General features: G+C 38.9%; 3 protein-coding genes across 4 annotated transcripts; all 3 read right to left on the reverse strand.

Annotated features, from left to right (window-relative positions):
• Positions 1 to 6322: 6322 nt before the first annotated feature.
• On the reverse strand, positions 6323 to 12382 carry LOC131931793 (uncharacterized). The gene is made up of 3 exons (XM_059288647.1): positions 12368 to 12382; positions 10346 to 11758; positions 6323 to 7162 (listed from the first exon to the last, which is right to left on the reverse strand). Exons 1-3 carry the CDS (start codon positions 12380 to 12382, stop codon positions 6323 to 6325), a joined length of 2268 nt encoding a protein of 755 aa, XP_059144630.1.
• Positions 12383 to 16192: 3810 nt separating this feature from the next.
• LOC131931792 (uncharacterized) lies at positions 16193 to 22822 on the reverse strand. 2 transcript variants are annotated; one of them, XM_059288646.1, is made up of 2 exons: positions 22085 to 22822; positions 16193 to 17056 (listed from the first exon to the last, which is right to left on the reverse strand). In XM_059288646.1, exons 1-2 carry the CDS (start codon positions 22709 to 22711, stop codon positions 16217 to 16219), a joined length of 1467 nt encoding a protein of 488 aa, XP_059144629.1. In that variant the 5' UTR covers positions 22712 to 22822; the 3' UTR covers positions 16193 to 16216. The 2 variants fall into 2 exon arrangements, with proteins under 2 accessions (XP_059144629.1, XP_059144628.1); XM_059288645.1 differs by lacking the exon at positions 22085 to 22822 and adding an exon at positions 18752 to 20793.
• A 7362-nt stretch (positions 22823 to 30184) lies between these two features.
• LOC131931794 (uncharacterized) lies at positions 30185 to 49392 on the reverse strand. The gene is made up of 2 exons (XM_059288648.1): positions 48265 to 49392; positions 30185 to 31128 (listed from the first exon to the last, which is right to left on the reverse strand). The coding sequence occupies exons 1-2, from the start codon at positions 49390 to 49392 to the stop codon at positions 30289 to 30291; spliced, it is 1968 nt and encodes a 655-aa protein (XP_059144631.1). The 3' UTR covers positions 30185 to 30288.
• Positions 49393 to 72089: the final 22697 nt, after the last annotated feature.

Raw genomic sequence — 72089 nt, forward strand, 5'->3', positions numbered from 1 at the left:
TCAAGTCGTCCCTCGCTAGTGTGGGAACCTTGTTAATCGAGCCTGACCCCCAGGTCAGGTCAGGTCAGGACATGACCGTCCATCTCGGCCCTGTGCGATCTGGCAGGTTTTCCCAACCGTAAATCACGAGTTCTTGGCCACGTTAATAGCTCGGACCCCAAGACACCAGGTATGCATCGCCCACAGCGTGGTAACCAATCCGGTGTGGCCGTCACGGCCCAAAGGTTCTCACGGCCTATGCTGGCCAGTGCATTAACATGCCTAAGCATTTCATTTTAATTACCTGGCCCTCCTCGATGGGACCAAACCCAGGTAAAGTTCACTTGGGGTCGTAACAATATATATATATATATATATATATATATATATATATATATATATGAATGATCGTGAATATCCCAAAACGCTTATATTCATATTAATATACACTATGAGAATACATACATAAATAAATTCATAACATGTTATGTAAAGTTCAAATATCTGTTTTGTCATGTCGGTCTTAGGGTTTTGTAAAGCTTTGCCCATTACTAAAATCCCGCAGCTGCTTAAAAAAAAGTAAAAAAATTGCCATAAGTATCTTAAAAAATAAATGGGCATTCGCAACCAGATATGCAGGGAGTTTTTGTTTGGGGGGGTGCCTTATAAAGACTGGTCACGTGGTAGTTTTATTTCCAAATCGTGCTTTCGTTCCGCTTGGTTGGTCGTAGGGTGAACGTACTGTACAGGGTATGGCGCGTGTTGCCAACCATCCCCTCCCCACCCCCGCTGTGTTTGTGTTGTTCGCTTCACTGTCGCGTCTCTACACGGCCTATTTTTAGAAACTGTGCCGTGTGCAATAGCTGGTGGGTGAGTAATCTCCTATCTTGTGGGTCGTCGGGGCACCGACCTAACCATCACACGGGGCCATCAGGCCGCTGACTCAACCATCACAAGAAGGCCATAAGGCCACCAACCTCACTGTCGACTAGTGCTGGGCGGGTGAAATAGAAAGTGATAGAGTTGGTGTAAAAACAGAAAATAAAAACTGACAAAACCCCTTAAATTACTATATACATCAGTAATACTTCTTTCTGATGTGTACTTTAGCTGATTGAAAATATTTTGGCATACCAAATACAAGAGCTAATTAATTGCTAATTTCATATTCCGTGGAGGGTTGGGAAAATGTGTAATGGAAAATCAAAATACATTAAATCTGAAATAACATAGAAGGACAAGTTCTGATGGTGTGTGTGTGTGTGGGGATATATATATATATATATATATATATATATATATATATATATATATATATATATATACATATGTGTGTGTGTGTGTGTGTGTGTAGCAATGTTTTCTCTATACTAAAGATAGTATGTATACGTCACGGTGTCACCACCTCTCTCTTGTAATAATTGTCGATTTATACTTAAAAGACTATTTAACTTTAATTAATCATTAATGGAATTGGCAAAGCAAAAACATTTTTCTTCTGTCCATTTTGCATTTATTGCCTTTGTGTCACCCCCCCCCCCCCCTAATAGTATCACACGGTGTGATCCGCACCCCTCGCCCAGCCCTCGCTACGCCTCTGTATGTTGTTGTTATCACGTTACTTTCCTTAACGTCAGTCGGGTTCCAATCAGAACTGGGGAGACTCAGAGACGTCCTACCGCCCGACCACGCCGTTCCATACATTTGATTTTATTCAGTTTAAAACTCTCTATATGAAACCTTATAATTTGCAAACATAAAAGGGAATTGAATTTCGACGATTTATGAGGGTTTATTTTAATAAATTAAATGTAGACATGTTCATTAATTACGTTAATTCAATGATTTTTAGTTTCTGTTATTTTATTAACCTAAGGATACAAAGTATATAAGTAGGCCTACACGTGTGAAGGTTGTGTGATAGCAGCATTTAAAATTTCTAAAAGCTGATTTATTTTAAAAGAATAATTATGGCATGTTTTATTTTTAAAAACACAGTTGTACATAAGATATATTTTCATCATTGCAAGACACACAATACTTGCTTTATAATACCGTATTTAAAACCATAAATAATGCATTCATTAAATAATCTTTGGGTTTTGTTTCTTAAAGATAAAAGTAAAAATACTATGAGAAAGTAGAGTAGTTTTTTACCGTTAGCGGTGCATAATATTTTTTTTTTTAATTTAAGATAATAATCGCTCTTTTTTTGTAAAACATCATTCTTTCATTAAGTAGCAATTTTAACATTTAGAATATTACAAAATACTGCAAAACAGAACACTGGACGGGGGAAAATGTTTGTTTAAAAGAAATATTCATATTCCTGTAGAAATAAACAACACTTTTCATAATATTGTTGGAATTAGCTAGAGACGTAAAATATGTCATCAAATTAAAGAAAAAATAAAAATGGAATGATGTGGGACAAGTAATTGGAGTATTAAAGCGAATTAATGTTGTATTAAATAAAATGAAAAAAAAACCTATATGAATGACATATGAATGCTTTACTTTGATATGAATCTACATACTAAGATCAATGTAACATTGACATGTTTTAAACATATTTTGTATCTGAAGTTAACTTGTGTACGGCGAAGAAGTTTACACAGCAATAACAGGCAGTGGGCTAGTCTACATCAGATACTCCTTATATTTCTGTGTACATCTTTTTGTGCAACCTCTCTCTGGTCACAGTGTAAAACGATCAAGTAAAACAGTGCCTCAATATAGTCCATTATAATATTTTAAAGTTGGGATAGGTTTAACTAGATCATTTTTCTTAAGAAACAAAATGTTAACGCTCAAGAAATGTTTAAATGCATAAAGTATACTCACAAGAACACTAAAAGCAAAATCTTAACCCTATCCTGAAGCTAAATATCACCTCTCTCAACTCTGCACTATGTCCAGCTACCTTTACTTTGCCCACATTAAATATGTACAACAAGAATTGAAAGAACTCAGGAGCATTGTACTCACTCCAGGGACACGACTCGAGACTTTGGGGTCAGTTGCGCGCTTTATCATACTACAACGCCATCCCATAATGTTTGGATTTGAATATCTGTAAAAGAATATTTGTTTTCACATCTAATTAACAAATCCCCTACTAATATACCTGTCACGGCCTTTTCTACTGCCTATTTCATGGCACACACTCAAAACAAAATCAAACCTTGTTCCTGTAATTTCCATAATTTTATTAGTTCATATGTACAACACCTTCACTGCAAAAAAAAAACATCGCCATCTGCCTCGCCTTCTATCTACCTCTCTGCTTCCTTTCCTTAGCGCATGCGCACACCCATACTATATTTTATATTTATATCGCCTTTTTAAGATACAGACTCGAAACATACATTCATCTACATTTAACTAATACAATACCCCGATAATTGTATTCATGACTCAATACGGTAGGCTATATGTGCGATTTTAATAAGCAATAAAACAAGTGTTAATTTTGTTTTATTATTTATTCATAACTTATTGAGATCTGCTTATTCTAATTTTTTAGGTTTTTCTTTTCTTTCATCGTTAAGTTTTGTTTTTTGTTTTTTCTGATTTGTAGGTTTACAACAAAAACGTAGGAAATTAAATGTTACATTCCTCTACGAATTACATTCATTTAGTTGATAAAATAGAACGATATAGCGGGCCCAATAGCAATCCATTAACATAATTATTCTGAAAAAAATGACCAAACAAAAAATGAAAAGAAGATAGGCAGAGTGAATAGCAAAACTATTCCATAAAAGATTTTTTAATATTCATTTTCTAAATTGTTTCATGAAGTTCTTATTTTGCTACAGAGGCGTATCCAGGTTTTCGTTGTAGGGGGAGCGAAAAGAGCAAAAGAAGGCGCCGAATTTTTAACACGTTCTATATCCGTGTATTATATATATATATATATATATATATATATATATATATATATATATATATATATATATATATATATATATATATATATATATATATATATATATATATATACATATATATAATTACTTCGCTATGATGAAAAATAAATTGAAAGTAGCACTCTGAAGAAATAAGAAAAAACACACAATGTAGGCCGACAAAACAAAAATTGTATCAATCTAAACAATATATATATATATATATATATATATATATATATATAAATATATATACACTACAGCCAAAAACAAGGAACGTAAAACAATCTGTTTTGTAATTCTTGTAAAACAAGTTAATAAAAAGTCTAGTGACAATTTATGCGCCATTTCCTTATGTTATCCATAACAATTTTTAATTTTTTGTAAATATCATCCTATAAATATAAACTCCTACACGATGCTCAGTTTAAATCATCCTAGGCCTACAAGATGCTCAGTTTAAAATATATTTTTTAAAAAATTGTGACCAAACGAAAGGATATTGTTGAAAACTTTCTTCGGCAATATTGTTCTAAATTATGGCAGGAATCGATTGGTAAATGTTTCAAGTCGCTAAGTGGTCTGGTTGCCGAGATATGGGCAAAAAAACTGCATTTTTTCGAGGTTTTTTGGCTTTTCCGGGAAATCCAGGAAGGAATTCCGGGAATTTTTTTGGCCCACAATCATCCTCGGAACTTGCTTAACATATTTGCTTTGGAACTAGTCCTCGATATTGCTTCGTTGAGGAGGAGATACGACTTAAAGCTGCGGACACACATCCACACATCCATCCATCCAGAAATGACGCATTATTAAACGCAATTGCCAGTATGGAAATTGCGCTAAAAATTTCTTACATAATAATTCCTGGGAAATTATTTAAGACAAGTGAAATAGGGGAAATAATCACTCTATTAATATAAATATGTATATATCTACACATTTAATTATAAATGTCAAAACAAATAAATAATTACTTTAGATTATAATTAAATTGTTTAACACTATTCGTGTTTACAAAATGTTTTTGTCTATAATCAGAATTCAATACATCGTCATCATAAATGCTAAAGTATTACAGCATAATGAAAGTTTTTAAAATCAGAGTTGGTATAAAAACACGCTTTTCGATCTAATAGTAAACCATTCGGAACAACAGCCTACATTTAACTAAATATCGGTCTTTTAGTTCAGATCATATATTGTAATTAACTACTGCTTCTTTGTGTTCTAATGGGTTAGATCACTGTATTGAACACACACCTTTTAACTGGTATTTTACTGGTAATTGCAAAAACAATATTCCCAGAGTTATACGTTTAAAAAGCTAATTTTCTGGCGGCATGGTACTTTGGTATATCATTATGCGTTTTTCTACATGTACTTAACAGATCAGTTCGGGGTGGGCTGGGGAGGGGGGTGGGGGGGGGGGGGTTCAACTTCTTTCACCACTTTCCGTTCACTTTAGGTCAATTATCCAACCCAGTGTATACCTAGGTGTGACATTAATGTCACTCTACACAATTGTGGTGGTGAGGTGTGTAGGGGGGGGGGGAGAGATAACCAACTCAGAGTGAACATACTTTCAGTTTTTAGATGACTGTTCTAAACATACATATATATTACACACAAACATATATATATATATATATATATATATATATATATATATATATATAGATAGATAGATATAGATATAGATATTACACAAATATATATTACAGAAATAGCTTTAAATAAGTAGCAGTGGTATTATGACAATATTTTTTTACAGTGGGGTCCATGGGGGAGGGGGTTGTAACTGTTTCATATAATTTGTAATCGTAATCACTATCGCCCCAACTGTAAGAATACAACTACTTCATCGTGATGACCTTGTCGACCTTGTCAAAATTTCCCCACCACTATGCAGTCTGCTCATAAGTAAATTTGAATAGAGGTGCCACATCAGTTGTATTTGTTTCTGTATTGTAATTTTACAAAAATTAATCACACTATTCAAACTGTATATATAGAGTAATTATGTGTGAAGTTTTATGTATAACATTTTCTAATTCAATTATTCGTAAGCAAATACATTATACAGTTGCCTTAAACTTAACACCCCTCTTGCCAAGTGGTACTACCGTCGAGGTTTTTTAAACATTGCAATGCATCGTAATGGTTATTTTTAGAATGGCAAACTGATGCAGCTGTTAATATGTGTTGTAAACGTAGACACAACTAGACTAGTACAATAATGCTTAATTGCTGCATGAAAAGAAATCTTGTGATTTACATAGATGTGCCGACCAAAAACATTTTTTTTTACAAATATCATTTTTTAAAACTTTGAGTTTAAGAAATTTCCAAAAAGGCGCCACTTTGCTGAAAATGGCCAGAGGGGGAGCGGCCGCTCCCCCTGCTCCCCCCCTGCGTACGCTACTGTTTTGCTACTTTCCAGATAAATTACTATTGCAATAACAGTATTGCCTAAGTTCTCTATTTTTGTCCAGTATACAAGCTGGGTTTTTCCCATACTTGTTAATCCGGCTAATCGCCTTAGGATTAACAGACATGGTGTCCATGTATAGCAGATGCTCCAGTGTCAGTTCGAATTCCCCGTGGCCGGGCTCTGTGAAAAACGTCAGCTGGTAGATGGCCCGCTCGTTCTTGACAGAGTTGTCGGACATGATGGGTTCCAGCCCGCGGTCTCCTGTCGTCTGGTTAAAGCGGAGGACGTCATCGCTGACCAGCAGTTTGGTGACCGTCGTGACGTCACCAACACTTAGCTTGGCACAGTCAGATCTGTAGGGCTCAGTGAAATTGTTGATGGCGTCTACAGCCGCCGCTAGGGCGCGCTTTGCATCTGGGTCATCGTGATTCACTTCCTTCCAAGCCAGACATGCGCACCAATGAGGCGCGACGTCTGCATGATGGCAAGTCCTTGACTTTGGAATTTCTTTAAATAAACTGATACCTCTATTCATAACGTCCCCCAAACCAGCGCCGTCAAATCTGAGAATGTCTTTGAAAGTTTCATGCAAGTCAAAAGGCGTGGTCAGTCTGTTGACGTTTGTCTTCACGTTTTTGACCAGACTTGGATATTTCTTTTCAAACCAAGGCGGAAACCTCAGACTGACGTAAGGCAGACGTTCCTCCAACTTCCCTGAGAGCGTCCTCCTGACGTCATCGAATCTAGAACCGTGGTCACCCATCACCAACAGAAGTGTGTTGTTTAGGTATCCCCCGTTCTCCAAATTCTCCAGAAAATTCTTGAGATCTTCATCGGCCTGGGGACATATAATACATGAAACATCACGTGAGTCACTGAATATAAGATAAACATAACAAATAAAATAAATGTCGCATATTCCTAAATGATTTCCTGTGACAAATGAATGACTACGTTTAAATAACTGCTTAGGTTATTTAGGTCAGAGATGATCGATCTTAAGGCATGACTATCATTTCAGTCATTCTTATTGAATTATATTTTCCAATGTATTTATATCGCTTTTTTACTTTAATCAGGTTGAATTCAAGAGCTTTTGAATTTCAAGCTTGTACGATAAACAATCAAGAATAGAAAATACGTTTGGTATTTATGCTCTTCATTTAACTTCCATTTAGTCAAAAGATCGATGAATCGATATGTTTGTGTACCAATCTGGTGCTTACAGCAATCTAAGTTTAGACTGTTCGCTACATAGCTTAACCGAGACAACAATTTACTTTTAAAGTACATGGTATTCTATTTATGAAGAAATTGGACATGAACTGAAACACATTTTACGTCTCTAACTAATTCCAACAATATTACGAGAAGTGTTGTTTATTTCTATAGGAATATGAAATAGTTCTTTAAATAATCGGGGAGTGATCTCCCCTAAACTTTCTCGAATATTCTTATATAACACTACGGGGGATGGCAACTGTCAAATGTCGTTAAAATATGTCAAACTTTTTTCGAATTTAATCGTTTCCAGAGAAACGAAGAAAAATGAAATTAGCTAATTGGTTTGCTAAAACAATATTAATAAGTCTCATTGGCATTTCTTAAATCACAAACAAAAATGCGTTTTCTTTTTGTTTTTAATGTTTAAAATAACAATAGTAACTCAAGGTGTAGACGTTTCTGGTAGAAACAAAAAAAAGCATTATACAGTGAAGATGTTATTTATTTTTTAAATTAAAGTTTTCAATAGATTAGCTGACCCATTATCAAATTTATTAACTCATGTAAAATTAACATTTCTTTTTAAATATTTTTAGAAACCGTTTAGAAGAGGTTTATTTAGTTTAATATCCAGAAACTAAGGGAAAAAATTGTTAACAAATTTTGTTTATACTTTTATATAATTATAATTAGTGAATGTAACACATCTTATCTTTCTTCCTCTTTGAATTTAACTATTTTAATCGATAGGATTTCCGCAAATACGAGCGTGGCAACATCATAATGGTCGTTGACTCCGATTTCAGCCAGCCTTTTTTCTAGTTCCGTCCGGAGTTCGAACTCGGGACTTACCGGTTCAGAGGCCAACAACTTTACAAACATGAACACAGAAACCCGTATCATCTGGTTAGTTTTAACACAATAAGATCTAACCTTACATTTATTTTCAAAACAAATACAGTATTATGAAATGCATTTCAAAATTTCATGTATGTATTTGTTTAAACCCCTACCAAATAGTAATTGTGCACTTATGTCAACATACAAATCCGCATTTCACCATGTTTTGCATATAGGCAACATGAAAAAAAAAAATGGAAAGTTCAGAAGAATTTACAAATAAAATTCAATGGCTATGACTATAGGAACCAACAAAAGAAACTGACCGTAATGTATAGTCATTTAGGTAGGCTTTAAAATACAAATGAAATTGAATATAATGAAGAAGGAAAACTCTTTCCGAAAATGATCGAGTTTGAATAAACAAAATTTCGATTAGTTATAACTTTATATTATAATATAAAGCTCAATTCTGTATGTAAAAATAAGTTTGTTTGTTTGTCGTTGACATACTTCTATGGATTTAAGTGTTAGAATATTATCGTTCTCATAGTCTAAATCTATGAGTTAAAAAATTACTATTGAAAGTGATGGGAAATAATTTTCATTTTTCAAACTGATAATAATAATTGTCGGCATGTTCATTAAACACAATTTTTTAAAAATAACAAAATTTCTAATTATGTCTGAAAATTATTTATATTTAGTCCTTTAGCACTTACTTTCCTTTGATAAATTAGGAAAACACAATTACTTCCCTTTATAAAACATTGCATTAGTGGAAAAGAATTTACTTTTTATTACTTTGTTTTGGTGTTGGGAAAAAAATAATTACATAATTAGCGGGGATTGATCAAGTGCAAATGTTGTAGGTATTTTACGAATAAGCTTGGAGTATTATAATTGTTCACTTGGTTTGGTTTGGCACCTACGTTCGTTTAAGTGAGTGCAAAAGACTATGAATAAGTTGGGGTACTATAGTCGGTTATTTAGCTGAAACAGGCGATTCTGGCCCGGGCTAGACTGTGAGCACTTTGCGTTTATGTTCGCGTTAGTGTTTTCTTTGTGTTCAGGTTGGGTTTGTGTTAGTGGTTGCGTTTTGATTTGGTTCGTTTTTGTTCTTTCTTTTTTCGTTTTCGTTTGTGTTTTTTCTTTGGGTTTGTGTTTGTATTTGTGTTTGTGGTTGGTTTTGCGTTTGTATTTGGTTTGTTTTCGTTTGCTTTTTCGTTTGTGTTTTTTTCTTTGAGTTTGTGTTTGTGGTTGGTTTTGCGTTTGGATTTGGTTTGTTTTCGTTTGCTTTTTCGTTTGTTTTTTTCTTTGTGTTCGTATTGGTGTTTGTGGTTATGGTTGGGTTTGTTGTTAGGTTTTTGTTTTCTTTTGCTTTTTTGTTTGTTTTTTCTTTGTGTTTGTATTGGTGTTTGTGATTGTGGTTGGGTTTGTTGTTAGGTTTTTGTTTTCGTTTGTATTTGTAATTGTGTTAGCGTTATGTTTGCGTTTTGTTGTTTTGGTTGGTTGTGGTTTGGGTGGGCAATGCCGGGTTCATGATGATTACTAAACATACAGGTAATGGTCTTTAACAGAAAGGTTTTTCATAGAAGCCAGAGCATGGCCTGGCCGGGACAACTAGTATATCATATTGTATGTAACACTTTTCATTTAAAATAATTAACTACTTATTGAATAATACTGCATTACGTTCATTGATAAAATTATTTAAATTGCTCTAACCTCTTATATTTTAAATCTAATAAGATCTTATAGATTTAGTGGTATAGTCAATATAATAGTCTATATAATATAGAAAATTGCTTGGAATAATCACATGTTAATATATCCACCTTATTTAGTCAAATACTGATTAAACCTAGTTTGAAAATAATGAGTTTTATGATAAAATAAAATAGTCAATGCATCTGAGATAGAAAATATAGTGTATCTTAGTTTTCAATGAACTTACCATGGTAATATAATTATTTCCTTCATGACTGAGAGGTGAGTAGAAATGGACGAGAAATTTGGGCTCGTGTTTGTACATGTAGAAAATATCACGTAACCAGTTGAACCAGACCATGTGTTGCAGCTCTGAGCCGTGGCAGAAAGTCAGGAACCTCCTGTACGTCGGCACGGCGGCCAGATAGAATGGTCTCATGTAGAAGTCAGTGGGCTGGTGTTTGAAACCCTGTAGGCGCAAGTTGAATGGACCAATGTCTATATTGGCATCAGCCCATGATGTGATGTAACCATTTTTCTGGAACTGTTTCCAAATCCAGGGAAAATCGTCAAGATGTTTAGAACCTGAAAAGTGTTTTCTGGCTTCTGGGAGTTCTACTTCATGCTTGCCTGTCAGAATAGGAAACATGGCAGCAGTAGTTGCGTCCCCTACAATATTGTATCCCTTGAGTTCTATAGCACCAAGTCTTTTAACCATGTAGTCTCTGGTTTTTGGCATACGTCGCAGCCAAGACATTCTAGACATGGAATCAAACACCAACATAGCTACAGACATCCCGAGACCATTAGCTGGAGGTTTTGCAGTCTTTAGCCGTTCTCGAAGAGTCTCGTTGTTAAAAATGCCAGCTTGGATATTTTCATATCTAGCCACGCGAGTGTTTGAAAAACATTTGACTTTGAAGAAATTGGAAGTCATCGGAATTCCGCTATACTCTATTCTAACAGGATCTCCGAAGGTTATAAAATTGTCACCGGGTTCTCGGATCAAAGGGTAGTACTCACAGTTGAATACGTCATAGTTCCGTGTGACTGACGTGTCGAATTTTAGGGTTCCATTGTCTACGATCACCCAGTCCGGCTGCATGCCATTACAAGATGGCCGCCCCTGCCTCCAGACCAGTCTCATCATCACTGGGTCAGACAACTCCAGTCGAGGGTGGATACAGGCCTGGGCACTGTCCAGTAAATGGGGAGCATTCTCTCTTTCATTTCTAGTGTCATCTTGTGGGTTAGCAAGAAGTTTGTGCGAATGCCGATACGCTGGGAGCGGCATGGACAGATAATCTTTAATCTGACCATCTGGAATTCTTGAGGTTACGATGACGTAGCAGGCACCAACTATCACGACAAGGGTCAAGAAAGTGACGATGTTTTCCTTTCGGTAACATCTACATCTGCAGGATCGTTGGAACATGGCACTAGCTGAGCTGGAGGACTGTGTGAAGGACGTAGTGAACCTGTAATATTCTCTGGTCGGGCTAAAGTTTAACTGTTTAACTGTGACAATAATGTAAGCAGTTTTTATCACTAGTGAAGCTATAACATTTAATTTCCCGGCAATCGTGTTCTCAGCTGAATCCCAGTTTGAATAATGCAGGCGATCTTTATCACAAGTGAAGCTGTATAATGCTCTCGATTTCTTAAGAAGTTTGTACTAACACTCAGGAACAGATGCTATCTTAGTTCCTGTTACCTTGAATGTTAATAACATTGATATTAATTATAAAACATACTTCCAGTTCAGAAAATACGCAACAGTCATTATTAATAAACGTGAAGAATTATTAATGTAATTAAACTGATTACCAACTAATATGCCGCCACCACAAACAATGTATGATTCTTCCTTTAGAAAACCAATCAACTGCCTCTGCCTATAATAGAACACAATGATATAAAATAACGTCGATAGATAGGGCTAACACTGTTATTGTTGCTATTGCACACTCATCAAATAGTTCCGCGCAGGAACACAAGTCAGCTGTAAACTGACTTGGGGCGGACTTCACAACTGAGTGGCGTTTGTCCTTTAAATAGGCCTTCCTTAATAAATCACGACTCGTGACTCGAAAGCTCATGAAGTATAGAACACCGGGTTAAAGTGCTGGGAAATATCACTACACCTGGGTATCTTAGATTGAGAGATCGTCTGCTACCTATTGGCACCCCACACTACCCCACACTACCCCTCATACCCCCGCCCCTCACTTACAAATACATGTTTCGTTTCTTTTCAAATGCAAATTACATCTTCTTGTATCATGGTTATAAATGTAGTGAAAGAAACAAGCAATCCTGATTTATTTTCAGTTTTTTTTTAGTTTACCCAGAGTTTCGGTATAGACTTTAATGTACGTGGTTACTCGATTAATTGATTTAAAAAAACTAATCATAAATGCACACTTTGTGTTATTTTGGATGAACACGACCGTAGCTTAACTGCTCTTAAAAGAGTATAACAGTTTTGATTAAATATATCGAAAAGTCCTATGTTTACATAGGCAAATATATAAAAAAGACGCATTTGCAGCCATTTTGAATAATTAACAGTGCATGTTTCAGTGCAGTAGCGAATGCGAAAAAATTCATTACCCCGGTCACGATTCCGTCACGCTTGAGTTGCTGTTTATAGTTAGCGTGTCATTTTACGCCGCAGCTGGCTACTTTATCTGGCAACCAGCGCCATCTTTGTTACACTTTAACCAACACCAATGTCAAGGTTAGTCCACAGTTAGCAACCGGCCGTAGCTAGTTTGCTATTGACAGCAGGTCATTGACCCAGGTTATGAGAGGATGGTCACCCCCACATGGCTGACAACAGCAGATATAATACTCACCCTTTAGATAAATATATACATAATTCTTGCTGAAGGACAGTTATTAAGCTTAACTAAATAAATTGTAGGCTACAGATAAAAGGTGCAGATATTTATTGTTGAAATACAGTAGCCAAGCTTGACACGATGAAATATAAATATTTGTTGCTAAAGAAAGTTAGACAAACCGGGGGGGGGGGGGTCAAGGTCTCTGTCTACCTACCACCTACTCAATCATAAATGACTAAACTATCAATAAGATTAAATCAAAACTAATATAAAATAATTTTAAATTATAAGCTTTTAAATTCATTGAAAATAAAATAAAACAATCTTGCTTTGTTGACTAAAAATGTTTGCGAATTAACGCAATCGGCAGCACTCTGAAAAAAGAATATTCTGCTTCTCTGTAGTCCATTGTCAACTCCCAGGAAGGAAATCAACCAACCCTGATTGCGCACTTCTACGTTAGATGAATGTTATCTCCCCTTTTATTATGGAATAGGAATATTTTAAAATTTGATTTTAATGGTTAAAATAATATATTGTTAGATAAAAAATAATAGAATAGTATTGTCTTCAGATACGAATTAATCAAGATCTGGGCGAAATCGCTGCATGATTTGATCTTTTCTCCCGTTTAACCTTTTTTTAAATTGAACGTTTATGACTACCCTAAAGTCTAATTCGATTATTATAAAATATATTCTTTTATGATCATTGGAGACAAAGTATCTGGAAAGTTTGAACGAAATCGCGCTAAAGAATTGGGACAAAATAAGTTACGAATTTTTCCACATTCCACAAAAAACAACTAACAAACACATAGTCAACTAAATAAAACTTTAAAGCCTATCAAAAAGGAGAATGTGGAGTTGTGCCCCTTTTGAAATTTTTTAAAGCTTGTACGATATTTTCGACTTCGTAAATTTTCAACTCTGAAACCTTTCTATTTGTCTTTTTTTTGTGCAAAACTTATTTCATACAGCAAATTATTAATTTTATCAGTCTGATATCTATGTAAAAATAATTGGGTACATTTATATTCTTCTTCTTCTCCACTTGCAGTTCCCATAGGAACTTAAACCATCTACATCATTCTTGTATTGTTATTCTGCATCTAGTTTTTTTTTTACATCTCCTTCTGAACCATTCCAATAGATTATGTTTTTTTTTTTATTTCTCTACGCCAGATGTTTAAGATTTTTCAGTGTTTATTCTTTTCTCTACAAAAAACAATGTTATAAGGATTGGTGAATCGTTTAGTCTTTTTCATCCCAGCTGCAAGTACATGAGACCTAAATTTAAACAAGTTATGGGTGCATGCGATATAAATGTACCCGTTATACGTATAAATATGCGACCAAAATTTACCCGACTTAGGTACATGCAACCTATATTTACAAAAGTTATAAGTACACGCGAGCTAAATTTGGTCAGTATTAAACAAATTCTAATTTCATGTATGTTTACCAATATCTCCAGCACTTTTAATACAACACAATATTTATTGTGATCATTTTATTCAAAACTTTAATATGTTAAAATGATAGCATTCTTAGAAAATAAATGTCATACTTTATTGAAATCAGTGTATACATTTCATATTAAATTAATTCATACAACATTAGACATACAACGAACAAAAAACTGACAGTTAAATAAGAGACGTCATAGATACACGGAGTCCCGCTGTAGGACGTTGGAAAGTGATCAGGTCTCTATTGTTAGAAAAATAGTAACAAATCAACGTCAATGTTGATAGAATAGCGCCTGCTTTAAGAAAGAGGTTTGAATTACACAAGTCTGGATGTGATGAATTACAGGGGTGGTGGTGTGGGGTGGGGGGGGGGGGGGGGCAGGGGTGGCATAATATTTTTTAAACAGCGTGACTTTAATTACGGAAAATTGATTATTTCGTAAACATCAATTACCATACATACGTTTTACATTATGAGTATAACGAATAACAAATGCATTATTTAGAAATGCAAAAAAAAAAAAACGACTAGAACTTAATCTTTTTTAAATATATTGAAATGTTGATTAAATCATTATCAATATTACTTTGCCATTTACTTCAATATACACAAAAGCATTAATATAAATGTTTTAAATCTAATTTAAGTCTAGTTAGTTATTTGTATATACGCGCTTTTTCATAGAAACAGTAGACACGTGTAAACTAAAAGTAACAATTCCATGTTGATATCATTTACATAAGTTGCATGTGATAGCTAAATAATTATTAAATGTATTCTGTGTCTATCTTGGTTTCTGCGGAACAACTGAAAGAAATTTTTTTCATTCGTGACGTCCATAACTAAACGTAACGTGAGGTTTGGACACTACAGGTCACGCTTGGGTTAACACTAAACATTTGGTCGTATCGCATGGATGATTTTGGTCAAATAAAAGGTCAACTACTAGAAAAGTGTACATTCAAGGAGTCAGCCATCTTGTACTTTATTCTTAAGATGGGAAGTCACCTAGTACAGGCTGGGATGAAAGAAACAAAATGATAACAGTGCTTGCTTTAGTGGTACCTTGTTAATGTAAATGTTTGTGTAGCTCAACTGTAATACATCGTTCCTTCAGGGTACCTTTAGTATCCATATACCGTTACTATTACACAGGTATTTTATTAAATTTTAGCAGGAAAAACATGAATAAATTATTAAAGCTCAAAGAAAAATACACGACATATTAAATTTCGACATAAAGACTTCGTCGTAAGATAAAAGAAAAGCCATTAGTAAAAGCAAGGCAACAAGACCACGTTAGCACATAGATTTAAGTCACACCACTACTTTTGTAGTGTTGATAAATGCCTATTGGCTAACATTAAAGGTAAATAATTCATAGAGAGCTTTTCGGAGGTGAAAACATATTAGCTCAAAATTAACAAATAACGTAATTTTAAAGACTAATACATCGACGAGCATTGCCTGCATTTTGCAGAGATAGCTATAAACTTAAATTGGTGTTCATTAAAATATCAAGGTAGTGCAGATATTTGATAATTAGTTGTCATCACAAAAGTAAGTGAACTGTACTTTCTGTCTATCTATTGCTTTATCTCTCAATCTCTCGCAACCTCGCTTTCATCCCTGTGGAACGCTTAATCAATATATATATATATATATATATATATATATATATATATATATATATATATATATATATATATATATATAATATATACTTATGAATTCAAATAGAATCCGTCAGTAAAGGAATGTTTTCAATTTTCTCTTATGGATTGTGTATATCTTTTTAATTTAGAGTTGCGACAAGTTACTGTTGCAATAACAAAATTGTCTAATGTCTCTGTTTTTGTCAAGTATACAAGCCGGATCGTTCCCGTACTTGTTAATCCTACTAATCGCCTTAGGATTAACAGACATGGTGTCCATGTGGAGCAGATGCTCCAGTGTCAGTTCGAATTCCCCGTGGCCGGGCTCTGTGAAAAACGTCAGCTGGTAGATGGCCCGCTCGTTCTTGACAGAGTTGTCGGACATGATGGGTTCCAGCCCGCGGTCTCCTGTCGTCTGGTTAAAGCGGAGGACGTCATCGCTGACCAGCAGTTTGGTGACCGTCGTGACGTCACCAACACTTAGCTTGGCACAGTCAGATCTGTAGGGCTCAGTGAAATTGTTGATGGCGTCTACAGCCGCCGCTAGGGCGCGCTTTGCATCTGGGTCATCGTGATTCACTTCCTTCCAAGCCAGACATGCGCACCAATGAGGCGCGACGTCTGCATGATGACAAGTCCTTGACTTTGGAATTTCCTTAAATAAACTGATGCCTCTATTCATAACGTCCCCCAAACCAGCACCGTCAAACCTGAGAATGTCTTTGAAAGTTTCATGCAAGTCAAAAGGCGTGGTCAGTCTGTTGACGTTTGTCTTCACGTTTTTGACCAGACTCGGATATTTCTTTTTAAACCAAGGCGGAAACCTCAGACTGACGTAAGGCAGACGTTCCTCCAACTTGCCTGATAGTGTCCTCCTGACGTCAGCAAATCTGGAGCCATGGTCTGACATCACAAGCAGAAGTGTGTTGTTCAGGTAGCCTCCGGTCTCCAGGTTCTCCAGAAAGTTCTTCAGATCGTCATCGGCCTATGAAAAAAAATTAATTATGAGCATTGAATAAAAACTTTGGATTTCAAACTGTCACTAAATAACCATATTTTTTAAGCAACAGCACCGTTATGCAAGTGGCTTTATGTGGCAAATCAAACAAACAGCAATCACTAGAGCTACATTTAACATGACATTCACAGAACCGTAGAACTAATATGTTTGGACGTAGGCTAACTGCAAACATAAATAATGGTTAGCGGATAAATATTGATTATGTGACTATAGCAACACAGAGTTTATATGTTATCTTTTACACAATGTTGCACACTTTTTGTTGGTTTTTTTTTTTTGAAATTTTTGTTTACATTCTTGTTTGGTAGATGTTATTTTTTAAAAATATTTTTACGCGAGTTTCAACAGTTACAAATTTTATTAAAACATTAGCCAAAATTAAAAATATTTAATCTTGAATGTGTCATGTTTAATACTTAATATTCACTATTTAATGTTAAATATTTTATTTCCCCAAAGTAAATGAATTTAGACTAACGTAATTTTTTCCACATCATTTACGTAAAAGTACACGCTTTGAACTTTTTCGTCAATACTTTCCTATCTTAGTCACCTTCTCCCTAGAGATATAAGCTCCAACCCCCTCCCCCCCCACCCGCCCACAACTGGGATTTTTTAAACACTTCCCCTAACCTAACAGATCCATCTTAATTTCCTTCCACGCCGCCATGCATTCAATTCTATGAGAAAACGAATTAGGTCAGTGCCACGCGAGTTGAACGGCCTCCAGTCCCCAGACTACTTGCTGTTCAGTCAAGCGAAACGTTTGCTTTGTTATGCCTTCGTTCTGGTTTTTTTGTTATTGTTTTTAAACATGTTTAAATTTGTTTTAGCCCGTTTTATTTTTCTGTTAATCCCAAGAGTTTAACTACGTCAAATGTTTAACTGCCTCAGCGGATCGATCCCTCACGTGATTAGGGCGTGTAAACCTGTGGTGACAGAAGGCTCAGCCTGAGCTGGTTGTTACAGATATTGACCCAACCACCGTTAAAGTACAGCGTGACCTACTTCTGGCTTTGTTGCATAGAGGCGGAGGAGGGGGCCGACATTCTTTTTCATTTTTCATGAAATTTTGTTGTGCTCGTCAAATCGAGAAAAACTTTTAAAGCCGTTGTTTACTATTTGGAAGCGAATAACTGTTAGCAGATGTATAACTAGTTTCATTAAATAAAACAATACTAAATTTTGCGGAAATGAGAAATGTGCTTTTGAAGTGCTTCAAACTTTATAAATCACATTTCAAAAAACATATTTTGAGTTCACAGACAGTCGTAAAAAAAGAAAATTTTTACTGTAAAAGTTGAAAAGACAATTTTAGAAATTGTTGTAAAGGAATGAAACTCACAGTACATCAAACGTACATAATAATGATATTTAAAAAAAAAGAGATAATAAATGTGCATTAGTTCGAATCCGGGTTCAAATCAGTGGAATGTCCCTGAGTCCACCCCGCTCTGATGGGTACCTAACACACGTTAGGGAAACAAAGGCATAGATTTGACCACGCTACCCCTTCATATGCCGAGGTCTCTGAAGCAGATGAACTCTACTTCATCTGCCCCATAGGTATCTAGGCACAAACGGGAAAAGTTGATGAAATTTGCATACAAATTCAAAGCCTAGTGGTGTTGTAATTGTCTACCATGAGAATTTTTTTACCATAGTAATGAGATTGTTGTCGTCATGACTGAGAGGTGAGTAGAAATGGACGAGAAATTTGGGCTCGTGTTTGTACATGTAGAAAATATCACGTAACCAGTTGAACCAGACCATGTGTTGCAGCTCTGAGCCGTGGCAGAAACGGTAGTAGTTTCGATACGTTGGTGAGGCGGCCAGATAGAATGGTCGCATGTAGTAGTCAGTCGGCTGATGTTCGAATCCCTGTAGGCGTAAATTAAACGGCCCTATGTCTATGTCAGCATCGGCCCAAGAAGTGACGTAACCATTTTTCTGAAAACTTTTCCAAATCCAGGGAAAGTTGTCAACAGGCTTGGATCCAGCCTTATGTTTTCTGGCTTCTGGGAGTTCTATTTCATGCTTGCCTGTCAGTATAGGAATCATAGCAGCAGTAGTTGCGTCCCCTACAATATTGTATCCCTTGAGTTCTATAGCACCAAGTCTTTTAACCATGTAGTCTCTGGTTTTTGGCATACGTCGCAGCCAAGACATTCTCGACATGGAATCAAACACCATCACAGCTACAGACATCCCAAGACCATTAGCTGGAGGTTTTGTAGTCCTCAATCTCTCTCGGATTGTTTCGTTGTAGAAAACTCCAGCGTGGATGTTCTCGTACCTCGCCATCTGAGATTTGGAATGACATTTGAGTTTAAAGAAATTCGACGTCATGGAAACTCCGCTCCTCGCCAACCGAATTGGTTTACCGTAGGTAATATTATTATCTCCAAGTTCACGGACTATAGGATAATAATTACAGGAAAACAAACCGTATTGATTAATGATGGACATGTCAAATCTGACAGTGCGATTGTCTACAAACACCCAGTTCTGTTGCATGCCGTAACAAGACGCCCGTCCCTGTCTCTTGACATATCTCATCATGACAGGATCCTTCACATCCATAGTAGGCTGGATACAAGCTTGTGATGTATCCACTTGATCCGGTGGATTAGCTCTTTGATGAATCACCGTCACGTGTTGCTTCAACCGACGTTTTAGATTAGGGTTTTGATGGCGGCCTTTAAGGAATGTCTGGTATGGAACAAACTCCATACGAGTTTCACTGGGTTTAGTATCTGGGACCGTGCTGGTTATAATGACGTAGAGGACGGTGATGATCATGAAGAGAGACACGAACTCTGCTATGATTTCTTTCTTGTAGCATTTGTATCTGAAGGAGCGTAGGATCATGGTCAGAGATTGATTGTTGATAAACATAAGGGTGGAGAAATACCAGAAATATGTGACCTCTTGTAGGTCTCAGATGGATGTTTATGAATATGTCGTTTCAGCTAGCTGGTAATCTACAGGTAAAACGTTGACGGTTTAGTTATAGGCTTGAAATCATTGCTGAAAGATGATGTTTCCTAACAGTATCATAGTAAAGTTTTTCCTTCCAACTAGCAAACCATTGGACGGACGAAATAGCATTCGTATGTTTCTTGACCTCAGTAAATATAGGCATGTTGATGTCAGCACTGTACTAGAAATATCAAGATTCGTTTCAAAAATATACTGCTCAATTCAAAATGTGGACAATTCATTGACCTTCTCAAACACCACGTAAAGAAATCACTTTAGTCAATTGAACTTCATCATTAAAGATAGCTAGTTAACAACACCCACACAATGTCAACGATGCTATAATGCAAACATTTCAGCGTGTAAAATACGAAACAGTCCCAATTATCCAGAAATCCACACTGAGCACATTCATTAATAAATCACTAATTACACAGGAGCCAACACAACCGTAGCTGACTAAATATTCCATCCTTAGCCTAAAGGTCGAGAATATCGCAACACGTTTCTGGCACATCGAAACACGACAGCTTGGCTTGGAGTGACTGCACGCTTGAATAGCTTTCGTCCTTCATCTAGGTCGTTCTTATCAAAACCTTGTCTCATCAAGCCTTGCACGACCCTGGTTGTCTAAGGACGTCAGGTACAAGATATCCTTGCAGAAGTATAGGGCTAACTATAACTTTAGCTGACAAATATAACCGTCCGGCAGGTGTGTGTGTTATCACTGATAAAGTTGTTTAATGACTGCAAGCAAAGGACTTGCACCACGTCCTTCCCCACCAACCCCCCCCCCCCCCACACACACACACACTGCTGTAACGTGCCAGCGATATCTAACGACAACACGCCGTTGTGCTAAACAAAATATGACCTTATTCAAGATAAAGAATTGAATGGCCCTTAAGATTACACTGTGTGTATGAGGTAAGCTGCGAATCTACCCAACTGATTCAAAAACATTTACTGCTATGTATGTTTCAAACACAGCAAAGTATTCGTATGATTTGCAACGTTGTGATTAAACCTTAGGGTAACATCGCCTTAAGTGTAATTTAATCACTTTCAGCAAAAGTCAGGTAGAATATAACTCCATGACAGCCCATGTATATATTATTATTATTGTAGCCGCTGTATACTTAGTGTATAACCCGGTGCTCTCACGATCACTACAAGGAAAGCGCATTCTGCCGGTGCGCCGCCCTTCCAAATATTTTGTTTTCGCAAAAACATTCCACAAGTTCATATTCTTAAATAAATTCTTGAAGTTTTATATATATTATTGTATATATATATATATATATATATATATATATATATATATATATATATATATATATATATATATATATGTGTGTGTGTGTGTGTGTGTGTGTGTGTGTGTGTGTGTGTGTCTTTTCTGTGGCCAGCAGCACAGGCTACGATGTCCCATTCTCTTTCTGTTGCAAGTCTTTTGTCTCGCGAACCTAGCCCGACTATGTTAGTCTGAAAAAATACTGCAATGTCAAGGACCTAGTCTGCTATTTATTTTTCAGTCTTTAACAGCATTATTCCCCAATCGGCTTATGGAAAAAGGACAATCCCCGATGACAAACGACCTCAGTACATTTTCCCTATTTTCAATAAACTGTAAGAGTACAAAACACACTTTCGCTCACCACCACTCTCCCTACTCACGTCAAACACCGAGAAGCTGAATACATTTATCTTCAAGAATTAGTTTTGTTTTATCTTTGTGTTTCCTGCGTATTTTCATAAATCATATCATATCCACATTTCTTTTTGTAAGTCACTACAGCAGAAGGAGAATCTGGAGGCGTGATTTAGAGGAATGCACCAAGAAAATTGCACATACCAGAAGACAGTTGGAGAGATAAGCGCAAGACAGAGATGCCTGGAAAGCTTTTGTCAGTGGATTATGTCCCAGGAGGGGCGACAAAAGAAACTAATCCCACATAAAATGAAATTATATAGTGGACTAAGGGGATAAGATTTTTAAAAAAAACTTACTATGGTAATCATGTTGTTGTCGTCGTGGCTCAGTGGTGTGTAGAAGTGGACCATAAACTTCGGGTCGTCTTTGTACATGTAGAAAATGTCACGAATCCAGTTGAGCCAGACCATGTGCTTGGGAACGGATCCATGACAGAACTTATCGAATGTACTGTATAGTCGCTTGGTGGCCAGGTAGAAAGGTCTCATAAAGTAGTCAGTGGGTTGGTGTTTGAATCCCAACATTCGGTAGTTGAAAGGGGCGATATCAACATCAGCATCAGCCCAGGAAGTGACGTAACCTTGACCTCTAAAGTCGTTCCACAGCCAAGGGAAAACGTCAACAGGCTGAGCGTTAAATTTCCCCCTCCTGGCTTCCGGTAGCTCATGCTCGTGCTTGCCTGTCAGGATCGGCAACAACGCCGCCGGCGTCCCGTCCCCCAAGATGTTGTAACCTTCCAGCTCTATCGCCTTTAGCGTGTTGACCAGATACTCTCTGGTCTTTGGCATCCGTCTCAGCCAGGACATTCTGGACATGGAATCAAACCCTAGTAGCGCCACAGACAGTCCCAGACCGTTGGCTGGAGGTTTGGTCAGCTTGAGCCTGTCTTTGATCGTCTGGTTCACAGACACCCCGGCATGCATCGCTTCGTGAGTCCACCTCTGCTCACGTGACTGACAGAAAATTTTAAAGAAATCTGAAACTAACGGAAATCCGTCTGGAATTCCATATACTGGGGTCCCGTATGTGATGACGTCATCGCCTGGCCCACGCATAATTGGATAGTAATCACAGGTTAAATTACCGTAAAATTGTTTAGCAGTTAATGAGAATCGTACCGTTCCGTTGTCTACATATGCCCAATCAGGCGTGGAATAGCACCTGACTTTACGTTTTAATTTATAAAACTGGGTCATTGCAGGGTCGTTGACCTCCAAAGTTGGCATTATGCAAGTCTGGTACTTAGTGTCCTGGATAATATTGTTCTGCAACATATTATTCTGGTACTTATCATTCTGGTACTCATTGTTCTGGAACATATTATCCTGGATTAAATTGTTCTCATGCACGTTAATATTGTTGTCATTACTCTGATAATTATGACTTGGGTCATGATGGTTGTGTATTACTTCCTCTGACACAAAGACTTGCTGTTCGTGAGTTAGCCGGACATCGTCGTATTGGTATCGCTGGTTGTTGGGTCCATTCTTCGTGCTCTCATAGACCAGTTGAATGTGGTCCCTGTGGTCAGCTGATCGGCGGTCAGCTTGTGTACTCACGGAGACAAACACGTACAGTAAAGAGGCGGCTCCCAGCAGAGCAAAACACCTTTCCCATTTTAGTTGTGTGTGCAAGATATGTGGTAGTTGGAAATGCATTTTTAAACTCTGGAATAAAAAAATGAACAAATTTTTTAACATTAACAAAAACTCCAGAATATTTAGTATATCAAATTTTTAACACCAACTCTACAAAAAGTTTGTTAGACTTATATTGAATCAAAAAAAATCCATACAAATATCACTGTCCTTGCTTAGCTATCTGATTTTTATTTTAATTATTTGTTCATGCAAGATTTTATTCAATAAAAAGTGTTGTCTCATAACAAGGTATATATTATGTATATTACTGGAAGGCTAAGCCAAGTTTTTCCAACACATATAGGCCCATACATACACATATATTCATAGTAAACCATTAAAATGTATCTAAAGTTATTAATGCATATTAATTGAAATAAATACACAACACCTTTGTTAACTTTATGTAAACCGTCAATTGTCTTATTAGTTTTACATTTATCATTTAGATATTTTTGTTAAATAATATGTTTAAAAAATAATATACTTGTGATAAAAATATGTTTAATTAACCCATACATTTGTAAATAAGCATTAAAGAATTAAAGTAATATTTATTTTTAATAACGTTTGTATAACATTACCTATCGATTGACAATAATAATATTTACCTGCAAAAATATTCCAAAAAATTCTTCTACTTCAGCGTATTAGAATTTTAAATTAAATTAATTCACTGCACAAGTTTGCCAATTAGCTTGCTGCTTGATACTAATGGTTAAAAAGAATTTCATTTAAAGGTAATATTTCACCAAGCAACTTCCTAAGTTTCAAAAACACAAACTTGGTTTATGCTGTACAGAAAGTCAACGCTCATACGAAATAATCCAGATAAATATATTGAATATCTCAAGAAGGCAATACAGATGATTCGTAATCAGCTACGTCAGCTAATCTTGTGGGTAAAAACTTTGTATTTCTCATTGTGAAATCGCTAAGGCTAAGATATCCGATTTAAACAGTGGATCTGTTAAAAGTTCACTCACAATGTCCTCTTAGAGTACGGGTCAGCCACCAAGTATTTACGTTCTCTAACAGCGGCTTCTTCCATGTAACTAAATCCTAATTGTCTTGTGTGGACGGAAACAAACTAAAAAATACAAAAATATCGAGTTAAAAAAACACTTTGACGGGGAGGGGCGGGGAGGGAAGGGGACAGTAAAGAATGGCGGTGATCATGTGAGGTACTTTTTTCCATATCGTGCATTCGTTCCGCATGGCTGGTTAGAAGTCACAAGGTGAACTTTTATAACCGTGACCCGACCCGACACCCCCCTCCCCACCCCACGCGTCGCTCTCCTCGTCCCTACGTCTCGCCACCACGTCACGCATGCGTGTGTGAGAATGTGAAACGTATGTTCCGTGGTGTGAGTAAATGTACTTAAACAATGCATAGAGTGTTATGGCATGAAGAACTAGAGGCAGGTCTGTCAAACCTGCTAAGCACTACATTAAGAAAGTGTGGTGGGTAGACTAGTGTATATAGCATGTTATGATGTCTTGTCATGAATACCGCTTAAATAGGACGGAGGGGGGGTAGAGGGCAGGGAAGGTAGTGTGGAGAAAATCTGGGGGAGAGTAATGTAGGGGTAGCCTGTTACACATCAAGCTGTATTATATCACTGATGGGTCAGCAGTTACACACACACATACACACGCGTACACATACATACACACACGTGCCTATATATACACACATACGCACACAAATACACACACACACACAAAAGTAACTTTAGACTGCACGATACCACTGTATCAGTATATTCTGAGTTATAATGAGTTTTTAAACTCTATCATTAAAACAGCGATAACGATCACCTGATGCCTATTGTGGTATATTTTTGAACCCACCTACACATTTAAAAGGCGTCGAAAGTTTGCGCTGCTAGTAATTAAATGTCAGGTAGACTACACAAGTCAACCAGTGGGGCACCTAGAGGAGAAATTCGAACCAGGTACACATGACGCTGGGGGAGGGGAGGGATCAATGGTGAAACTGTGACTTTTCTAAAATGTCATGGGTTATCAGTACCTGCACTATTGGGGACATAAAGGAAGGGATGGGGGGGGGGGGGGGGGGTTGATAACGTTTCCAGCTACACGCGTTATGCTTGTCAAGTTCTGATTCGACTACTTCAACACGTTGTCCGTCTTCTGAAAGTATAATGTTATGGGAAATATGTTTATAAAGTAATGTAAGCATTACTGAATAATATATGTACACACACACATATATATATATATATATATATATATATATATATATATATATATATATATATATATATATATATATATATGTGTGTGTGTGTGTGTTGGTGGATGTGGGTGTGTGGGTGTGTGTGAGTGTGTGTGTTGGTGGATGTGGGTGTGTGGGTGTGTGTGAGTGTGTGTGTTTGAAAAGTGTAAGAAAGTTCGGGAGGGTGAGGGGTACGGGTGGTAGACTGAAATAAAATAATTCTTAAAATAATCGAAACTCTCAAGACTCACCGCATTTCTTTTTAATTCCCCTGGTTATGTGCAGTACACTCAAATCATCGTATACAATGTTTGAAATTATTTATTTATTTTTTAAATTAATAAGCCTTTTTTAAATTTATTTGTGTATGTATAAGTTACGGTAATTAAGGGAAATATGTGCACGCACCAGGGACACTTTGGTTGCCATAGTTAAAAAAACTACCTTGTGAAATTTCATAAAGTAACGTATAAACCGCCCATACAATCATTGATCCTTCTTGTACTAACACTAATAGGGTCAACTGGCTGAAAAACAGCTAGAAATTTTTTTCAAAGATTTTTTAATGGTGAAATACCATTAAATTTAGCTTTAATTTCAATGGGATTTTGCCATACCAAATTTTGAAAATAAAAAAAAAATATATCTCTATATTGTTTGTAGGGGTTGTAGGATTGACTCTTATTAACTCACAAATACCTGCCCCATATTTAGCCCCCCCCCCCCCCCTCCAACTTTCTTTACAAGTTAAAATGTTGTAGCGTTCAACTTTCGAGCTCCAGCTATTTGATTGGCACCTTGTCTGCAGGAAGGGCCACATTCTTCAAACTCGCATCAGCTCCTGCCCCCCCTCCCTCCCAAAGCCCATACATGCCCACCGACAATCTCATACCCCAACACTCCCCCCCCCACCTCCCCATACACAAACATATTATTTTTTTAAAGTCATACATTATGTTTGAATGTTTGAGAAAGTGGGATATCCTCTTCACGTCAAACTGTTTCACATTTAGCCGACCTGGTCCAGAAACAAAATAAATTCTCTATTATTTCAACATAATGTTCATTTTAATTTCAATACTAAAGTGTTATAGATTAGTTCCGTTTAAAATTGTTTACTATGGACCTTTTTAAACACCGATAGTTAGCTAAAGTTTTAAATAATTACCCAAAAATTATTTGTTTTTTTTTTAATCAAGGGACATAATAATACAAAAAATGTGTGGCTTCTTCCAAACAGAAATTTAAAAAGATGCATATACTTGCTCGATTTACTGGAAACTAAAGTCGTCTTGATAATTAAAAAAAAAACAACTGTAAATTAACTTCTATCCAAGAAAGTGCTATAGTCCAGAATAAAATAAAGCTTGTAAAAGTTCGTCAAGCTAGGTAACTGCTAACGTTTTAAAAAGACTATTATACATTAATAGTGTCCCTTTGTTGACAAATCAATTTTTTAAAATAACTTTATTTGGTGATTTTATTTTATTTTATTTTATAACAGAGACCATTATAATTCTTTATTTGTGTACTATTTGTGAATATACACATCAAGATGGGTCTCTACATTTTCCTTTACCTGTAGAGAATGGACCCAGGACAGACAACTAAGCCTACTAAGCCAAACATAGTTTTTAGGAATGATAAAACAATTTGTTTTAGTACTGTTTATATTTCTAAAGACAAGTTCTTTTTACCTTCTAATAATGAATACATTTTAAATCGTACTTTTCAAAGTAGGTCTTCTTATTCGTATTCGTTTCTTTGAAGGCTGTTATCTGTCCTGATTGCTAAGTCTGGATCTTTTCCTTCTTGTAAAATTTTTAAAATAAATTCTGGCCTTGTAAAAAAATGTATGTCTTTTTCTCAGTTCCTCACTTTTCAAAGTTTCGTGGGTACCATGTGCTGTATATACATTTAATTTTACCCTAATGTGTACCAAATGTTTAAATCAGTGTTGTCTATCCACACGGTTTTGTTTTTAAATATGTTGTCGTGAGTAAAAGAAGGCTCGGGTTATCAGCAGTGTTCTGACATCTGGCTTACGTCTGTTTGCTCTGTGCATACAACGTCTCTTTCATAAGTGTTGTTATAATTTAATTATGATAATTTAATATTATACACGAGCCGACCCGCGGTGTAGCATGTGGCGCTATTTAGTTGTTTTATTTTCTACTTTTCAGTAATTCATAATTTGTGAATTTGACAGTACCAATGCTGCCACTGAAAATATTTTGCTTTAAAACACTATCAGCAGCTCGTGAAGGACGATTATCCTCACCCTCACTTTCAACTCCTCTCTCAACCCCCTCGGTTCTACGAATGTAAACGTGAACCACAGCTCACCAGACTGGTGGGAGTGGGGGTGGTAAAAATATGCCTAGAGAGCGAGGGAGGGGGTGTTGGTGGTGTCCCGTAAAGTCCCCACGTAGAGAATTATATATACAGATAGACATTCAATGTTACTCAACCAGTTGTATTAATGCGTGAGTTCATTCAACTTTGTTTCTGACAATGTATTGAAGAGAAATCCACAATACAAAGCAACAATGAAAAGAAAACACAAGTGATTAATTCATATTTATTCAAAAATCATGATGTAAACCCTCATTTGACAATGTGTGTGGATAAATAATGCACAAATGCGCAAAACTGAATCAGATTTAAAGCTTCATTTTAAAAATGAATTAATCCCAGAAACATAAATCACTTAAAACAGTGATCATGTGCTGTTTCACTTAGTTCATAAAAACATAATATATACAAATATAAAGAGAAAGTGTAAATCGTTTTATAATAAATATACTTGTATCAATTTCGCTTTATTTTTTTAAACAGATGTCCGAATTATGTTAAACTGTGCACTAATGATCTTAAGACAATTGGGCCTTGACAATCAATTTTCAAATCGTTTGAAATGTATATAAAAATGTTATTTTTTTCCCTTAAAGCAAAGTTCAGATAAATAATTAGAAATTGCTTAGTAAATTAACAAAAACTGGACTCTTTTAAAGCAAAAGATAAACATCTTGTAGTTTTATGTTAAAAAAAAATTATCGAAAGATGTTACATAGTAAGTCAGCTTGTTCTAGGCACATAGGGAGATTAAAATAATAAGTTAAAAATACAGTTAAAGTATCATGCGATTTGGGAAATGCGCTGGATAATAGTTGGATAAATTCACTTGTTTAGTGGTGGATACAATACTAGTTCAGTGGTGGAAATTCACACGTTTTGAGATGGATTATCCTTTGGTTTAAATTTGAAAAATGGATTAAACAAAGTAGAAATAAAGGTGTTATAAAATATTCTTAAAGAATAACAGAATGTAAATCTTGATATGTATAATAAAGTTAATATGTAGTACATAGTACCACAGTAGCCAATATCTATTTGTGTAGCCTGTATGAGTATGGTTTATAAATTATGTTATGATAAGTGACGAAGCACATATTGAATATACGAACAGTTGATGTATGTTATAATGTGTTTACTTGCAAGAGCTAACTGATAGATTGTATGTTTCTTTAGTAAATGTTAGAAAGTTTAAAATGACCCAACCCCCAATTCAACCAAGCGTTAAATAAAACCATATACTTGTGCAAGTGGACTGTGAGGACGTTAGTGTGTCCCCCACCCTCTAAGCTAAGCTTGTCTCCATCATTTCACATCCCATGGAAGACGTTCCTTATGCAGGTTAGTTAAATAATGAAGGCCGTTCAGTGAAACAGAAAAAAAGTTTTTGCAAGCCTAGAAAGCAGCTACAGTAATGTAAACTTTCAATCCGACAGGAAAAGTTAACATAGGAATGTAATGGTGACATTAGCAAAACAATTAGAATGTGTGCCGGATTATTGTCTTAACTGTGTGATCAACAATCAGATATTTTTATACATTAGCTCTTCTCATAGGAAAAGGAAATCGATGTTTCCAGTGGTATACCGGGATTTTCACATGATTAGAGTTACAATACACGGGCAATAGGCGCGGAATAAGATGGATTTAAAAATTTTAAATTATTCATAAGAGATTTTAAAAGCCACCGGATTAGGAAAAAGACCACAAGATTAGTGTGATTATACTTGCACACACAAACACACACACTACACGCATATATAAATGCATTATATATATACATACACACACACACACATATATATATATATATATATATATATATATATACGTATATATATATATATATATATATATATATATATATATATATATATATATATATGTATATATATATATATATATATATATATATATATATATATATATATATATATATATATATATATATATATATATATACGTATATATATATATATACGTATATATATATATATATACGTATATATATATATATATATACGTATATATATATATATATATACGTATATATATATATATATATACGTATATATATATATATATATATATATATATATATATATATATATATATATATATATATATATATATATATATATATATATATATATATATATATATATACGTATATAAAGTCAATGTATGTATATATGCGTATGTGCAAGAAAATACTGTATATTATTGTAATGAACACGACAACATCACTAACCTAACATTCACACTAGCTGTTTTTTAAATTGTTATTACAATAACAGTATTGTCTTATCTCTCTGTTTTTCTCCAGTATACAAGCTGGGTCGTTCCCGTACTTATTAATCCTGCTAATCGCCTTAGGATTAACAGACATGGTGTCCATGTAGAGCAGATGCTCCAGTGTCAGTTCGAATTCCCCGTGGCCGGGCTCTGTGAAAAACGTCAGCTGGTAGATGGCCCGCTCGTTCTTGACAGAGTTGTCGGACATGATGGGTTCCAGCCCGCGGTCTCCTGTCGTCTGGTTAAAGCGGAGGACGTCATCGCTGACCAGCAGTTTGGTGACCGTCGTGACGTCACCAACACTTAGCTTGGCACACTCAGATCTGTAGGGCTCAGTGAAATTGTTGATGGCGTCTACAGCCGCCGCTAGGGCGCGCTTTGCATCCGGGTCAGTGTGGTTCACGACCTTCCAAGCCAGACATGCGCACCAATGAGGCGCGACGTCTGCATGATGACACGTCCTTGACTTTGGAATTTCTTTAAATAAACTGATACCTCTATTCATAACGTCCCCCAAACCAGCGCCATCAAATCTGAGAATGTCTTTGAAAGTTTCATGCAAGTCAAAAGGCGTAGTCAGTCTGTTGACGTTTGTCTTCACGTTTTTGACCAGACTCGGATATTTCTTTTCAAACCAGGGCGGAAACCTGAGACTGACGTAAGGCAGACGTTCCTCCAACTTCCCTGAGAGCGTTCTCCTGACTGCAGCGAACCTGGCACCGTGGTCTGCCATGACCAGCAGAAGTGTGTTGTTCAGGTACCCTCCAGTCTCCATCCTCTCCAGAAAATTTCTTAGATCTTCGTCAGCCTGGAAAGAGCAAGAATAAAATTTGAATTTAATATCTGACATACTTTTGGTGATACAGAATATAACAGCATATATGCTCATCTTTTAAACCATATACATAGCAACGTTTTAATCAAATCGTTGCTTTAAAAGGTGTAGGTCGACCTCGGCACACTTTTAACTGCGAAATAGAGAATAATTCAATTTTTAATTGGATACAAATATACTTATCAGATGTATGAAAGTCTCAGATTATGTGTATCTAGTTTGTGTGTGTTCTGTATGAAAAACATGTCATTTACGAACTTTATACAAATCTGGTTTTAATATCAGTATATATATGAAACTTCTTTTGAGTTTATTTACGATTTAGCATATGTGTAAATGTATGTTTTAGAGTGTGTACGATACGCACGCAGAATTGACTGAACAAGCTCTTTTATATATTAGATTATAAACTGTACATATCAAATTTAAAGAAAATAGAACATGCAGTTCAAACTAATAGTTATTTTTTTTTTACGCCTGATTACAGTTTGGTGTTAATTAAATTATTTCTAGACATTAAATGCCGCACGGTTACAACTTGGAGTTTTCGTCTTCAAACGCGTACAGTTATATTAGTGTCTAGTAGTGTCGTAAACTGACTAATGTTATGTAGCAGTTTATACTGTATCATGAGTGTATACAGTTATATAAGAGGGGTTAGTTTGGCAAGTCAACATGTCATCTCTGTGTTGAAGAGTTTTAAATTTCTGTCACACAAGATTAGTAAACAAATGTGGTTTCCATCTAGATGCAGCAAACACGCCATGTACGCTTGACCCGTGTAGAGTTTCGACCGTCGAATCACATTTTACAATTACAAAAAAAAATTACATTTTATGAGCGACATTACCAAAGCGCAATTTAAGTGAAGGCACACCATCTTAATATCTCGATGTTTAACTCGATGATTTTAAATAATACACAATCGATTTTACAGGATCCATAGAGAAAATTCTGGGACAGTTCCGGTCCAATGACCGTACACCACCAGTTCCCTGGACCATGGCCATTGTATTCTAAAATGTTTTTAAGCAGATTTCCTTGCTTCATTACCGACATTGATGTGGAAATATCGTGGATCGATCAAAAAAATCGAACAGACATAATTCCATTTCGTTGTAGTCAACAATTGGCAAAGTCACGAAACCCATGTAACACGTGATCTAGAAATACTGGGGTCACTGGACTAGTCAACAAAACCCTGGGGTCACTGAACTAGTCAACAAAACCCTGGGGTCACTGAACTAGTCAACAAAACCCTGGGGTTACTGGTCAACAAAACTCTGGGGTCACTGAACTAGTCAACAAAACCCTGGGGTCACTGAACTGGCCAACAAAACCCTCGAGTCACTGAACTAGTCAACAACACCCTGGGGTTACTGAACTAGTCAACATAACCCTGGGGTTACTGAACTAGTCAACAAAACCCTGGGGTCACTGAACTAGTCAACAAAACCCTGGGGTCACTGAACTAGTCAACAAAACCCTGGGGTCACTGGACTAGTCAACAAAACCCTGGGGTTAATGGTCAACAAAACTCTGGGGTCACTGAACTGGCCAACAAAACCCTGGGGTCACTGAACTAGTCAACAACACCCTAGGGTCATTGAACTAGTCAACAAAACCCTGGGGTCACTGAACTAGTCAACATAACCCTGGGGTCACTGAACTAGTCAACAAAACCCTGGGGTCACTGAACTAGTCAACAAAACCCTGGGGTCACTGAACTAGTCAACAAAACCCTGGGGTCACTGAACTAGTCAACAAAACCCTGGGGTCACTGAACTAGTCAACAAAACCCTGGGGTCACTGAACTAGTCAACAAAACCCTGGGGTCTTTGGACTATTCAACGATACCCTGGGGTCACTGAACTAGTCAACAAAACCATGGGATCACTGAACTAGTCAACAAAACCATGGGATCACTGAACTAGTCAACAAAACCCAGGGGTCTTTGGACTATTCAACGATACCCTGGGGTCACTGAACTAGTCAACAAAACCCTGGGGTCACTGGACTAGTCAACAAAACCCTGGGGTCACTGAACTAGTCAACAAAACCCTGGGGTTGCTGAACTAGTCAACATAACCCTCGGGTTGCTGAACTAGTCAACAAAACCCTGGGGTCACTGAACTAGTCAACACAACCCTAGGGTCACTGAACTAGTCAACAAAACCCTGGGGTCACTGAACTAGTCAACAAAACCCTGGGGTCACTGAACTAGTCAACAAAACCCTGGGGTCACTGAACTAGTCAACAAAACCCTGGGGTCACTGGTCAACAAAACCCTGGGGTCACTGGACTAGTCAACAAAACCCTGGGGTCACTGAACTAGTCAACAAAACCCTGGGGTCACTGAACTAGTCAACAAAACCCTGGGGTCACTGGACTAGTCAACAAAACCCTGGGGTCACTGGACTAGTCAACATAACCCTGGGGTCACTGGTCAACAAAACCCTGGGGTCACTGAACTGGTCAACACAACCCTCTGTGACTCGTGATCTAGAAACCCTGCGAACACTAACGTCAAACAAAAATGTATTTAGGACATGTTTACAACCTACTTTATAAAAAAAATTGTTTGTTCATTTTTTCTGGCAGTAAAAATGTATTTATTCCCACACATGTTGAATGTACTTTATCCTATTTACGTTTCTGTGTAACGATATGGAGTAGGGTGTGGGGGTGGGTGAGGGGGGATCTAGAAAGAGAATAATTATAAAAGCTACAAACAAAATTCAATGACCAAACTTTCTTGCTCTGTATACTTGATGTGCCTTTGAAAGAGAAATGGTATTGCAGCCAAACAAGCGGTGTGATTCGTTGCCCAGCGGAATGTCTGCACACTTAGGAAAGTGCGTTTTGTACTTCAAAAGTAGATTCTTTACATACTGACAGTATATTTATATGTAATCATTGACATTTTACCGAGGTATAGCGTATGTGTATGTGGTTACATAAACTGCAATGGAAAAAAATGAGAGACAGGTATTTAGCAAAGATACACAAAGCTATGCTTCCAATTATCTGCTAATATCATTCAAACGAACTTATTCAAGGCAGATTTTGCTAAACAAAATGTAGATGATTCTCTGCTTTACATTCTTATAATATCGTTCAAACAGTTTTAAGTATAACACCAAGCGTAGATAGAGCTAATTAACACATTCACATTTTACACAATATACACATACTTCATTTGCAATTGGCACACAGCGTTGTGTAATTTGTGTGTAGTGTTGAAATATAATTAATTTCTTGATGAAGTAATTATGGCTAGTGTTGAAAGACACGTCTTCTTTAGTAAATTTCGTTAGGGTTACGTCTAATTCATAAGATTAATCAGTTAGGGCCATGGTAGGATTCAAAAATTAATTTTACAAAGACTTATTTAGCGTCTCTAAGAACGATTATGGGTTGAGATGTTAAGTTTAAAATGCAAATCATATAAGAAACGAAATTCGAAAACGTGTTTTATATCGAAAATCATGAAATATTCTGAAAATCGTTAAATAAAATCTGAAAACAAACCCAATTGGATATTGTGATCTGAGCTAAAGATAATATTTGGTATTTGGTGGGGAAAAATATTTTTTTAATTTTTTTTTCAAAACGATCTTACTATTTAAAAAATCACTTAATATATACATCGCGAGTATTGTATATGAACGAGAAGCTTAATGATGGTATCGGATCTTACCATAGTAATGAGATTGTTGTCGTCATGACTGAGAGGTGAGTAGAAATGGACGAGAAATTTGGGCTCGTGTTTGTACATGTAGAAAATATCACGTAACCAGTTGAACCAGACCATGTGTTGCAGCTCTGAGCCGTGGCAGAAACGGTAGTAGTTTCGATACGTTGGTGAGGCGGCCAGATAGAATGGTCGCATGTAGTAGTCAGTCGGCTGGTGTTCGAATCCCAGCAAGCGCAGATTGAATGGGGAGATGTTAATATTGGCGTCTGCCCAAGATGTGACGTAACCGTTTTTCTGGAACTTTTTCCAAATAAAAGGAAAATTGTCGACAGGTTTGGACCCCTGCATACGTCGTCTGGCTTCGGGTAGTTCCGTTTCATGTTTTCCTGTGAGAATTGGTATCAGGGCAGAAGTTGTGCCGTCCCCTACAATATTGTACCCCTTGAGTTCTATAGCACCAAGTCTTTTAACCATGTAGTCTCTGGTTTTTGGCATACGTCGCATCCAAGACATTCTAGACATGGAATCAAACACCATCACAGCTACAGACATCCCAAGACCATTAGCTGGAGGTTTTGTAGTCCTCAATCTCTCTCGGATTGTTTCGTTGTAGAACACGCCAGCGTGGATGTTCTCGTACCTCGAGGCTTGTGATTTGGAGCGACATTTGATTTTAAAGAAGTTTGACGTTATCGGAACTCCACTTCTCGTTATTTTGACCGGTTCGCTGTACGACACGTTATAATCCCCGGGTCCACGGATTAACGGATAATAATCACAGGTAAACACGCCGTATTTAAGTATAGCGAATGTGTCAAACCTTAAAGTACCGTTGTCTACAAACACCCAGTTTGGCATCATGTCGCTACATGACCCGCGTCCATGTCTGTGAACGTATTTCATCATGACTGGATCCGCTACGTCCATAACCGGCTGGACACACGCTTGTAAAGGATCCACTGGATGTGGTGGATTCACGTGCTGGATTATAAACTCATCACGTGATTGTACACGACGATTCGATTGCCCGTGCCGTCGGGTCTTGGGATAAGGTACCGTTCTCACGTGAGTTTGGTTGAGGTCTGGTCCAGGCTCGCTGATCATGTCGACAGCCAGCAGATAAATCACACACAAGATCACACCCACTGATATCATTTCGGCGATGATTTCTTTTCTGTAGAATCGGAGACCGAAGATTTTTAGCAGCATGTTGAAATTCTTGGAGGACGATACAAACGCCAACAGAACAAAAAGGGCATACAGTCACATGTATGAGATCAGTAGGAGCATGTTTACAAACTTCATTGACGATTACAAAATTCAGCAGAAATAATACATTCAGCAGCCTGACTTCGTGAATTCACCTCTAGTAATTAAAGTCGTCTAATCATTACATACAAACCAGGCAAATTTTAACTTGCATTGTAAATCCATGTAGGATTATTTCAGGAAAAAAAACCTTTCTTCAACAAGTTTATAATTCGCGAATATATTTTAAAAAAAACACAAAGTCATTGAAGCATAAAACATTATACCGTAGTGTGTTGTAACAAAATGTTTTCACTAAACCACATGTATTGTTACATACACTGAAACACACGTTAGTTAGACCGAAATATGTTGACGCGATATGTTGATACAGGCACTGAAATAAATTCTAGTTCAACCGAAATAAGTTAGCAATGGTAACTAACACAGACACTGAAATATAGTTCAACCAAAATGTGTTGGTCTATATGTTGATATAGGCACTAAAATAAATTCTAGTTCAACTAAAATGTGTTACATCTAAAGTTTGACACGGTCACTGAAATAAATTCTAGTTCAACCGAAATAATTTAGCAATGAAAACTGACACAGACACTGAAATAAAGTTCAACCAAAATGTGTTGGTCTACATGTTGACACAGACAACACAGTATAGCTGTTGAAACGACTGACATTGACACAAGCTATGGAGGGCGCTCTAGTCTCCCCTCACCAGGTAAACATACATGTTCAAGGGCGCTTATCTTTTTACTTGTATGGTTAGGTCACCGTTGAGCCCCTGATAGAATGCAAAGTGTCTGCAAACCAGATCAGATATTTATGTCTACTCCCCTCCCCCCCTCCCGTCAGCGTAGCTACAGTGTTTTCTGTAGTGCTGTGTGGATATTGTCAGAGTTTCCGCTGTAGCATTTGGTCTTTAAACATTTGGTATATTGGACCAAAGTATAATGTATGCGGCAGTCAACGCTCTCGATTCTACCTCTCAATTTAGATGGTGTGTAACACGGTTATTTAATGGGCGATTACTGAAACAAAAGATGGATCTGGTGATGACACGGGTTACAGTATGTATTGATGAAGAGATGACAGTGTGTAAGGGTGATGTAACTGACAGTGTGTATTGATTTCGTTGGTGACAGTATGTATTGATGACAAAGGTGACAGTGTGTATTGATGACGTAGGAAACAGTGTGTATTGACGCCGTAGGTGACAACTTACAATGATGACGTAGGTTAAATTATGTTTTTATTGCGTAGAAGATGGTGGGTAAATAATGAGGTAGACGACAGTGTTGCGCCAATGTCTCACTATAACAAATCTCATACATTATTGAAGCTACGAGGCAATTTTGTAATGTTGCACCGTCTGAATACTTTGTAAACCTCTTACACTTGTTACACAAACATTACAGTTCCAGATTACGTACGCCTCGGTTTATGAACAAATCACATTTGGTAAACAAAAACCTAAAGAAGCTGACTTTATCAGTGAAAGATAAATTATTGGTAAGTAAGTAAAGTTCCCCTTTAAACCGGCCTATGGGGCAAGTGAAGTAGAGTTCACTTGTTTCTGTGACCTCGGCATATGAAGAGATAGTGTGGTCAGCACTATGCCCAGCCGCCTTTACTTTCCCTAACATGAGTTAAATACCCATCAGAATTGGGTGGACTCAGGGACGGTCTACTGATTTGAACCGCTAGACCACTCCGTCCCCGATAAATTATTAACTCAAACATAATTATAAGACGTACTTTTTTAAAAACCGTACAGTCTCTAATTGATACAACGGGAGTCCTAAACAAAAGCTGAGTTGTTGTTTTGTTATAATTAACTCTTTATTTTAAATTGCCGTATGTTTGATAATTTATGTGAGAATTACTGGTATGTATGTGACGTGACACTATTGTTATGTGATAGTTTATTTGCCTACATGTAAAGTAGATATCGATGAAGCTTTTCAACGCAGTGCTAAATGCAAATGTATTGTCACAACAGCAATATGCAGCTTACGAAAATGAAAAAAAAAAATAGAGGAAAAAATAACAAAAAACGAATAGCTTAAGGGCTAAGGCATTTTTTACTTTCTCGTATATACGAAGTATAGAGAAAGTCTTGTAATCGTGCAAAAAAAAAAAATCGAGATTTTTGCAAATCTCGACGTTTTACATCTCACTGATACGGAAAAACATAATTTTGCAATCTTGTCCGTATGTCTGTGTGTCCGTGTGTGTGTCTGTGTGTGTGTGTGTCCGTGTGTAAACACGATAACTTGAGTACCGTTACAGCTAGGTTGATGAAATTTCATATACAAGTATTATATCAAAATCGTAGATCCGTATCAACTTTTGAGCGATTTCGGATAACCGGAAGTGGTACTTTTTCTACTTTGAATTTTTCAAAAGCCTATAACTTGAGTACTATTTCAGATAGATAAATGAAATTTCACATGTAAGTAAAAGATCTAATTCTCTACCTTCTGTTAAATTTTGAGTAATTTCCGTTGACCGGAAGTAGTACTTTACGCTACTTCCGATTTCTCAAAAAACTAATGTAAATTTATAAAGTACTAATACTATTGCGCACTATTATACACACCTTTATTAGGCGTTCGCTTGGTGCGCAATTGTTTTTTACTGAGATTCTATTCTATTTTTAAAAGTTTCAGTCTTTAAAATGGATTAAAAATCATAACTATATCCCCAGTTACCATCCCCTGTTGTTTTATATAAGAATATTCGAGAAAGTTTAGGGGAGATCACTACCGGTTTATTTTACACGAGAAGTAATCGAATATGGATTTATTGTTGGAGAAATAGGACACGCATGGAAACCAACACACTGGTGTGTAAAGATGAATTAGTTATAGGGGGTGGGTGGTGGGTAATGCATGTAAAGGGATGAAGTGGGGGGAAGGAGAGGTTGATAAGCGTCTAGGGGGAGGTGTCTGCTGGTGGAGAATGGGTGGGGGGGGGGGGGCGGATGTTGGACAAGGAGGTACATGTGGTGTTTAAAAGTTGATGGAGAGTAATGTAAGTAAGTAGATGTGGTTGGTGAAGTGGACGATGTTGTGGAGGGGGGGGGGAATTGGTGGAAGGTGAAGTGGAGGGGTGAGGTGGACGATCTTGGGCGGCATAGAGGTGGTATAGGTAGCAGAGAGGGAGAAAAATGGAGAACGTCGGAGGGCAGTGCAGGTGGTAGGTAGGTGTGGGGTAGGTGGTAGGTGTGGGGTGGGGTAGGTGGTAGGAGGTGTGAGGTCAGTGGTAGGAGATGTGGGGTAGGTGGTAGAAGATGTAGAGTAGGGAGTGAAACAAACGACGATTAAGATAAAGTGTGAGACGCAGGGAGGGAGGGATGAAATATGATAATTGTCACGTGATATGGATCTGTTACAAGCGCTGGTTCCGCTTGACTGATCATGCGTGACGTTACATTTACGCCACAAGCCCGATGACCCACTTCTTCCCAGGTCACGTGGTAACAAAACAGTTGATGATTTATTGAAGACTTTTGGCATGGGTCGTAGGACTGGTGGACAATGAAAGGCTGGCACCATAAAACACGGACCAGGCAAACCACGTGATGAATGTGGACATCGGACTCAGAGGACAAAATATAACATTGGAGGCTCATACAAATACAGGTCATTAAGGTCAGCACTGGCTGGTACTTTAAACAAAATATAACATTAGAGACTCATACAAATACAGGTCATTAAGGTCAGCACTGGCTGGTACTTTAAACAAAATATAACATTAGAGACTCATACAAATACAGGTCATTAAGGTCAGCACTGGCTGGTACTTTAAACAAAATATAACATTAGAGGCTCATACAAATACAGGTCATTAAGGTCAGCACTGGCTGGTACTTTAAACAAAATATAACATTGGAGGCTCATACAAATACAGGTCATTAAGGTCAGCACTGGCTGGTACTTTAAACAAAATATAACATTAGAGACTCATACAAATACAGGTAATTAAGGTCAGCACTGGCTGGTACTTTAAACAAAATATAACATTAGAGGCTCATACAAATACAGGTCATTAAGGTCAGCACTGGCTGATACATTAAACAAAATATAACATTAGAGGCTCATACAAATACAGGTCATTAAGGTCAGCACTGGCTGATACATTAAACAAAATATAACATTAGAGGCTCATACAAATACAGGTCATTAAGGTCAGCACTGGCTGGTACTTTAAACAAAATATAACATTAGAGACTCATACAAATACAGGTCATTAAGGTCAGCACTGGCTGGTACTTTAAACAAAATATAACATTAGAGACTCATACAAATACAGGTCATTAAGGTCAGCACTGGCTGGTACTTTAAACAAAATATAACATTAGAGACTCATACAAATACAGGTCATTAAGGTCAGCACTGGCTGGTACTTTAAACAAAATATAACATTAGAGACTCATACAAATACAGGTCATTAAGGTCAGCACTGGCTGATACATTAAACAAAATATAACATTAGAGGCTCATACAAATACAGGTCATTAAGGTCAGCACTGGCTGATACATTAAACAAAATATAACATTAGAGACTCATACAAATACAGGTCATTAAGGTCAGCACTGGCTGATACATTAAACAAAATATAACATTAGAGGCTCATACAAATACAGGTCATTAAGGTCAGCACTGGCTGATACATTAAACAAAATATAACATTAGAGGCTCATACAAATACAGGTCATTAAGGTCAGCACTGGCTGATACTTTAAACAAAATATAACATTAGAGGCTCATACAAATACAGGCCACTAAGGTCAGCACTGGCTGATACTTTAAACAAAATATAACATTAGAGGCTCATACAAATACAGGTCATTAAGGTCAGCACTGGCTGATACATTAAACAAAATATAACATTAGAGGCTCATACAAATACAGGTAATTAAGGTCAGCACTGGCTGGTACTTTAAACAAAATATAACATTAGAGACTCATACAAATACAGGTCATTAAGGTCAGCACTAGCTGATACTTTAAAGTAGAGAATGTCTGGAGATGTGTGATTACATTATCATGTCATTATGATGTCATTATGATGTCATTATGATGTCATTATGATGTCATTGTGATGTCATTGTGATGTCATTATGATGTCATTGTGATATTTTTCATGATTATGTGACGACATTTGCTAATATTGTTGATGATTATTTGACAACATTATGATGCATGTAGAACAAGACTATGTTCAGCCTGATATAGAGCCCCAAACCTACTACATGTAGGGCTAAAGACTACGTAGCTTACAACTTGAAGTAAACCCGAGAAACTTGAAGTGGAGAAGACCAAGCCTACGTACCGCATAAAGATATAACAGTGTCTGCTAAATTTGGAGTAAGGGGTAAGGTAGGTAACTGCAGAAATGTTCCCGAAAACTTCGTCAAGGGGCTAATCTATGACACTGAATATAAAAATCAAAGGGTTGTGCTATAAAATAAACATCATACTCTAACTTAAAATCATGTCTTGATTTCGGTGTAATTCTACCAAGTTTTTTTTTTAGCTCATTACATTTAAAAGTTTTCACTCTAAAAAAGGTTTGTTAAATTAATATCAATTGTATCACTCAAAAAATTATTCACTCATATATTTAAAATTGATTTTTTTTTAAACCCTAAAGTAATTCCATTCAGTAAGGGGAAAAATGTTTATCAAGCACTACTGTATATAGTCAAGATGTGCAACTCCATTTAAAGAGAGACAACTCCTGCATTACCAGAGAAAACTCGCTGCTTTTTTTATTTATAGATTGTTTTTTTTTTTTTAAGTCAGTTTGCGATGGGGAGGTGGTAGGGAGGGAGAGGTGATTGCTTACAAATGACATCACGAAACAAAACAGAATAAACCGGGAGTGATCTCCCCTAAACTTTCTCGAATATTCTTATATAAAATAACAGGGGATGGGAACTCGGGCTATAGACATGATTTTTAATCCATTTTAAATACTTAAAGTTTTAAAAATAGAATAAAATCTCGTAGACAAATTAATTGCACACCAAGTGAACGCGAAATAAAAAAGCGCATAATAGTGCGCAATATTATTATTACTTTTAAAATTTACATTAGGTTTTTGAGAAATCGGAAGTAGCGTAAAGTACTACTTCCAGTCAACGGAAATGACTCAAAATTTAATAGAAGGTAGAGAATTAGATCTTTTACTTACGTATGAAATTTCATTTATCTATCTGAAATAGTACTCAAGTTATAGGCTTTTGAAAAATTCAAAGTAGGAAAAGTACCACTTCCGGTTATCGGAAATCGCTCAAAAGTTGATACGGATCTACGTTTTTGATTAAATACTTATATATGAAATTTCATCAACCTAGCTGTAACGGTACTCAAGTTATCGTGTTTACACACGGACACACACACACACACACACACACACAGACATACGGACAAGATTGCAAAATTATGTTTTTCCGTATCAGTGAGATGCAAAACGTCGAGATTTGCAAAAATCTCGATTTTTTTTTTTGCACGATTACAAGACTTTCTCTATACTTCGTATATACGAGAAAGTAAAAATGATTTCTGACTCAGGTGACACACTATAAAGTGGAGTGAAAGAGTAGCAGGATTGAAACGTATCGATTTAGTTTCATGAGAGTAGATATTTTATTCCGTGGTTTGGGGGCGGGGGGAGTGGTTTCGTACCTTTTTTTTTTACTACGCGTGGGAATAGCTAGTGAAAAAGCGTTATAAATAAACATGCGATTGAACACACAACTCCTAGCAAACACACATATACACCAACACAATCAGACGACCTGTGAGGGAACATAACACACACACACACACAACAGACGAACTGTCAGGTGATACAGCACACACACACACACACACACAATCAGATAACCTGTGAGGGAACACACATACACACACAAACACACACAACCAGACGAACTGTGGTACCTATCCCTGTAATATCTACTAAACATTGCTTCCTCCAAAAGCTTTTTTTTTTTCTATTGAAAGACTGCGGTTCAAGCAACCTAAGATTGGCTACTACGACTGTTACCCCATAATACCACTCTGCTTTTATCAGTCTTTAATATTTAAGAAATTAGTTGAAAGTAACATAAGCAGAATAGGCGTATAGATCAAAAGATTCGTAATTTGTTACTACAAGTTCCTGACTAATTTTAGCTATGACGAATGTGACAAGGAAACAAGAAAAACAAAATGTAAAAATCGATCGAGGTTTTGCTGTTTCAGAAATAATTGTTTTTAACGCATAAGTAGAACTAATTAGGCTGTTTCAAGAATATTCCAATCCACTTTGATTACTTAAGGGGGCAGTATCACCCAGACTAAGGGAGGGAAACAAAAACTATCACAAAAAAAAAACTATTTGACATACACATGTCAAATTTTTACAGCAATAGTAACGTTTCTTCTGCTATAATACAGTATATAAATTGTAGGGTATATGTATGGCAATAAATTGTCAAAAAATTATTTTGTTAATATTTTATCACATTTTTAATTTTTTGTAAACATTTTTTTGAAACCATAAGTAAAGTACTTAAAATTTGGTATAAATCTTCCTTGCGTTATTGTCTACGTCCGGGACTAGGATAATAGTATTCTATTGAGAGATACATTTTTTAGGAAATTTCAAAGTTCAATTATTTTTGGTCTGACTTTGAAAAATTCTAAAATTTTCAAAATTTGTCATAATGAATATCTCCTAGACCCGGACATAGGCAACCCTGTTAAGCATCTCCAAGAGTATTTTCAGAAGGAAGGGCCTAAATGTTGGAAAACCGCAGCCAAAAATTACTTAGTAAACAATTTTTGGTAAAATTATTTATAAACATTTTTTGCATCATACGTTAACTTTCTTTTATGTGCTGTTTTATAGCTCCTTGCTATTTACTATTATGGTAAAAGATTTATGTGTGTATGTATAATAGTTTTTTTTTTTGGCAATTTTTTTCGTCAATTTTCAAATTTCTGGGTGATACTGCCCCCTTAAGACGTGTTTGACATTGGAATGACAAGAGGATTCCTTGTGACAGGCAGCTTTACCTCAAAATTTAGATTAAAAATGTGATAAGGGTACGCTACTCTACTTTGTATGCTATAATGGTGCGGTGGGTTATCGTCCTTAGATCAGCGTTTGTTCAGAGATTACGGGTGTGGGGGGAGGGGATTAAACAATTTAGCCAAGCCGGTGCCCCTGTCTCCTGGTTGGCAAACTTCAAGGGCACGTGTTTCTATTTAAAGTTCAATTTGTCCTTGTTGTGGACTGTTGGCTGTGACCGTTCACATGTGAATAACCCAAGGGACGTCACTTTATTTAACTTATGGTTAAAATGACGCGGTCGTTAACTCGATACACATCTTTGTACATTATTTCCACCCCGATGACGACTCTACGCAACTGTTTTGTAGTCTTTCCATCAAGGTTAGTAATATCATGTAGATGTGACGTATTCAACGCTTTGGTTTGGTGATGTGGCGGTTATACCAACTATGTAAGCCTTAACAATTTGTAAACCATATGAAGATTATATGCCTGTCTGTTGCCCAGCAAAGAACTGCGTTTGTTATTACTTCAAATATCAGATATTAGAGTGAGGCTGATAATGTTATCTAGGATGTTAAATTAGTTGTGCTCACCATATTTTAATGTTGAACCACAGATTTCTACATACATCTATTTGTATTACATTATGGTAGGTGTTACACTATAAGGTGCTACATGCAGTCAGTGTTGGGAAAAACATCCCCCACCATCTTCAACGCCTTCATCACCAAGCTGACACCCTTATTTACAAACTCTTACTCTCTAACCCACACCCTCCTCATCCACACACAACTTCCCCATTCACCCCTCACACACGCTATCTATCCCAAATTATCCTGCCCCAAGACTTTCCTCCACTTCTTCCCCGCAACCACATCCCCTCCCCGTCCACCACAACACATCCCCCCCCCACCATAACACCTCCTCCTTTACCATAACCAATCCCACACCCTCCTCCTTTACCATAACCAATCCCACACCCTCCTCCTTTACCATAACCAATCCCACACCCTCCTCCTTTACCATAACCAATCCCACACCCTCCTCCTTTACCATAACCAATCCCACACCCTCCTCCTTTACCATAACCAATCCCACACCCTCCTCCTTTACCATAACCAATCCCACACCCTCCTCCTTTACCATAACCAATCCCACACCCTCCTCCTTTACCATAACCAATCCCACACCCTCCTCCTTTACCATAACCAATCCCACACCCTCCTCCTTTACCATAACCAATCCCACACCCTCCTCCTTTACCATAACCAATCCCACACCCTCCTCCTTTACAATAACCAATCCCACACCCTCCTCCTTTACCATAACCAATCCCACACCCTCCTCCTTTACCATAACCAATCCCACACCCTCCTCCTTTACCATAACCAATCCCACACCCTCCTCCTTTACCATAACCAATCCCACACCCTCCTCCTTTACCATAACCAATCCCACACCCTCCTCCTTTACCATAACCAATCCCACACCCTCCTCCTTTACCATAACCAATCCCACACACTCCTCCTTTACCATAACCAATCCCACACCCTCCTCCTTTACCATAACCAATCCCACACCCTCCTCCTTTACCATAACCAATCCCACACCCTCCTCCTTTACCATAACCAATCCCACACCCTCCTCCTTTACCATAACCAATCCCACACCCTCCTACTCCATCACACGACCCCTCACCCTCCTCCATCACCTCAGAGGCGAACGACCATTCCGGCGCCGAGGGGAAATATCAACTTTGCGTCCCCCCACCCCAACTTATACAGTTATTTACATCGGCAAAATATGCCCCCCCCCCCCCCTTAGAGTTGAGGTAAAAAAAATAATGTTGAAAACAGTTAAATAAGACCGCCAAGCCAAGAAACTGTCTATTCTCTTAACTTCGACTGTGTATAATTAAGTAATGCATTTCAAGGTGATTTTTTAAATTTTCCTACCCCGTTCGGCACCCGCCCTAAGGTCAGCTGCCGTGACGGCCACCCCACCGCTCTCCCCTAGCTACGCCTTTGGACAAACTCCCCACACCCCACAAACCCTCCCCTAGCTACGCCTTTGGACAAACTCCCCACACCCCACAAACCCTCCCCTAGCTACGCCTTTGGACAAACTCCCCACACCCCACAAACCCTCCCCTAGCTACGCCTTTGGACAAAATCCCCACACCCCACAAACCCTCCCCTAGCTACGCCTTTAGACAAACTCCCCACACCCCACAAACCCTCCCCTAGCTACGCCTTTGGACAAACTCCCCCACACCCCACAAACCCTCCCATAGCTACGCCTTTGGACAAACTCCCCACACCCCACCCTCCCTCACCTAGCTACGTCTTTGGACAAACTCCCCCACACCCCACAAACCCTCACCTAGCTACGCCTTTAGACAAACTCCCCACACACCCCACCCTCCCTCACCTAGACGTAACGTAGCACGAGGTAATGAACGTTTTACCGCCACAACAATACCTCTTACTGTTACGTGTTCACGGAGCATTGAACAGGAGCTGAAATCGTGTTCTGGGGTCAAAGGAATTAGTTCTGCGAATAGATCACGTGACCCTAGGAATCAAAGCAAGCCCTTTGTCCACGAGATTGAGAGATTACAATCGTCGGCTGTTGGGTGGATCTAATACGGTCTTTGTTGTGTTTTATTCTGTCAGCTTTGATATATGGTGGGTAAGTTAGTTCAGTTAATCGTGGGGTCGGGTTCACAAAGCTCATCGTGATTTGACAGGGACTGTTTGTTGTTTCGGTAACCACGGATAGCACGCTCCACAATTTAGTACCACCCATCACACTTGAGTCACATGCCCCACACAGTGTGTGTGTATATATATATATTTATATTTATATTTATATTTATATATATATATATATATATATATATATATATATATATATATATATATATATATATATATATATGTATATATATATAAATATATATATATATATATATATATATATATATATATATATATATATATATATATATATATATATATATGGTGTGTGTAGAGGGGGGTGACACCAAGAAGTGCTGCACCGGTTGACACCCGCCCTAGCGACGCCACTGAATTAACACAAGCTATGGAGAGACCGAACTAAACAATTAACACAAGCTATGGAGAGATCGAACTAAACAACACATGCTATGGAGAGACCGAACTAAACAATTAACACAAGCTATGGAGAGACCGAACTAAACAATTAACACAAGCTATGGAGAGACCGAACTAAACAATTAACACAAGCTATGGAGAGACCGAACTAAACAATTAACACAAGCTATGGAGAGGCCGACCTAACAAATTGACACACAACCCCCTGTACATATTTGCAATCGAAATGAAATAAACATGTGGTTATTGACTACGGCGTTCAACTATAATAGCAGCGTTGTGATCCAGTGTATAGGCGCAATAAACAAACATTAAGAGGTACGATCACATGGGTTTCAACTTTCACTGTGCATGTGTATCATGAACAAACAGGCAGTGGTACGATCACATAGGTTTCAACTTTCACTGTGCATGTGTATCATGAACAAACAGGCAGAGGTACGATCATATATCCGTACCTGACCAAGTGCGTCCGTAATTTACAATCAGCATTTATTGGTACTCTACAGGCGAAATTTATAGATACTTTACAAAGCACCAATAAATATTTGAACGTAAAAAAAAATAATTTCGCAATGTAGTTTACACTTTGTCACACCAAAGTTGCAATGCAAACATTGTTTATGGTAAAATATTTTTCAAAATTGTAAAATTGAGAAAGCTAATTGTAATTTTTACAATTGTTAAAAAATAAACCCAAATCATTTATAGCTTCTGCAAACACAATGCGAAATCAGAAGTTAAAATTAGCTTCCTTAGATCTAAGAAACAAAAATCTTATTTCTTCCAATAATATACAACAAAGAACGCAGATTATCAATAGCTATCGGCTACATACTAAACTGATGTTAAATAGTTTTCAACTCACAAATAATGTGTTTTGTTTTTTACTAGTTGGTTGCTTATAACGATGTCGATTACAAGCATAAACTTACCATAGTGATAAGGTTGTTGTCGTCGTGACTCAGTGGTGTGTAGAAGTGGACCATAAACTTCGGGTCGTCTTTGTACATGTAGAAAATGTCACGAATCCAGTTGAGCCAGACCATGTGTTTGGGTTCGGATCCATGACAGTATCTGGGATATTTGATATATGTGGGATTCACGGCCAAGTAAAACGGCCTCATAAAGTAGTCAGTGGGTTGGTGTTCGAATCCGTGCATTCTGTAGTTGAAAGGTGCGATATCAACCTCAGCGTCGGCCCAGGAAGTGACGTAACCATGTTTCTGGAACTGTTTCCATATCCACGGATGTCCATCCACGGGTCTAGAATGATTCATCTTTCTCCTGGCTTCCGGTAGCTCATGCTCGTGCTTGCCTGTCAGGATCGGCAACAACGCCGCCGGCGTCCCGTCCCCCAAGATGTTGTAACCTTCCAGCTCTATCGCCTTTAGCGTGTTGACCAGATACTCTCTGGTCTTTGGCATCCGTCTCAGCCAGGACATTCTGGACATGGAATCAAACCCTAGTAGCGCCACAGACAGTCCCAGACCGTTGGCTGGAGGTTTGGTCAGCTTGAGCCTGTCTTTGATCGTCTGGTTCACAAACACCCCAGCGTGGAGGTTTTCGTGGGAGGTTACCCGTATGAAGGAATGGCACGATATTTTAAAGAAGTCTGACACAAGCGGGAAGCCATCTTTGATCTGTGGTATCGGTTTAGCGAAACTCACATTATAATCACCAGGTCCTCGGACGAGAGGGTGGTAGTCACACGCAAAATTTCCGTGAAATCTCCGGGCAAGTTTTGAAAACCTCACCGTCCCGTTGTCAACATAAACCCAGTTGGGTCGTCTAGTGCAGTCGACTTTGTTGAATTTCTTGTAGAACGTGAGCATGATCGGGTCGTCGGGGTCCTGCATGGGCTGCACGCACGCCTGGGAGGGGTCCACGTAGGCCGGGGGGTGGGGCTTTTGATTGACGAATGGACCAGCATTGTATGCCGAGTTCCAGAGGACGGCTGGCACGGAAGATATGACGTAAGCAAGAGAGAGGGCCCCAAGAATGACAACAAGCTTCTGGATCCTGGCCCTCATAAGAAGATGTCTCAGAAAACGTCGGAGCATTATGAAACTTGTAATATCCTCACTACACAATGTTGTTAAATTTATAGAATTGTAAATGTCGATAGTCAAATACGAATGTTTTCAAACTTTTCTCACACAAAAATATGAATATTCACAGTTTCTAATTTCTATCTAAGCAAACAAGTAAAAATGATTCTGTATGCAATATTTAAAACCGGCTTAACATCTGTGACGAAGGGATAATCGTACGTTATAATCTTTCTTTAATTAAATCCATCAGTAAGTTGGATTATGTAGGATTAACTTCAGTCGATAACCACTAAAAGTTTCTAAGCTGTGCGCGGTGAAATAGAGCGCGCGTGTTCTAATCCTAGAGCAACATCCAATGTTCTATCTCTTGTTTGTCAGAAGTCAAGGTTCTAACGGCAGCTAACAGAAGCCAACGCCTTAACGACAACTAGCAGACGTCAATGTTTTAACGACAGCTAATGAGGTTTTAATTTACCACCCATACTACGTGAGTTCGACGCGTGATGTCAGCCGATCACCGAACAGTTAGGTCCTTTTAAACGGAAACACAACAGTAAGTGCCGTCTGTCTAGCGCAGCGCCGCATTATAGGCTGGTGCACTGCCCTTGGCTGGAATCAAAAGCCGCCTGACAATACAGATTGCAAGGCGCTGGGACTAGCGCTAATAATGCTCAACTAACTCGGCATAGCGGGGGTTGGTTCGTTCGGAAACATACAAGGACCAGACTGTTACGTATTGTGTGATTTGTCACGTTTTGGTCAAGTCTTCGATCATACTGGGAGCTGGGGGGGGGGGGGGGGGGGGGGTGGAGCTGTGTGGGGCGGGGTGGGTGGTTGGGGCAAGTATGGGTGGGGGGTGAGAATGGCTGGAAACATGCTTTGTCATTGAATTGTCAGCAATATTTTATATGTGGCTTATGTATAGTTGACAGTCACGCATATCAAATTTTACGATTGGCTCCTAAATACATACAGTTATAGATGAAATCGAATCGAATTACAGGTTGCATCAATCGTTCGCGGTTTCTTTGCATACTACTTGCGATGAAAACTGTTAGAACAGTTTATTTTAGCGGATACAACTGGAGATTATCACTTTAATTAACATTTTTTTTAATTTATGCGGCTAGTTCAACAGCTTTAAATAAAACAACTATTACATCACATAGTCCACTGCTTCAAGTTTAACAAGAAATACCACGATTTATATATATATATATATATATATATATATATATATATATATATATATATATATATATATATATATATATATATATATTAGCACACACTGTTTTATAAGATCACACAATAGAAACGGTGAGTCAGCGATGAAACAGCCATAAAATATGACAAAAGGCACATCTATAAATAGACATCCGCTATTATCATCTAACACAATATTTGAATAAGCCTAGATCCATATCCAGCAGAAACTCGCGGTTATTCCACCCCGCTTAGAATGTTTTAAACCGCGTCCTTCATTTTGACCCTTAAGATGTCGGGTCGTTAATCTCTGGGGTCAAAGGTGGCGAGCTATCGGGTCGAGTGAACAAACAGCTTGCAGTAACTAAGTTAACTCCACACATAATGGAGAGGGGGGTAGGGGGAGAGGGGGTGAGGGGAGAGGGGGTGGGGGATAATTTATCCTCGAGTACCTACCGGAAAATTGTTGGATTACACATATTTGGGGTGCTATATCCATGAGCAACTTAGTTGAATTGTTACACTGTACTCATTGAGAAAGCTATATCAATGAGAGCCTCCAAATGAATTACTACACCTCACACAAATGGGGTGCTGTGTTTCAACACACCTCCAGATGAATTGTTACACCGCACACAACGGATGTGCTATATCCATGAGCACCTCCAGATGAATTGTTACACCGCACACAACGGATGTGCTATATCCATGAGCACCTCCAGATGAATTGTTACACCGCACACAACGGATGTGCTATATCCCTGAACACCTCCACATGAATTGTTACACCGCACACAACGGATGTGCTATATCCATGAGCACCACATGAATTGTTACACCGCACACAACGGATGTGCTATACCCCTGAGCACCTCCAGATGAATTGTTACACCGCACACAACGGATGTGCTATACCCCTGAGCACCTCCAGATGAATTGTTACACCTCTCACACTGGATGTGCTATATCCATGAGCACCACATGAATTGTTACACCGCACACAATAAAAGTGCCGTCTCCCCCATGCACTGTACATTACACTGTGGCTCCCAGCAGTGTGTTGCTGTGGTGAGTGGTCCTATGTCGGGCCAGCGTCGTATGTAGGTGTAGGTCACACCTGGCTCAGTGGTACTTATATGTTTAATGTTCTAGCCTAGTCGCCTGTCATAGGTGAGTTGTGTTCATGGTAGGTTGACACAGGTAGGCAAGTCTCAATCTACTAGGTTTAACATTATGTTGATATGCGTAGCAAAGTCTCAATCTACTAGGTTTAACATTATGTTGACACTGGTTGAAGTGTCGCAGTCTACTGGGTTTAACATTATGTTGGCACAGGTATGAATGTCTCAATCTACTAGGTTTAACATTATGATGACACAGGTAGGCAAGTCTCAATCTACTAGGTTTAGCATTATGTTGATAGAGGTAGGCAAGTCTCAATCTACTAGGTTTAACATTATGATGACACAGGTAGGCAAGTCTCAATCTACTAGGTTTAGCATTATGTTGATAGAGGTAGACAAGTCTCAATCTACTAGGTTTAACATTATGTTGACACTTGTTGAAGTGTCTCAATCTACAAGGTTTAACATTATATTGACACAGGTTGGAAAGTCTCAATCTACAAGGTTTAACATTATATTGTCACAGGTTGGAAAGTCTCAATCTAATAGGTTTAACATTATATTGACACAGGTTGGAAAGTCTCAATCTACAAGGTTTAGCATTATGTTGATAGAGGTAGGCAAGTCTCAATCTACTAGGTTTAACATTATGTTGACACTGGTTGAAGTGTCTCAATCTACAAGGTTTAACATTATATTGACACAGGTTGGAAAGTCTCAATCTACAAGGTTTAGCATTATGTTGATAGAGGTAGGCAAGTCTCAATCTACTAGGTTTAACATTATGTTGACACTGGTTGAAGTGTCTCAATCTACAAGGTTTAACATTATATTGACACAGGTTGGAAAGTCTCAATCTACTAGGTTTAACATTATATTGACACAGGTTGGAAAGTCTCAATCTACTAGGTTTAACATTATATTGACACAGGTTGGAAAGTCTCAATCTACTAGGTTTAACATTATATTGACACAGGTTGGAAAGTCTCAATCTACTAGGTTTAACATTATATTGACACAGGTAGAGGTGTCTCAATCTACTATGTTGATACAGTTAGAAGTGTCTCAGTCTACTAGGATTAACATTATGTTGATACTGTTAGAAACGTATCAATGTACTAGGTTAAACATTATATTGATACAGGTAGAAAAGTCTCAATCTCCTAGATTTAACATGCAAACGGTTCGTTGTTTACTGTGTCGTGTATATGTTTCTGAGTGTGAGTGCGAGTGTAGGGGGGGGGGGAGTGACCCGCTTAGCCCTGTATTTAACCACAAATAAAATCCTTAAAAAAAAACTTTTTAAAAAACCACGTTTTTCTTGTGGACTAAAAAGTAGAAAATAACTATTTACATACATTTGATGACAAAAAACGTGGGTACGTTCACCATCAAATTTCCCGACCCATCTGCCCGACCCACGTTTTTTGTCATCAAATGTATGTAAATAGTTATTTTCTACTTTTTAGTCCACAAGAAAAACGTGGTTTTTTAAAAAGTTTTTTTTTAAGGATTTTATTTTCTCCTTTTTAGTCCGTTGCTACACATGAAAAACGTGGTTTTTAAAAAAGTGTTTATAAATACACGGACTAAAAAAATCTTGAGCGACCAGGATTCGAACCTGGGTTGTCGCGGCCACAACGCGAAGTACTAACCACTATACGATCACGGCCAGCGCGCTCACATCGATTGGGGCCGAAGTAACTGTGTCTATAGGCCTCCAGTCTTGTCGGTATCTTTAGAAATCATGTCCTCAATTTTATGGTCCTTGGGGCGTAATTAAATTAAGCTAATTACGGTCTCTAATTGCTAGTTTTTATGATTGCATCTGAAATTGTTAGGCGAAAGTAACCTGCATGCCAAATTTCAGAACTATAGAACAATCAGAAGTGGGCTAATTTTCGATGTCAATTTTAACAACAAACACATCCACGCGAAGCTGAGTTAATAAAAACGTGTTAAAAATGGCGTTTGAATTTGTTGAACTAGTCTAGGGCGGGGTAAGAGTGCTGTGGTGAGCTGTGTCGGGTTAATGAAAACATTCATTAAGCGGCTTATGTGCAGTCGTCCATCTTACCTGTGTGGGGGCTCATGTATCAAAGGTTTGTGTATCGATCACCTGATGTTCTCTGGGCAATACGTCAATGTGATCATTGAGACGTAACGTAAGCCATCACAGGGGCGTGGCATAACTAAGCTTACGAATGATGCGGCTGTTTGGTGGGGTTAAGGGTGGTGGGGTCAGGGGTGGTGGGGTCAAGGGTGGTGGGGTCAAGGGTGGTGGGGTCAAGGGTGGTGGGGTCAAGGGTGGTGGGGTCAAGGGTGGTGGGGTCAAGGGTGGTGGGGTCAAGGGTGGTGGGGTCAAGGGTGGTGGGGTCAGGGGTGGTGGGGTCAAGGGTGGTGGGGTCAAGGGTGGTGGGGTCAAGGGTGGTGGGGTCAGGGAAATTAATTGCTTCTACGGCATAGTGACGTAACAAATGAGGAACACTGATTTTAATTCTACAAAAACATTTGCTTAATTAATTGTGGGAGTCAGACACAAAAATAAAATACTGTATGTGCAAAAATGTAGTTATGTCTGGTGTTTTAGTATGTAGGGTGTACATGAGTCCACCCAACTCTGATAGGTACCAGTGTTTCTTTCAAACTATTTCTTCTGGGGAGGGGGGGGGGGTACTTTAAAAAATTTGGGAGGCCACTAAATTTTCCTAGGGGGGGGGGGGGCGGATTTTGGTTAAAGTATACATTTTCTATATAAATTTTATTTAGTCTGGGTGGGTTGAAGAGATACCTGAAAGAAACACCCCGTTACACAAGTAAGGGAAAGCGATATGGATGGGCATAGTGCTGAGCACATGCTCCCTTTCGGTTCACCCTCCCTTTCAATGACGAGGCATTGAAACACGAACTCTACTACATCGCTCTGTGTGTCTGGTACAGAAACGCAAAATGATGATGATGCTGTATATTAGTGACACATAAAAAAACTGCTTTAAATATGTGGTTATGACAAAGAACAGTAAAACAAAGCTACATCGGTACATGACGCAGTGAGTACTGGCGTCTAGTAGAAGATAATTAGTTACATGACCAAGTTAGCAGCAGATGGCCTGGTCTGTGGTAGATATTAATAACTTTCATGACAGTCTGCTGGCCTGTGCCCGGGGGTGGGGGTGTCTTACACCACATACTAAATACTCCCCCACCCCCTCCACGACTGGCATTACTAACGGTCATGACCTACAGAACCCCTGGCCCTGCTCACTAGGGAAATTAGTCAGATGTGTCTGGGTGTTTAAGCCACGAGATAACACCATGTGGATCCTTGCCATTTTTCGCATCGCTGTCAGTATATAGTTCGTTGTTCCATTCCCACTGTGTATTGCTGATATAAAATGTAACATCTATTTTTGAGAACGTAAAACAGTTGTGATGTATCCTTACTTTCGAATAATTGCAAAACTTTATCGTACATATCAGTTACACTATTGCATTACAGATACATATTGCTTTTATATGCTCTTTATAAATGGCACAGGTGGATAAATGCAGTGCTTCTTCGATAATACCAGGGAAATGGAAAACAGAGAGAGGTAAAACTGGCGACTGAGATAGAATTGGAGAAGAGATAAGAAAGAGAGATGTAGTATTTACAAGCTTGGTGAGTGTTTTTATCTCCAATACGGTATGGCTATACATTCGAACAAATCATAACAAATGTTAATCTTCGACTAACCTTAACTAGTGTCAATTAATATCTTTGATTATTCGTTTACAATTTTAAAGCACTATGTTACATATTAACAGGGAAGTAACTTTTAAATTTTATTACAAATTTCATACAAAATATTCTGATTTATATTTTAATACAATCAAATAGTTGCTGGCAACTCTTCTAAGATTCAAAAGCAAGCAGCTTATTCTGAAGAGCAGATAATTTTTATTCTGAAAACATAATACATACTCTTTACTTCACTTCATTACCCAGTGTACTTAGATTAGCTCCCATAATCCTGTTATATGTAGACAATCATCTTATCTGATGCTTTTTTATAATGGAAGCAATGAATTGCTTCTTCCCCCCCCCCCCCCCCCACCTCTGTATCTCCACCGATTTCCTAAGAAAAATGCACGTATAATGAAATTATGTCACGAAAGCCCACATAAAAATGAGATTAATTAATCAATATTTAATTAATTATCAGCATTCGACGCATGAGATAAATCTCTGAAGCGTATCTAATGACCTCACCATGCGTATTTAGCGTCCAGCAGAGCTTTGTTCGAGCGTTCGAAGTTAGACGTTAAGAAGTTAATTAACTTTAAATTGGCAGCCAGATGTTTATTTGAGCGTCATGGAGACTTTGGAAAAATTGTGTGAACTAAATAGGCAGATAAAATATCTGAATCACAGATCGTATCAAATAACAGTAGATGGACCCCTTGTGAAGTATAACACATAACCTATCAAACAGAAGATCCCCCCCCCCCTGTTAATCAAACCAGAATAAAATTTTAATTAACAATATATGTTAGGTTAGGTAGAACATAAGTTTTCAATAGTAGAGGACTCCAAGTAAAGAAAATGACACAACGTTATTAGATGCCCCCCCCCCCCCCCCCATGTTAAGTGAACCAATACAAGGCCAACAACTCTAGAGGCGTTATTGTCTGACACGCATGACTGATTACATCTACTACAGACAACCTGGCCCATTTTGTCACGGTACTTGAGGTCACGTCAAGTGACCCTTAAGGCTTTAATAAGGACGTCGCCCTTTGACCCCAGACTTAAGACGCACGCACTCACATACACTACGTCATGTACCTAGAACAAGCTAATTAATGTAGTGATATAACAAAGTATGTACGTTTTCTTTTAGACTACACATATACAAATAAATACAACTTTCTTGAAATAGGTAACTCATTCACACTAACCCAGTCAGGCTAGCAAACAACACACTTACTGACCCAGGCTAGCAAACAACACACTAACTGACCCAGGCTAGCAAACAACACACTAACTGACCCAGTCAGACTAGCAAACAACACACTAACTGACCCAGGCTAGCAAACAACACACTAACTGACCCAGTCAGACTAGCAAACAACACACTAACTGACCCAGGCTAGCAAACAACACACTAACTGACCCAGTCAGACTAGCAAACAACACACTAAATCACACAGATTATCAAACAACACACTAACTGACCCAGGCTAGCAAACAACACACTAAGTGACCCTGGCTAGCAAACAACACACTAACTGACCCAGTCAGACTAGCAAACAACACACTAAATCACACAGATTATCAAACAACACACTAACTGACCCAGGCTAGCAAACAACACACTAAGTGACCCTGGCTAGCAAACAACACACTAACTGACCCAGGCTAGCAAACAACACACTAATTGACCCTGGCTAGCAAACAACACACTAACTGACCCAGGCTAGCAAACAACACACTAACTGACCCAGGCTAGCAAACAACACACTAACTCACACAGATTATCAAACAACCCACTAAAACACACCGACTATCACCCAACCCACTAAATCACACAGATTATCAAACAACACACTAACACACCGACTATCACCCAACACACCAGCACATGTCTGTTTACACTCTCCGTGTGATCATACCGAGAACAAATCCAACAGCTACAACTATTTCCATTCTTCAGCCAATGCCTCAGCCAATTAGTTATCTACTTGATAGACTACCTGTGTGATCAATCAATTTCAGCTTTGTTCCACATAAAGCAAAATAAAATAGGGTTTAACTAGAGGTTATCAAGTTTTTTCTAGAACTTGATCGTATACTTGTGTCTACATAAAGTAGGCCTTTTCATCTGGTTAAATTCGTCTTTGATTTGTTTTAAACAAAAATGTGTAAAAAGAAAAAGTATTGACAATGTTTCATCAGCATTAACACAATTTATTGCGTTTTTACCACTTAATAAAAACATAATATTTTTTTCCATCGATTTTATTATTGATTACATATAATCGATGTGGGAATCTAGTGGGTACTTTAAAAAATGGATACGGCATAATAATTATCTGATAGCCGCGGCCGGCATTTATTCTGGGCTCAGCTCCATTTAGACTTCTGATCAAACCCTCGATAAGGTCACATGATCCTGGTGGGGTAGGTGATCGATCTTAAATCAATAATCCGGTAAAAGTTTAAAGAGAGCTCGCAATAAAATAAAAACACTAACATGAGCATCACCTAGTCTGGGGATCGAAGGGAATTTTAAAGTCCGATTTCCTAAAAAAAAACAAAGCTTCAAGGTATCGAGTAGTCCCATGGGCCAATCAACGTGCGGCATTAGTCTGACCTTGACACTGTCTGACCCAAGTCTAATGTCATAAGGGATCATGCGGTATATTACATAACACTAGATTTGACATTGAGGACACCTACCTTGTGTAATGTTATAATATGATCAAAGACGACAACGACATTTTAGACACCCCCCCCCCCGCCAAATCGCTTAAAGCAGACAGTGACAATGTAGTTGGATTCACCCTGGCTGTATTCCATGGTACATGCTTTGTTTGATACGTCAAAACTTTACTTATTCACAGACAGCGAATATTACTAGCCAACTCTCCGAGTGAGATCATGCACAAAATCTGTACAGAAACAAACATCTCTGACACAACCAAATGTGACAGTCGCCTAGCGGTAGAGAGCCAGACTGATAACCAATAAGTCTCGAGTTAGAATCCGGGTTCAAGTCAGTAGACCGTCCCTGAGTTCAACCATCTCTGTTGGCTACCTGACACGTTAGGGAAAGTAAAGGCGGCTGGGCATAGTGCTGACCACACTTTCCATTCATCTGCCAACGTCACAAAAACAATTGAACTCTACTTCACCTGTCCAAGTGAGCCGCAAGGTCCGAAAAGTAGCGTAACATTACATAGTTTATTACATCCGAAATATTTAAAAATAATTACAATATATAATGTAATCTGCCATGAGAGCTAGGATATTAACCACAGCACACTTTGACGGCAACTAGAAGAATAGCTGGCAGACGTAGCAGAAGAAATAAGGTTTCATTATGTTAGGGGGACCAATAATGTCGCCATACGCCTGAGACAGGGTCAAGATTTGACAAGATTAAGATGATGTGAATGTTAAGAAAGTGTTAATTTTTCATTCTCTAGGAGATAAAATGAATCAAAACATGTTTACGTTTGATAATACTGTGGTAACTTGGGCGTACAATTGGATGATCGTTGTTAATGTACCAACATAAAGCGTATTTTCAACAGTTTAAATATCGTTTACTAATAAGTTCCAGTTTTTGTCTATGGTGCATTTACATGTCACAATGAATCAAGTACAAAACGATTTTTTTTAAATCACTGAGGTAATCGTACAAAACACAATGAAAAAAAATGCCTCATGTATTAAAAAAAACAACTGTTTTTAATTTATAAATGTCGGGTCCGAAATGGTCCCTGCACTTTAAATCGACAGCCAACATGCAGTAGAAATCATTGAACGACCATTCATGATTTACAAGTTCATGAAAACTCTTAAGTTTACATGAGAATGGAAGAAACGCTGAGTAAGCCTATAGAATGGAACCGTGCCTCAATTATTCACAGACATGTAATCAATGATTTGCTTGCTACTGGGGGCCTGATAAGGAGGCCCACAGGACAGGTACACCAGCGAGAAAGGTGGGCCACAGGACAGGTACACCAGGTGGGCCGCAGGACAGGTACACCAGGTGGGCCGCAGGACAGGTAGACCAGCGAGAAAGGTGGGCCACAGGACAGATACACCAGGTGGGCCGCAGGACAGGTACACCAGGTGGGCCGCAGGACAGGTAGACCAGCGAGAAAGGTGGGCCGCAGGACAGGTACACCAGGTGGGCCGCAGGACAGGTACACCAGGTGGGCCGCAGGACAGGTAGACCAGCGAGAAAGGTGGGCCGCAGGACAGGTACACCAGGTGGGCCGCAGGACAGGTAGACCAGCGAGAAAGGTGGGCCGCAGGACAGGTACACCAGGTGGGCCGCAGGACAGGTACACCAGCGAGAAAGGTGGGCCGCAGGACAGGTACACCAGGTGGGCCGCAGGACAGGTACACCAGCGAGAAAGGTGGTCCCACCAGCAAGGGACCGACGCAACGTTACAGCATTCGTCCCCATCAACACCGCGATCAACCCGATATGCTTTTAACCCTGTACTGACAGGTTGATACATTATATTGACTGGTGCATAATTTGTATAGCTCAGTTTTGTCGAATTCATTTTGTAATTAACACTAATGAGTTTCGCGTTATGTTAACTATTCCCAGTGTATATCATGTTGATAAATATAACATTGAGAAATCATTGTGCGATTATAAGTTATTTTTACTCTTTTTTTTTTAAAACTAGTTCATCAAACCATTGGCCAAATGCCAATAATATAATGCGATACTTAAATGCCACAGTTACATGTTACTATTAAATGCCACAATAAAATACCGTAATTAAATGCAATCTACAATCGATCACTCCCTCCCCTCCACCTTACTCTTGAACCAAATTATCGGTACTTGCATAAAAGTGACATTAATCGAGCTGAAACCATGTTCGAGAGCTGCTCTATTCTTACGTAGGCCCTAAACCTTTTCTTGAAACAGGTCCAATAACGCTATTCTTAGATACAGGCTAACCCTAATCACAGAGCGCCCACTAGAATGTAATCAAATATGACCTAATGCTAATCTTAGTGGGGATCAGTAGCGCTATTCTCACGTAGCGCCCTAACCCAAGCCATAGAGGGCCCACGTAGCGCCCTAACCCTAATCACAGAGGGTCCGCCTAGCGCCCTAACCCTAATCATAGAGGGCCCACGTAGTGCCCTAACCCTAATCATAGAGGGCCCACGTAGCGCCCTAACCATAGAGGGCCCACGTAGCGCCCTAACCCTAATCATAGAGGGCCCGCCTAGCGCCCTAACCCTAATCATAGAGGGCCCACGTAGCGCCCTAACCATAGAGGGCCCACGTAGCGCCCTAACCCTAATCATAGAGTGCCCACGTAGCGCCCTAACCCTAATCATAGTGGGCCAACGTAGAGCCCTAACCCTAATCATAGAGGGCCCACGTAGCGCACTAACCATAGAGGGCCCACGTAGCGCCCTAACCCTAATCATAGAGGGCCCGCCTAGCGCCCTAACCCTAATCATAGAGGGCCCACGTAGCGCCCTAACCATAGAGGGCCCACGTAGCGCCCTAACCCTAATCATAGAGGGCCCACGTAGTGCCCTAACCCTAATCATATAGGGCCCACGTAGGCCCTAACCCTAATCATAGAGAGCCCACGTAGCGCCCTAACCATAGAGGGCCCACGTAGCGCCCTAACCCTAATCATAGAGGGCCCACGTAGCTCACGTAGGCCCTAACCATACAGTAAAACAGTATAGGCATACGATACCTTTGTAAGACAACATACGTTACAGCTTTATTCTAAACCTCGATACGATACTGCTATTTTGTAAGACCAAATACGATACTCTTTAATTCCGAGTCTCGATACAATACTTTTTAGCGCAATTTCCATTCTGGAGAATTGCGTTTATTAACTCGTCTTTTCTGGGAATGTATGGATGAATGGATGGATGGATGTGTGTCCGCAGCTTTAAGTCGTATTTCCTCCTCAACGAATCAATATCGAGGACTAGTTCCAAAAGCAATTATGTTAAGCAAATTACGAGGATGAACATAGGCCATAAAAATTCCGGGTTTCTTTCATGGATTTCCCGGAAAAGCCAAAAAACCTCGAAAAAAATGCAGTTTTTGGCCCATATCTCGGCAACCAGACAACTTAGCGACTTGAAACATGTACCAATCGATTCCTGCCATAATTTAGAACAATATTGCCGAAGAAAGTTTTCAAAAATATCCTTTCGTTTGGTCACAAACATTTTTTTGAATTAATTAAAATTTGGACCGAATTAGTAGGCATTTTATGCAACCACACCACACGCGTCATCACGTTCAATAGCTGCGCCATCACGTTCAATCGCTGCGACGTCACGTTCGGTAGCTGGGCTCGCAATGGTTTTTAGTCATGTTACTCTATTGTAAATAAAACATGTAAAATACTGAAAAAAAAAATTAATAAAAAACGTTTTAATAACTAACCAATGGTTTTACTAACCTTGCTCTTGATTTACGACAGAGCTATTTTTAGATAACACAAGGAAATTGCGCTAAAATTGTCACTAGACTTTTTTAATTACTTGTTTGTTTATCCTAAGAAGGAAGTTTTAAAAAATGTTTGCCTTAAGTCATTGTGCTTCTAGACAAATTGTTCTTATCCTGGGTTCGATCAAACCCCAGGGTTCCATTGAGTCAGTCTTAGGGTTTCGACATAGTCAAGACACTCACCCGACTATAGTCATATATGATTCACGATCGATTTTTCTTAGGACGTACAATAAAACTATTAAGAATAAGAAGGGTTCGGAGAATGCGCATCAAAACGGATCGAGTTAGGTATCTCCAAAAAAGTTAAGAACCATTGCACGTTTTTATTTGTTAACTCTGTAACACATGGACCCACCCGCTTCCAATAAACAATAAATGCGTCACTTAAAAGTAAAAAAAAAAAGCTGTGTACGTTTTTATACGGTTCCTTTTACATAAAGTTTTAATCCGATCTTCCACTTAAGCACTGAACTATAGGCAGCCATTGTTTCCTACACTATCGTACTTTATTGCCCTGTCAAGTGCCAAGCGTCACTTTATAGTTTATGTTTATAGCAGGGTATCATTCGTCATTCAACACTTAGTCTAAATAAAAAACTTCAGTGGTTTACACTATTTTGTTAGGGTTATTGTACATGTTTATAGCAGGGTATAATTCGTCATTCAACACTTTGTCCAAATAAAAAACTTCAGTGGTTTACACTATTTTGTTAGGGTTATTGTACATGATTATAACAGGGTATAATTCGTCATTCAACAATTCGTCTAAATAAACAACTACAATGGTTGACAAAAATAGCGTTAGGGTTTTGTTAATGTTGACACAAGTCTGAATTAAGTTGCGGCATTTTGATTTCGTTTTCGGGTAATCGATGCGTATGTCTAGTTTAATTAACAATTAAGAAAGTCAAGAATATGCAAGTTAAGATCGTCATATCATTTAAACAAAATTTCGTCAACAAAATGGATCATGTCATGTTTTTAAGATATGGTCATACGTATGTTTGGTGAAAATTTATATTATTAAATTCTTAAAATTATTAGTGTTATTTTGTAGCAATTAATGTTCAAAACAATTAAAGAAACCATTACTCGAACTTGTATCTTTAAATATATATATACGAGCCGACCCGCTGCGTATCATACGCCGCTATTTAGTTGTTTTTTTTCTACTTTTCAGTAATTTATAATTTGTGAATTCGACAGTACCAATGCTGCCACTGAAAATATTTGCTTAAAAACACTAAACCCCCCCCCCCCCCAACGTGAAAGCAGCCTCCTATTAGTTACCTCCTCTAAATTTAAAATCGTTTCAAACTAAATTATCTGCCCCTAATAGCCGTCACCACACCCGTCTCTATGATTGTAAAATGTAAACAGCGTGAACCACAGCTCACCAGACCATGTAAGGGGGTGGGGGGTGGTAGCGATAGAGAGGAAGAGAGGGGACTGTAAGGCGCGCTTGCAGCTTGTTTTCTAACGGCTCCCAGAAGAGAATTATACATATATATATATATATATATATATATATATATATATATATATATATATATATATATATATATATATATATATATATAAGCATTTATGTATGTACATACTTTCTTTTGAATACAAAATCATCGTGTTTTGACCATCTGTTTAGCAATGTTTTGTGTGTTAATAACTGTTTTCTGTTTACCTGGTGAACACACCCAATAAATAAACACTGTTATTTCTTCTGAGCGAATTCACGTCTGAGCCTTATAATTTGTTGACAATGATTACAGCAATCCGGCTATTTGACGCGGTGGTAGCTTAAAAGGGGCGACAACCCAGAAATAGCTATAATTATATTGGTTTTTCCTGCTTACTTCCCGTAACACATAAACGCAAAGACAAGCAATACTGCGCCGGGTTAGGTTAGTTTATTGTAAATTCAAGAACTAGTTCTATTGGTAAAAATAGTCGTAAAATTTAAAGTAAATATCTAATTTTTATAACTACAAGTTAGACTAACAGATACAACAATGTGCTTAGAAAACTGGGTAGTTAATTTTAACTTAAAAGTTATAGACAAAATATCGAAAAACGTGTTATTTGATGGTGATGAAATCGGAATATTAGTTTTAATTGCGGCGTCTATTTTGTTTTGTGTCGTCAATATTAGCTCTACACCTCTCAAATTGAACATTTTTTTGTGATGTAAAACACGGAACCCTAATAGACCCACATACTCCAAAAAAATAATTGTTCTTGCATTAATTCTCCAATGGTTGAACTCCTTCACTATCTCCCCAACCTCTGCCATTACAATTTACAGTTCCCAGTAATAGTAGTATGTAGTAATTTCCTACAGTGTTATAGGTTTAGTTTCTGTTCTGTGAGAATAAACGTGGTTGTTGTATAACCATCAAGTAACCACTGCTTGGGTTAACGTTAAAGTTATTGCCTCAACCAGGTCCTTCAGGTGAACTAAAGCTATTGTTTTACTTTAAGCTTATGTAGTGAGTGAAACTGCGGCATTATGCGGTAAAGTATGGGTAGGGGAAGTAGAGTTAACCTGTGGCAGTGATCTCGGCAGATGAAGGGATAGTCTGGTCAGCACTTTACCCAGCTGCCTTTACTTTCTCTAACCTAAGTCGGGTACCCATCAGAGCTGGGTGAACTCAAGGACGTCGTATATACTTGAGCATGGAACCCGAGACTTTGGTGTTAACTGTCGAAAGCTCTACCATTCCAACGCCGTCCCAACTAGCGTCTTTATCATTCGTCATGAGAAAAATGGTAAACTATCAGGCAAGATAGGCCAACTGTTCTAAAGAAATAATTAATTGTGTTTCTGTTGTTAACATTTCTAAGGAACATTCGGCACCAAGGTTTATCACACGTTAACAATTTGTTTCCCCCATCAAGTGCCGACCAGCGAGCAGCAACAGTGCCAGTTAATGCTCGCCACAAACTGTTTTTGGAAGGTTGGCAGATTTTCATCGTTTAGGGGCATGTCAAATTAGCTCTATAAAACACTCCAGGCATTGATTAGGTGTAAAAATTGTCGGATTATGTTTCGTACAATGCGATAGAGGATAGAAGGGTGTGTAGCAACCGGTTCATGGTGACAGGTTGGTGGTGACAGGTTGATGTTGGCAAGATGATGGTGGTAGGTTGATGGTTGCAGGTTGATGGTGGCAGGTTGGTGGCAGGTTGGTGGCAGGTTGGTGGTGGCAGGTTGGTGGTGGCAGGTTGATGGTGGCAAGATGATGGTGGTAGGTTGATGGTGGCTTTTGGTGGCAGGATTATGGTGGTAGGTTGATGGTGGCAGGTTGATGGTGGCCGGTTGATAGCAGGTTGGTGGTGGTAGGTTGATAGTGGTAGGTTGATGGTGGTAAGTTGATGGTGGCAAGATGATGGTGGCAGGTTGATGGTGGCAGGTTGATGGTGGCAGGTTGGTGGTGGCAGGTTGGTGGTGAGAGGTTGGTGGTGGCAGGTTGGTGGTGGCAGGTTGATGGCAGGTTGGTGGTGGCAGGTTGATGGTGGCAGGAATACACCAACTAGCCAAGAATAGCCCAATACGACAGTAACATCTTGTCTTGTGTATGATGTAACAAAGTCACGCACCGACTACTATCCTGCACTATTTATAGCACAGCTTGATTAAAAAATCAGGTTTACGTGCACAGGCCCCGGGTCTATCAGCCAATACAACCGTTATTAAAATTAAGCGGTATATGTTGTGTTACAATGGTTTTATTCTGATTGCGTATGCATCTTCTTTGAGTGGGAATAAAATTTATAGAGATTAGTGATTGCATTATAGCACATTTAGCTCAGTACATGCGGTTCTACAAAATTGGTCAACACATTCACATTCACATTACACATACATATATATATATATATATATTTATATATATATATATATATATATATATATATATATATATATATATATATATATATATATATATATATATATATATATATATATATATATATATATATATATATATGATATTATTTAGCTAATGAGAATTTTTGCTCTAATGTGACCTATTGTCACAAAACGTCATACATCACGTGCCTCTTCGCCACATGTCACAAAACACCATCTATTAACAACCGAGTGTGTGCATGTGACTTCGCATTGCTGCAGATTATACTCTAAAACCCTGATAAAATTAAATTTATGCTAATAGCTAACTGTTATAATATTTAGAGCCCCCCCCCCCCCACCACCTCCCCTATCCTACTAATACCAACAACAGACATAGCGAACTGTCTGACCCCCACCCATCCTCTATCCTCCTGTATCTTATCAATAATGTACGACATGTAGTTACGTGCTGTAAACTGGTTACAATTGATATAATAGATAGTTACGTTGAAAATATCACCGATCATAGCACATGGAACGATTCAGTTTTAGTGCGGTTGTTAACAATTGTGATTCTGCGACAGCTCCTTCATTCTTGCTCCACCATGACAAACAAATTAGTGTCTCTTCAACACAGCTCACATCTGTATTTGTTTTATACTATATTTGTGTGGTATAACGTGCGAATACATGTGAAAGCTTGATAATATATTTTTCACATTTTACAACTCCAATAGAGCACATGTTATTTACAATAACATCTCTTGATTTCTTAACCTTTGCTATTTTTTTCGTTTCTGTCAGATAATGTTCATGTGTTTTTCAATTTTTCTGCGCCAAAAGTTATTCGGCTTCCCCCCTTCTAATCCATCACCCCCTCCTCTCCCCCCCCCCCCCCCCCCCAGTCTTGCAGCGGTTTCCTAAATTATCCTTCTTCACCCTCTTTCCAGAATGTCTAGCTCCATTGTGATTTATTCTGTTTTTTTTTCTTTATACTGTTTTATCGGGTACGCAGTAAAACCACTTGAGTTTAGTATTTATACCAGTTATTTATTGTAGTCTGTTTAAGAGCCTGCGATAGATAACACATAAAGTTATAAAGTTATAATTCAGCAGTCCTTACGACGTAGAATCACGTTCTAGTATTTTCAGCCACATTGCTTTAAATCCTATACGTTTTCGATTCAGTCAGTTACGAAAAGTTCGACTGTTATTGAGTCAACGGTAAACAGCTTGTGGTTAAGGGGTCATCCATAAATGACGTCACGCTTTTTTGACGATCTTTACCTCCCCCCCCCCCCCCCACTTCCCTCCGTCACACTTCGTCACAAAAAGCCAGAAACCCCCCCCCCTCCAAAAAAAATGACGGCACACCCAACCTACAACCCACCCCCCCCCTTAAAAACTGATGTTGAACTTTTCTTAAAACATATTTTTCCAAAACCTTGTCAGAACTGTCAACATAGAGTATTTTGATCAATTCTTATTATATCTTATTAAAACCGGTTTCTAAAACGCGAAATAACGACTAAAACTCGTTTTCCAACATTGCTTTTTTATAATGCAAAAAAGTGACGTCACACCATCTGACCCCCCCCCCCATCCTCCCTACGAGTGTAATGTCATTTATGGATGACCCCTAAGGTAATTATTTTTAAAAATTTACACAATTACACATAGAAACACCAGGTCTGTATTTGTAATTATTTTTGAAAAATGTGTCTTAAAGTTCCGGTATTCATTTATTGATGAAAACAATTTTAACACTAATGGATTTTTAATTTTTTATTAATGGAACAATGTTGTGGTGTAATGCTTTTCAAAACTGCATTGTGGTTCAATGAGTTCAGGATGTGTGAGGGAAGGTGTGTGTGGGGAGGTGTGTGTGGGGAGGTTGGTGAAGGGAGGTGGGTGTGGGAAAGTGGGTGTGGGGAGGTGGGTGTGGGAAGGTGTGTGTGGGAAGGTGGGTGTGGGAAGGTGGGTGGTGGGGAGGTGGGTGTGGGGAGGTGGGTGTGGGGAGGTGGGTGTGGGAAGGTGGGTGTGGGAAGGTGGGTGTGGGGAGGTGGGTGTGGGGAGGTGGGTGTGGGGAGGTGGGTGTGGGAAGGTGGGTATGGGGAGGTGGGTCTGGGGAGGTGGGTGTGGGGAGGTGGGTCTGGGGAAGTGGGTGTGGGGAGGTGGGTGTGGGAGGTGGGTGTGGGGAGGTGGGTGTGGAGAGGTGGGTGTGGGAAGGTGTGTGTGGGAAGGTGGGTGTGGGGAGGTGGGTCTGGGGAAGTGGGTGTGGGGAGGTGGGTGTGGGGAGGTGGGTGTGGGGAGGTGGGTGTGGGGAGGTGGGTGTGGGGAGGTGGGGTGTGGGAAGGTGGGTGTGGGGAGGTGGGTGTGGGGAGGTGGGTCTGGGGAAGTGGGTGTGGGGAGGTGGGTGTGGGGAGGTGGGTGTGGGGAGGTGGGTGTGGAGAGGTGGGTGTGGGAAGGTGTGTGTGGGAAGGTGGGTGTGGGGAGGTGGGTCTGGGGAAGTGGGTGTGGGGAGGTGGGTGTGGGGAGGTGGGTGTGGGGAGGTGGGTGTGGGGAGGTGGGTGTGGGGAGGTGGGTGTGGGAAGGTGGGTGTGGGGAGGTGGGTGTGGGAAGGTGGGTGTGGGGAGGTGGGTGTGGGGAGGTGGGTGTGGGGAGGTGGGTGTGGGAAGGTGGGTGTGGGGAGGTGGGTGTGGGGAGGTGGGTGTGGGGAGGTGGGTGTGGGGATGTGGGTGTGGGGAGGTGGGTGTGGGGAGGTGGGTGTGGGGAGGTGGGTGTGGGGAGGTGGGTGTGGGGAGGTGGGTGTGGGGAGGTGGTGTGGGGAGGTGGGTGTGGGGAGGTGGGTGTGGGGAGGTGGGTGTGGGAAGGTGGGTATGGGGAGGTGGGTCTGGGGAGGTGGGTGTGGGGAGGTGGGTCTGGGAAGTGGGTGTGGGGAGGTGGGTGTGGGGAGGTGGGTGTGGGGAGGTGGGTGTGGAGAGGTGGGTGTGGGAAGGTGGTGTGTGGGAAGGTGGGTGTGGGGAGGTGGGTCTGGGGAAGTGGGTGTGGGGAGGTGGGTGTGGGGAGGTGGGTGTGGGGAGGTGGGTGTGGGGAGGTGGGTGGTGTGGGAGGTGGGTGTGGGAAGGTGGGTGTGGGGAGGTGGGTGTGGGGAGGTGGGTCTGGGGAAGTGGGTGTGGGGAGGTGGGTGTGGGGAGGTGGGTGTGGGGAGGTGGGTGTGGAGAGGTGGGTGTGGGAAGGTGTGTGTGGGAAGGTGGGTGTGGGGAGGTGGGTCTGGGGAAGTGGGTGTGGGGAGGTGGGTGTGGGGAGGTGGGTGTGGGGAGGTGGGTGTGGGGAGGTGGGTGTGGGGAGGTGGGTGTGGGGAGGTGGGTGTGGGAAGGTGGGTGTGGGGAGGTGGGTGTGGGAAGGTGGGTGTGGGGAGGTGGGTCTGGGGAAGTGGGTGTGGGGAGGTGGGTGTGGGGAGGTGGGTGTGGGGAGGTGGGTGTGGGGAGGTGGGTGTGGTGGGGAGGTGGGTGTGGGGAGGTGGGTGTGGGGAGGTGGTGTGGGGATGTGGGTGTGGGGAAGTGGGTGTGGGGAGGTGGATGTGGGGAAGTGGGTGTGGGGGGTAGGGTGGGGGAGGTGGGTGTGGGGGGTGGGTGGGTGGGTGTACGGAGGTGGGTGTGGGGAGGATGGTCAGATGGCTATACAACATTGTGGTCGTAATTAGCTACCAGGATGTCGGGGTGTGGGGGTGGGGATGGGAGAGCGGTGTCAGATAAAAGTAATCTGATAAGATCACTAGTAGAGACGACTCAAGTCAGTAATGAAGTTCATTTGATACCCGGATGTTGCCGCCTACATGATCAAGACGGTAAACAAGGACCGTTACTCCAAAACAACAGTCAAAACTAACTTCACGGGTCACCGATTTTTGTGCCAAATCTGATTCTAAAGCCAAATCTTCAATGACACTGTTTTGCTTGATCGAATCGATTTACACTAATTTTGTTGACGGAATCGATTCACTCTAAATTGACAGAATCGATTCACACTAAGTTGACATAATCGATTCACTCTAAGTTGACATAATAGATTCACACTAAGTTGACGTAATCGATTCATGTGAGTTGATATAGTCGATCCACACTACGTTATAGCCGACTGTAAAGAATCGATCTGACTGGTGTATTCCAATATTGGTCGTAAGACAACACATTAATTAGCGTGACGACAATACATGTTAAACCAGTAAAAACAGTAGTGGGTAAATGTGTGTGTAATGTGTGTTGTGGGTGGCTAGTGGATAAATATGTGGGTAAATGTGTGTGTATGGTGGGTAAATATGTGTGTATGGTGGGTAAATATGTGTGTATTGTGAGAGGTGTGTGGCTAGTCTCTACATTATAAGGTAAATATGTGTGTGTATTGTGAGAGGTGTGTGGCTAGTCTCTACATTATAAGGTAAATATGTGTGTGTATTGTGAGGGGCGTGGCTAGTGTGTGCATTATAGGGTAAATATGTGTAACGTTTGAAGAAGTTTTCGTAGAATGTGGCTGTATATTGCGTTATGATGCGTTATGATGTTGTATTGCTTGTACTAAATGTCTTACTAAAGCATTTCTCAAACCCAAAAAGTAAACACTTCGTCGATATTCTACTAAATGTAATCACTCTCGCTGAATTATTTAAAAGTCTTTATCCCTATCACTACCTCAATCACAATCCTAACCCCACTACCAGCAACACCAGCAACCACTGTTTTCAATCGAACAGCAGCAAGTATTCAACTGACGGAAACAGTGATGGCTTTTACTGTTGTTTTACGACATTGAGATAATTGACGCAAGTGTATTCTCAATTGAGAGCGACCAGAGTTACTTCAATGCATCTCTTCGGGGGGGGGGGGGGGGGGGGGGGGGCGCGAACGAAATGGAATTTATATAGAAAATATATAATTCGGAAATTTTAGTCCGCCCCCCCCCCCCTCCCGAAAATTTCAAGTGTGCCCCCCCCCCCCCCCCCTCCCGGAGAAAAACGTCTGGAAGAAATACTGGGAGCGATGAAATAAAACACGACAGCAGTATCGGCCGTCGATACCGTGAAGAGAACACTTACACTTGTACGAGTGAAGTGTAAAATGACGATTACTGTATTACACAATAGAATATGGAACTTTCCTATACTTTAACTGTAGGAGTGGAGAATAAACTATGTCGGAAGACTTAGTTTAATATCGTATGGGGGTTTCGATTTTGTCTCATAACCCCCCTCACCAACATACTACACCACACCACAGTAAGCCGTCATTCAGGGTGGATTGGATCACAATTTACGTAAACATAATAAAGTGGCTCACAATCATTTAATGGGATGATTGGATCACGATTTACGTAAACATAATGGGATGGATCAAGATCTTCATACACATAATGGGATGGATCAAGATCTTCATACACATAATGGGATGGATCACGATATTCATACACATAATGGAATTATCACATTCGTCGTGGTCGGGTCAGTAGAGCTCATGGTTGCTAAACCGATCAAACGCAAATTCAAACCCCGGGCAGATGAGGCTCGATAACTTGTGACAGCAGCCTTTCTAGACTAGGAGAGAACTCTAAAAGAACCTGCTGTCATGTTCTTGGATGGCCAAAGGCTGTGGAAGCAAACCCAAAAAGAAAAGCAGGCTGAAATCGGATTCAGTGGCCTCTAAGGCGCATAACAGGTGAACGCTTAATACTTGATTATGTTTCAGGGATACTCCATCCATCATTACAATTTAGAACGAAGAAGAAAAAGACAACGATCATTTACAGGGGTAGAATGGATTACAAAAAAAAACATTCTCTTAGACCTGGGACAGCGTATGTGATCAGAGAATTGGTGTTATGATACAAATTACAAGTTGATTTTATAAATTCAGTATAGGCCTACTATAATCCGAAAAGTTTTTTCAAATTATTTTTCCATCCAAATCTTTAGCATGGTCCGTTGTGGGCGCTGAAGATCCACTCAACCGTGCGACGTTGTGTTAAAGAATGCCAGGCATTCTTCTAGACATGCAGTGGCCGGTTCCTCTCTACACACAAGATCATCCGAGTGTGCAAATGTTCAACACGACTTGGCGTCAGCAACAATGTGACTCAGTGACGCGTGGAGTCACATTGTGTTGGGCAACCTTCTTGAACTTGGCCTACAATCTTAACGTGTGAATCAAGCTTTACTGTGTTGAAGCTACACTTATTCTTGCTAGCTATTAACGGACAATTATTTACATTAAAGATAATCAAACAGCGCTC

Source organism: Physella acuta, unplaced genomic scaffold, assembly GCF_028476545.2.
Source record: "Physella acuta isolate Inbredline_101_S28 unplaced genomic scaffold, ASM2847654v3 ptg002033l, whole genome shotgun sequence".
In the NCBI taxonomy this organism is placed as follows: Eukaryota; Metazoa; Mollusca; class Gastropoda; family Physidae; genus Physella; species Physella acuta.

What these genes read in the sequence shown, in the direction of transcription:
- LOC131931794 (XM_059288648.1), bottom strand. Translation starts at nt 49,392, where the DNA reads ATGCTCCGACGTTTTCTGAGACATCTTCTTATGAGGGCCAGGATCCAG. An exon ending in ACAACAACCTTATCACTATG is followed by an intron (nt 31,129 to 48,264) that starts GTAAGTTTATGC and finishes TGCTCTTTCCAG; the next exon opens with GCTGACGAAGATCTAAGAAA.
- LOC131931793 (XM_059288647.1), bottom strand. An exon ending in GAAATAATTATATTACCATG is followed by an intron (nt 7,163 to 10,345) that starts GTAAGTTCATTG and finishes ATATGTCCCCAG; the next exon opens with GCCGATGAAGATCTCAAGAA.
- LOC131931792 (XM_059288645.1), bottom strand. Translation starts at nt 19,990, where the DNA reads ATGTTTATCAACAATCAATCTCTGACCATGATCCTACGCTCCTTCAGA. An exon ending in ACAACAATCTCATTACTATG is followed by an intron (nt 17,057 to 18,751) that starts GTAAAAAAATTC and finishes TTTTTTTCATAG; the next exon opens with GCCGATGACGATCTGAAGAA.